Here is a 72,089-nt window from a genome sequence, read left to right as displayed (position 1 = left end):
TGGGCCCATTTGTATTTTGTAATATGGTAAATGGTATATTTCTGTTTGACCTCTGCCAAGGAGGTTGCTTGTGTGAATCTGTCTTTAGGCATAAGTCACTTAAAAAGCGCCAAAAGGGTAATAATGGGTCAAGAAAAAGTTAGCTATTAGTATTCAGGATTTTTCCTAAAGGATTAATCACTGATGCTGTGTCTCAAATCACATACTTCTCTTAGGTTAGTATGCATCAGCATCACTGAAACTAGTAACAAACAGATCGAAAGATAGTATGTCTTATGAATTTATGCGCTAAAATTACTTAGTTTAAGTACACAAGTATGCGATTTGAGAAACAGCTTGTTTTTGTTTTTTTCTAGACTACGCCATCTTGGATTTTTTTTTAAACATGACTTTTTTTAAACACAGAATATCAATCAGATCAATAGCAAAACTTTTTAGAAAGTGGTACTCTTCAAACTCTTTTGTTGTAAATTTCACATGACAGACGATCTCATTAGAGCGATTGAGGAAATAGCGTTTAATTTAGGACATTGTGATGAAAAAAAAAAATACCTAAAAAAGAGCTAAAAGACTTTCAAGAATGCGGCTCGATCTCAACACAAATGTACCTCTGATGGCCCCCTGGGAAGTTGAGATGAGACCCCTGCTCCAAAGAAAAACCATCACAATTATTAACTGATATTTTTCTGAAAAACTTCCTCAGAAAAGGAGAACGTCGTCCTATCTTTTGCTACGGAAATGACAAAAGACATTCTTTTAAGGTGGCTTTAGAAAAACACTTCCAATAACACCGTTTTCATTACGACAAATAGATCGATTTCTATTGATTATGGAACAGGAATGAGCTCATGATGCTGTTTTCTGTGCAGCTCATGCTAACGTTAATGACCTTCAAACTGTCACGAATCCCACCATTGATTCTTACAGAAGAAGATTTTTTTTGCAACCTGTTCCTGATCTGCATTAACTAATCACCTGTTTACTGCAAAGGTCAAAGGTCTACGTACAATACACTGAGCACATATGATGTCATCAGACCCACCGTTGGCCCTCTGACCCGCTTAGTGTTTTAGAGCTCTAATTAGTCATTGACCTGTTCTCCCACATCACCCCTCACACCCATGCTGACCTACGTGACCCTGGGGGTGAGGTCACAGGCCTGTTGACATCATCCACTCATCACTCAGACACTATTTGCATGTCTCTGACCGATGCTTTATGGCGGCTCTCAAATAATGACGTAAACCTCAGCAACAGGCCTGATGGAAATTAAATGTAGTAAGAAGGTTAGCATGGGTTGCTGAGGTCAATTCTTGTTTTTACTTGTAAAGATTTTTCCAAAACATTTGTTCATCAAGTTTTTAAAAATCTAATAAATGGCCTAAGAAACACTTTTATTCAATATTTACATTTATCTTAATGCCATAAACATACGGCAGTTGTAAAATGATCCCTTAAGAGCCATATAATCCATAGAATACTATAAGACATCGGATAATAACAGAATAGACCGGTAAGATTGGTCTTTACTCACACAACTGACCTTTAGACATCCATTTGATTTACTTGGAGATCAAACAGAAACACAAACATTGGAATCTTGTCTTCAAGGTCTGGCAATGATAAGCAGATGAACTGCTGTTATCAGACCTTTAAGCTAAAGGAAGTTAGGACTGGCAACACAAGGGATACCGCAAACACATTTGTTTTCAGGCCTTCGGTTCACCTTGACATAACACAAGGATTAAACCGCTCCAGTGTTACATGAGGCTCCTTTAACCCCTTGATGCAACTCTGACAGTTTAGAGAGGACACATTTGGAGAAAGAAGATGAATATATGAACAAATAATAACCATGTAGTTTATTTCGTTTTTTGAATGAAAAGTTCATTGTTTGAGGTTTGTTAGTTCCTCAGACATTAAAATGAAACCCGATCAACGAATACATTTCTTTTGGTGGATGGATGGATGGATGGATGGATGGATGGATGGATGGATGGATGGATGGATGGATGGATGGATGGATGGATGGATGGATGGATGGATGGATGGATGGATGGATGGATGGATGGATGGATGGATGGATGGATGGATGGATGGATGGATGGATGGATGGATGGATGGATGGATGGATGGATGGATGGATGGATGGATGGATGGATGGATGGATGGATGGATGGATGGATGGATGGATGGATGGATGGACGGACGGACGGACGGACGGATGATAGGAAGGAGGGAGGGAGGGAGAGAGAGAGAGATCCCTCTGGAGGTCTCCTTTGGGAAATTTTTTTCACAGCCAGCACACAGCAACACAGACGATAGATTCATAAAAAAGAAGAACAAAGTGCAATAAAAAGAAAGTGCAAGATGACACAAACTAAGTCTTAAGATCATAATCAATAAAAACAAACAAAGATTAATATGGAATATCATCTTTTCTCTTCACTCCTGCCCCCAACTCAGAATTAAACAATCTAACAGCACGAGGAATGAATGAGACCCTGAGTCTATTAGTGTTGCTATTGGGAAGGAGCATTCGTGCACTGTCCAGCCGGTTGACACTCCTCTTGGACACATTTTAGCTTGATAAAAATATTAACGTGCCCAGTTTATTCATTTTTAATCTGATGTAAAAGCCTTTTTTTTAAATAAATTGTATTAATATTTATTTAAATCTTTTTTGACAGAAAATAAATACTCACAAAAATAACACGAAACAAAATGTTAAAACAAAAGCCCTATATTCATATTTAGAGTTCAATTAGTAATAAATCATTAAAAGAATAAAATAAAATCTCTTTTTTTGAAACTCTGTACATCGAAAAACCTTGATGTGTGTACAGTAATTTTCCAATCAATAATACTAACTACTTAAAGTCAATCTTAATTTCACATTGTTAAAATATCCTTCTTAGTTCTAGAAAATTCTCACATATTGACGATCCTCATGAGGTAAACCAACTGTACTTCCTGTGTCAACTGATCCCAGGTCATGAACTGTCAGAAACTCTTTCTTATGCTTCTTCCTAAAAATAAAGAAGACATGTCTGAACCCCCTCTCACACTGAGCTTTAGCAACATATTAAACCCAGAGCTATGCGTGTGTGTGCTGTGCATGCGAGTGTACTGAGTTGCACTGTCAGGGTCACCTCTGCAGCCCTTCGTGCACACCCCTCACAATACGCCACCTTGAGGTAACAATGAGTCCATTGTTCATCCAGACAATGCTGTCTGAAGGACAGGGTTAAGGGGCGGGAGGGTGACGGGGTTTTACGGAGCAGAGGGGGGAGTCGTGCAGGAAGCACAGCACCTGGTAACACTGTATGGGTGGGAGGTGGACATGGGGGTCGGGGTGGTCACAGTCCATCAGTCACCAATGGCACTGGACGGGAGGCGAACATGCTGCACTGATGTTGTGCAAGACCACTGACCTGTGGCAGGGCTTCCCATGAGGTTGTGAAACCAGTTGGCATCCCATGGGGGCGTAGCCGAAGCCACGGTAGGTAAGCTTAAAGACGATCTAGATTGTTGGTCTCCCACAGGTCTTTAGTAACGCTCTGGTGTGGGAACATATCTCACACTATTATCTCAGCAGTGAGCAGTGAATTCCCATCAATTCATTTATTATGACATCAATTATTTTTCCCCTCAACAAAAGACTGACCAAAGTCTTTCATATCTTTGGAGAGAGGAAAATCATTGGTTTTTACAGCAGGAAAAATCAATTGGGGTGTCAAACCCGATTGTGTTAGTGATGGATCACCCAAAAGTCAAACTCGACTCATTTTCTACTCACCCTCAAGTCGACTAAGGGTTTGGAATTATTTCCAGAGTAATCTGTTCCTTTTTTCAAGTTATAGGCAAAAATGTATTTTCCTTTTTGTAAATCATTTTAATGTAGCGACTGGAGCTTAGTTGTGACTGGAGCTTAGTTGTCTTCGTCTAAAATGACATAAGGAATCGTTTGGAAAATAATAATGTCTATAAATCAATATTTTACGCTTGTTTTAAGTTTTTATCGACGTGTATCATGGGCATGCAATTTGCAATGTGTGTCATTGGAGATATACTTAAAGCAGGAGTTGGGAGACCAGGAGCTTTAAACTCAAAATATATAGACTTATTCAAGTATTTTCGGAACAATTCCTCGTAACAAAACTTCAATACAACAGTGGGCTGTTATAGACGAGCACCATGGATGGATTTGATTGTTTTAAATTTGTCTTTTTCGATAAAAAAGATGAACAAAAGTGGGCGCCTTATGCGACCGTCAAAAATATATATAGGATTACATTGAAAATAATCTTAACCCATAGTCGACATGAGTGTGACTAGGAAATGAGTGAAATCTAAATTTTGGGTGAGGTTATGCAAGTTTAGTTGCTGTATAGTTTTGGCCTTTTAGAAAAGTTGGTCATGCGACCATTACACACTAAGTAGTTTGTGGCCACGAAACCGGTGGTAGTGTTTTTTTTTTTCCTTTTTGTTCAGTTTGCTTATGGAAGAAAATCTGTCAACATCCTAGCTGAATTGTTTAATTGTTTTGCACTATTGTTTACGATTCATTTTAGTTAGTGTGAACTTTGGTAAAAAAAAAAAGCTTATGCAAATATACTTTATTTTTTAACACTTTTAGGTACTTGTTTAAATGATAAATATGCATTCAAACGCTTAACTTGTCAACGTGTATAAAAGTGTGTGTTGACGTCAATGAACCTGTCGTTATAGCGACGGTTTCTTGATATCTGTAGATGCTTATAGTTGACCATAGAGTTAAGCAAATATAGCACATGGGGCCTTGTATGACAACAAAAAATGATTAAAAATGTGTATCAATTTTTGCTTTTCTGTCCCTGAAGGTGATGTGAGAGCTAGGCCTTCAGAATGACCAAAGTTCTCCGGTGCAAATACTCAACAAGGTTTATGAAACGTTCCACGTTCCACTGACATATCATCCAATTACTGAATATTTGTTCACCTTCTTCCACCAAAACTGCTGCTCACTATTTTCTCTTTTTGGGACCATTCTCTGTAAACCTTCTTGGTGTCTGTGCACCAACAACCATCAAAATCCCTTCAATCCTCTCTCCTCACTGCATCAAGAAGCCGTATTGGGTTGAGTTACCATTTAGTCGGTTCACCCACTGAAATGACTGGTTTGTTTAGTTGAGCAACCCAAACCAGTCATCCTCAGTTTTAAAACACGTTCGCTCTCAAAGCTTCACTTAATAATGCAAACTTGGCTGCACGTGTACTATTCAATAAAGAGTAATACCGTTGCAAACATGCGAGTCAATTACAAACAAATGTATATACCCTGTAGACTGGTGGCCGTGAAACAAATATATCCCATTACCGCTTGGAAATAATGGGACTATTTTTCTCGCACACGCTGGTCTTTATGAATAGTGTATAAACCCAGCCACGCGTTGCATCCTTGGGGGTGGAGTTAGGAGGGAACAGAGCCATGGGAGGTGGGAAGAGCTCAAACACATTCTGCCTTTTATCCCCTTCTGATGAAGAACTCTCCCTTACACAAACATACACTTGCAGACACAGCAAACACACATGCACACACTGATTTGAAGACACAAGACATCAGAGTGCTTAAAAGCTCTGTCTAAACATAGAACCAAGGCCAACAGTGAGTGCTGTGGTCCTGAATAGCATTTCATCGTCACTGCACTCTGCTGCCATCCACAATGGATGTTCTGTACGCAGAGAAAAAGGGGGCATTGTATACTTCCTTGCATTTCTTGGAGAAAAAAAAAAAGAAAAACATCACTAATGGATGCCTCGTCGCAAACTCAAAGTTTATCACTGCAAACGTCTTCTGTCAGTGTCACAGTAGGACATACGTCTCAGGCTTCCTCCTTCCTTCTCTTCATCTCCACGCACAAAAAAGAAAAAAAAAACCTTTGTTGTTCACGGCAGTATAAATCATTTACAAGCTTTGCATAAATTTGTTTAATCTCCTTGGTGGGGGCAGGGCTGCCTATCTGATTCACTGGTCACCAGGGAGGAAGAGTTCATGTTGACGGTGCCAAACATATATGTTTGTGTGCACACGCTAACACAAGATGTACAAATCTCGGAATATCAAAAGCTTCAACTCAATAAGATTTGAAAAATGATGACAGATTCACATGTTGATCATCAGTAGTGTCTTAATTCTTTAGAATACTGATGCGTACAATAGAGGTCCAAGATTTATTTAAGACATACTTAAATCAACACATTAGTTGCCCTTTAAACAGGAAGGTGTGTGTGTGACCAGGCCTGTTTCTGCCTGGGTGGATTATATGTAGATGTTTGGACAGGTGGAAATATTAGGAAATTAAGCCCTAGTTGATTGAGATTGTCAATTGTTCTAAAATTATATGCAGCATAAATCTGGTTGATATTTTTGCTATTGGATTATCCAGGGCCACCATAAGTACTACACAAACACACTTGCAGGTGAAGATAATACTGCAAAGGTTAATCGTACAAATGACACAATGTAAACAATGCTTAACACAATATTTGTCTTCAATTTTATACATCTTGTTTTTTATTTTAATCACAATTTCTACTTCTTTTTATGACAGCATTCTCACCTGCTTTCCCTAATCTCAATAACTATTCAACGACTGTGGCTGCTGTCACCGTGTCCTTGCAGTTGTTCCATTACTCACCGACAATGGAGCAGGTCCAGGATTTTAGCCTCACGATGATATCATCTCCACTTTCTGTCCTTCAGATTAATGACAGTTTCGCTCGAAAATCATCAGTTTCTGACGGCAGATGCAATAAAAGATTAAAATATGTACTCTGACGGATTTCGGCTATAAAATCAAGTTTACTCAATTGAATTTGAGTTTTATTTCACCGACTAGTTTCAAATCTGGGACACATGTCAGTTACACAAAAGTATTTTCTCGGCAGACTTTCTTTTGACACACATCTACGTTCACACACTCCCGCTCTGCGGCGAGGCGAATGTAGGATGCTAAATCATTGAGAGGTGGAGTGCAGCGCTGAAAGCTCAGTGACAGAAGATAAAACATGAGAGCTACACACCTCTGCCAGCTCTCCTTCTTCTCTGAAAAAAATATTCAGTATTTAGTCTAATGAAAACCTCGTCCACTTCAGCAAACTGACAGTTTCATCCTCATATGAATCATTTCTGCTCACAAAAGTCCTGAAACAGAGGATCGAGTTTGAGTAGGAGGTCCACGACACGATGCTGTGAAAGATGGCTCGACTCTGAGCTCATACGTTCTCTGTGACCTTGGTTCAGTTGACTCCATGTTTCTTTACTACAGTCACGATCAGTCAAATAAAGAAGCTTTTTTAGCTTTCTGTCTGACAACAGTTGTTGGTTTGATGTGTAACTGCGTGTTTTATGTACCTTTGTGATATGAGGAAAGTGTAAACACATCTAGCAGCTTTCAGGTTGTAAGGAGTGAAATATAGGTTACAAAAAAATTCTTACGAAGTGTGAATCTTTTTTATTCATTAAAGTTCTAAAGTGAACTGTTGTTCCTGGCAGATGATTTTGATTGTATAACATCAATATGTCAACCAATAAGAATAATTTGAGGGTCCAATCGATGTATGGCTTTATGTGGGTCGGCCGAAAACGACTGCGCCTGCAGTCTAACCAACGTCATCTTAGCAGAGTGATTAGAGGAGGAGATTTAAATGGAACGACAAAGATGTTGTGACTAACTTGATTTATCACCTTTATCCATGAGGCATTTTGCCTAAAACTACCAATAATATTAAACAAGAGACCAATTCAAGAATTTGAATTATATAATATTTGTTTAAAAAAAGGTGTAAAGGCACTAAATATTGTCAGCGTTATACATGTATGACTGTATGGATCATGGCTGCTCATCAATGTTTGTGTTAGCATGGTTTTTTAAGTAAGTAAGTAAGTCATTTTTATTTGTATAGCGCTTTTCCAGACCAGGGTCACAAAGCGCTTAAACAATCAAAACAATATTCAATAAAGTATATATTTTAAAGATCAAGATCAAATGGATAACACAACAGGAGTTCCAGAAAATCAAGGAAAAGCCTGAACAAATAGAAACAGGTTTTTGTCCAAGGGTCTCTGGGTGACGTTGTGACTGAGGCTTCTTTCATCATCTTCTTCACTTCTACGATAGAAGCTACTGTAAGTATAAGGCATGTCTGTCCATTTTATGTGGCCCGAGAGGGTCATTACAAACTGTAACTTTAAATGGCAAGCGAGTTATATGGAAAAAACATAGCGAGTATTGGTTTTCACTGTTTCACCACCATGTTATACATGTTCTGAAGACCCAGTTTGAATCTTAAAAAATGTCTTCCAGGTTTGCTAGATAAAGCCTTTTCTCCTGAAATTCAAATTTTTAGCACCGTATTCTATTATATCATTTTTTGTTTTTTTATACTTGTTGGTCAAAAGGTGTACGTATTTGTATAAATGACCCCAAAGTATTGACTTCTTTACGAGTAACATTTTTCCACTTGCTATGGTTTCTTTCAAATTAAAGCCATTTTTTTCTGTGGGACTGGGATAAATACGAAGGCATTATAATGCGTTCTCATTTCCTTGTCACATGTATAATACTCGAAGGAAAAACAATATAATGAAAAGAATATTTGAAAATGTTTAATGTCCTTTTAAACTTAACAAGTTTTAACATACAAAACATTATTGTGTGTATTTTTATTTTTATATAATCACACCCACCAACCAACAAAAAAAAGATACCATTTTGGAAAGGATTTTGTCCGCTTGCAATACCTTCGCGGACCTCCAGGGGGCTGCGGTCCACAGGTTGGGAATCACTGTTCTAAAGCATTTACAGGACACCAAGAACCAGTTGATGTGCTCCAATACTTTGGCCATTTACTCTCTTTATTTTGCTTTTATTTTAGTCAAATAAAATATCTGATATCTGTTTGAATATCAAAGTATTTATTGGTGTTTAGTGCAATATATAGGTTTTCATTAAATCACTATTTAGCTTCTCTTGAGGGATGAAAGAACACAGGCGACCTCCCTGGCTTCAAGAAATAGATATCCAGTGGATACATATGCAACAAACACATTTGTTTTCGGGTCTTTGGGTCACTTTGACCCATAGATAACACAAACTAGGTGTAAAATAGCATGTAGCCATCGTTAAGTTACAGTTTTATTCCTGTTTCAGATTTTTAGTTCACTCAAATAAAGAGTGCTTGAATTATTTTTTTCATGAAATAAGAAACATGAGGAAAATATCCAGCCTTTGAAGCAATCGTGCCATTAAATGAGAAACACAGCAAGATGCTGCTTCCACTTGTTCAAACACCGGTGTCTCAGTGATGAAACATAAAAAGTTTCATCACTGAGCGTAACCGACTCTCTCAAACCCACACAGATCCACACAAGCACAAATCAGTTGTCGGGATCGTTCTACACGTCGCAGTAGAAAACCCCATCAACTCTCCCAGCAGGGATGGAAGCAATGACTCCCATCCCTCAACCATGAAGCGTTTTATATATGCGACTGATTTCCCCAAAAAACGTGAGACATCGAGGAGGATCAACCTTTATAGTGCCCACAGCACACAAGCATGTTACAGTAACCCCTCAAAACGTCCATCACGGGTTGACTTTTCTGATTGCATCACTCAACGGATGAATAATTAATCATTTATTGAACTGTTTCTTTAAGTTTTAACACAGTCTGTTTGAAACTGCTTAGTTTTTCACACTCTTACCTTGAGTTTGAAACAGAATTATTGCTTCAATGTTCCTCATAACTTATATTGGACAGACTTTCTACAGGATAATTTTTCTACAGATGTAGCCTGCATAGATATGTCAACCAATAAGAATCATTTGAGGGTCCAATCGATGTATGGTTTTATGTGGGTCGGCCGAAAACGACTGTGCCTGCTGTCTAACCAACGTCATCTTTGCAGTGATTAGAGGAGGAGATTTAAATGGAACGACAAAGATGTTGTGACTAACTTGATTTATCACCTTTATCTATGAGGAATTTCGCAAAAAACTAACACACTCTAACCTTGAGTTTTAAACAGAATTATTGCTTCAATATTCCTCATAACTTATATTGGACAGACTTTCTACAGTACTATTTTTCTACAAATGTAGCCTACATAGATGATCTTGGATGGCTGATCCTTATCCTGAATTTTGTAAGATTGCAAATGAAACCAGACTAGTTTTTTGCACTACGTTTAAGTCATTGCTATGATTCTCTTACCTTTCGCTATTTTCTATAACTGGTGAAATACACCCCCTCTTATGATATACTTAAAATAATGCTGGAAACATTAATCGATAATCTAGAAGTGTTTGTCATGGATTTTAAAATGAGAACATAAAAAAGATTGACGGATACACAAGCTAAGACGTTGCAAAGGACTGCTATGTCAATCGCTGACAAGAAATAACCAAAGACAAAAAAGACAAAACCAACTGTTTTGCTTGAGATTTAATTGATGGGAAAACATATCTACTTATTGAAAGTGTTCTTATGATGTATCCTTACAAGAAACCTCCCCGGCTGTTCAGAATCGCAGTAGAATTCCTCAAACTATCTCTCCAAGCAACCCATCTAAGCCCCCCTATTGGAACCACTCGTAGTTCTGATGTGTATGTTTGTCCTTTGGTTCAAACTCATAGTCCACCAAGGTAAGAAAGATGCATTTTATACCCCTTGTGTTTGCACCTACTTGGATCTATTACCAGACACTCATGGAATAGGAAAAAGTGAAGGTACGCTGACACCTGCAGACAATTCAGAGTGTGTATTACATTATAAAAATAATTGAACTCCGTTAAATCTCTGATTTAACAATAAAATACAACAATAAATGTATATATTTTTGAGATTCATTTTTTTGCATTGGCCGTTCAAATATCACTGAGTCATCCTACTGCACCACTCTACTGAGGGACTTCAGAGAATCTTGGCAAACCGCGGGAGCAGATAAAGAATGTAGCAGGAGTGATAGCCAACGTGTCAACAGTGGATTTAATTGCCGTTTGATTGATTTGAAAGTAGGTGTTCAGGTCATCACCTGGAATAAGCAGAAGGCACTTTAACAGATCAGCTGAGGACTAAGTGCAATTCATTGTTGTCCTCCTCTGAACTTAAGATAATCAATTTGTTTGATTTAATACACAGTCGGTCCACACAGAGGCGAGCGGGGCTCGGTGTGCTTCTAATGTATTCAGTATTGATCGGTAAGAACATGCTCGGAGCAGGAAGGGGGGGGGGGCAGGGCAGGTTTTGTTGAATGGTAAATCTCATCCCAGTGGATAAAGTTGTTGCTTTATTTTTGCTGTTTAACATTGCTCAAGTTTAAAGGACTGAAAAGCGTGGCAGGGAGCGACTGACTCAGAACGTCCTTGCTGGTGAGCCCTGGCTAGCCTTTGGCATAAAAAGTAAGCCAGCATATTACTGACGACCCAGAAGGAAAATGGTAGGAAAATTAATACGCTGAGCTTTAAAAGTGCCCTTTCCTCATCTTTTTATTCCAGTTGCTCTTTATCTCCAGGCCTCTTTGGACAAAAGCACAGTGTAAGCTGATTAAACTGAACTTCTCCTACAGCTCAGACGCAGGTAAATATGAAGTAACGAAAAGATAATTACGATTTGTTACATGTCAATAGATGTGAAGACACGGCGCTGGCGGCAGCCACATGACCCTTAGTGTTGTTGAGGCTCAGGGGCGAAACATTTTTGTCTGTGTGCATTTCAATGACATAAACAGTATCAAGCCCAGCAGCTGTCTGTCTGCCTCCCATAAATCTGAATGACATTAACATTTAAAAAATTCCAACACATCTGTGGATGGGCCTCAGAGACAGATAGGCCCCCCCATTTTATCTGTGCACGGAGAAAAAAAAATCGGCAGCGCACACAAGCATAAATCTGAGCAACTTGAGCTGCTTCGCATTTTTGGCAGCAGCCAGCAGGTTGACTAAAAAATACCCTTTGCCATTTGCAAATGTACCCCAATCTTACCTTAACTATGTGTATCATTTCTGTCATATTTAGATGACAAGTCATTTACCCTTTCCTTTATAAAAAGGTCATCGACGATATAGTTTTTTAAACACCCATGCATAACATTTCCATTCTCCATTGTATGAATGGGACTGCAGCAACCCGGTGCTGAATAAAACATTTATGGAGGCAAAAGTCATTTCTTCTGTGACATTTGGTCCCATATCTATCATCAGTTTTCAATATGCAGCCAGGAGAACAATCGCTGGTCAAATGTTTAAATGTGGCCTCTCCACATAAAATTTAAACATTAACACCCGTCGGCAAGTCAATGGAAATGCTTTTTTCCCCCCTCGCAGATAAGAGAAAAGTCAAATGGAAATGACTCGCAGGGTTGTTTTGGCAGTGTGCACAGAGCTGATGGGGTCTAGGAAATTGAAGCATGTCAGTGAGATTAGAAAAACCAGCCTCAGCTCGGACTGGCAGGCATGTAAATGTGGCAGACCCCGCTGTGTCCCGGGCATCCTTTTTCTCATCAAAAAATCCCATCACTGCATTAAAAGGCTATAGCCTTAGTCTTGAGAATTAATTATTTAATATTCCCTTTTCAGATTTAAATCACTTTTGAACTCCACTTGAACAGTCCAATTGAATCCTTCATTTCCTTTCAGAAAGAAGAACTCAATTCAAAAGAATATGGTCTCTCATTGTCAAACAGTTATAATTCATCTTCTATCCATCCATCAACCTTTGCTACTAGGATGACATTCTCTGTATTTGGCCAGATCTTCTTATGGTCTATATCTAACACAGAAGGCACAGAGAAGTCAAAAAGGATACCATAGATAGAATGAAAAATGAAATGGAATATGAAAAAAACTGTACACCTAGCTTGTGTGAAGACCTAGTCATTCGTCTTTACATAATATACAGTATATACTGTTAATGTTCAATAAATGTACTTGAAAGGCAACAGATGGGAGATCAAACTTACCTGACTCATTCACATGTTTCAAATGTTGAAGTCTTCCTCTCCAAGATGCAGTAAGTCCCTCATCATGAACATGTTTTGAAGTATTACTTTTTTAAAGTTGTTCCCTGTCTAAAATCTCAGCGAACGAAAGGTTACGAGAGCAGAGTGCATTGTGACGTAATAAAGGTCTTCAGTCCTCCTCCAGCCAGCTTTAATTTGTTTTGTTTATACAATGAGTCCCTTTGAGGTGGAGATTGATGACGTGCAGTGACCAATCTTGATGCTTCACCAATCACAGCAGACTGGGCGTGGTTATGGTAAACAAGATTTTAACTCTAGTGCTGTGTCTCAAATCGCATACCACTCTTAGTATACTAGAAGTTAGTATGCATCAGTTTAGTGTACGTACTAACTAGTACGCAAATTCTCCACAGATAGTATGTCTCAAATCAAACACTGCTGCTACACACTAACTGGAAATCACATGACAGCTTCTTCTTCTACTTCTATTTAATGATGTTTCAACCAGCTGTTTGAACGCTATCGCCGACACCTGCTGGCAGCACGTTTTGCAAGTTTGGAAAAAGAAATAAAGAAAAAATATGAGAATCTAAATAATCGCGAGATATTTAAGCTGGTATCAACAGCGAAGACGTGTCATCCTTCTACTGCTGCTGATGCACCTGTAAGTATATGCATATATATGCATTTATATATGACGTAACTTCCGTTTTAAAACGTCACAAAGATGGCGGCTGTTTAGGGTGGTTAGTGTCCATCAAACCATACTCAGTTTTGTGGGCGTGTTAGTACGCCAATTTAGTGTGCATGGCGCACTAAATTTTGCATACTAAGAATTGAGACGCACTAACGCACTAAAAATACTAACTTTTAGTACGCTAGTTTGCGATTTGAGACACAGCATAGATCTCTAAGCAAACAAATCTTTTCAGTGGGTGGAGCTAAAGCACATTTTCTAATGTAAATATTTCAATGAAAAGAGAGTTTTGTTAAAACGGACACATACTAATGAGTACAATATATCTAATTAAGAGAAATTAACACGTTAGTTGTACTTTAAATCTATATTCTAATATAAGATGTCTCTGATCGATAAGTGCCAAAGGTCATGGTTAATTATGTAATTATTGGACCATGATCATGATCACTAATTATATTGAAATTATCTTAAGAAAATATAAGACGTAGAGAATATTCTCAGCTTCCTACAGAGTATGTGCAGCAGCAAGGATTTACTAGTTTAGGAGTGTGTTGTCCCATATCAGGTTGTGTGAAGCGGTCCCAAAAGTGCTCATTAGTGTTGTTTACTGGCGAACCTTGTCGAGCTCCACAGCCTTCTAATCATAAATTTGACGACAACAACTTCACCTTAGCAAGAAAGTCTCTGAGCTTCCTGAGAATGATCTGTGATCAACAGTTGATGACACAATGTTGTGTTATTTTATTGATGTTTTTTTAATAAGATCCATCCTTCAAATGATTCTAAAATATATATTTCTTTAAGGTATATTTCCTTAAACTGAGACGTCAAACTATGACACCACGTTCCCCTGGGACGGACGAATCACTCTCAGTGATCATGTGACTAATCCCTCATATTTTCTAGATCAAATCAGATAATTTGCTCAGCACAGATACAAACCCATTAAACCGAAAACACAGCTTGGTGTGTGTGCACAAATGGAGCAGAGTGAGCTTCCAAACACGGAACACTGCATAAAATATTATGGTATCGGATCAATATCCTGCTTAATATGCCATGTCATGAACCTTTACTGCCCAAAGGAACCCGATAAAATCGTGATGGCCAGAAGCAGGATATCAAGCACTGTGAGGAAAGTCAAACAGTTTTTCAATGGATAGCCAGTGTGCCGTGTTTTAACCTTTAATGACTGTAAAGCCTGCCCTGGCTGTAAGTTTAATATAAGGTCCCTTCTATTTCTCCTCATACTATTTAAATAACTCTACAGGAGAACTTCCTTAGAGGTATTTTAAAAAGTGGATCTTTATGTTAGGTTCTCAGAGTCAAAGACAAAATAATGCAATTAGAATAGACTTTTGTAATATTCTACTCAAGTAAATATTTTGTTTTAAAATGGTGTGTAATACACTTTATCAGTTAAATAAAAATAGAAAAGCAGCCGATACCATGATTTTTACCCCCAGTCATAGCCCTATTATTAATTTATCTGCCTTGTTTGGAAAACTTTATAGCATTTGGGCATATCATTTCAATCAGTAATAGAAATAAATCAGTCAGCGGGCAAATAAAATGCGAGAGGTCGCAGTGCAGTAGGACATTGATGTAGCATTGAGTTAAAGATTTAACAGATCGGGGCTCCTGCTCAAACGGGAACAGGTTGTAAACATTCTGACATGCTGCAGAGAACCAGGCAGCAATGTAGAAGTTGACAAAGGAGTAACTGTTTTTTTTTGGTTGTTTTGATTATTTTGTAGCTGTTTTTAACCTTAAACCTGAATTTTATTCAATGTGTATTGAATCTCTTTGAGGTGCTTTTATCGACCACAAACAGGCCAAAACTACTACATTATTTACATTTAACTTACATGCTTCTATGATGCAAGCAAAAATAAAGAATTCAACAAACATCAGTTTTGAGTCGTGTTTAAACACCAAAAGGAGAGAATATTTAAAATTGCTACCAAATTATCGGAGAAAAAAAAAGAAAGTAGATCAGACTATATACTGCAAAGTTACTGTTATACTGGGCTATAAAAACTAAAGAGGGACAACAAAAAATAAACAAATTAATAAACAAAAGGTCATTAAATAAGCTGTGGTCTTAAAATGTGATTTATTTTAGCAATTTATTTTAAAAAGAATCCAAAAATATTAGCATGAAAAAGAGCAAATACAAAGTAAGAAAAGACAAGAGAAAAGGGTAATCAAATATAGATCTTTACCATGTTGCTATACAAGTGTTCAATTGTCATTAGAATCATTTCTAAATGGTCAGTTTCAAAGTATAATTGTTGACCTCATGCTCAGGCTGCACGGATGGAGTCAGGCATGTGGCCCCCGGGGACCACAATATTCCCAGGTCTGCTGTAGATATAGTTTAATTCGCAGGCATGTGGAAGCTCTTAAGAGCACACAGTAAAAAAAAAATGGACCTGAGAAAGTGAAAGTGCAATGAACAAACACAAGGAAATACATGCTGGTGCATCAACCGAGTCAACGCATTATTCTACTATACCGTTCTTGTTGGCAACGAACTAAAACATTTTGCTTTTTATTTCACCTCACACTCCTCTTCCCCACTGTAAGTGAATGCACCACCACGCAGGTTTTGACGGGACCGCGCTCCTTCTCTCCTTCACCCGTCCCGCCTGCGAGGGCGGGCAGGCAGGCGGGCGCGCGCACGGGAGGTGGCGGGGGTTGCGCTCGCTCCCGCCGCCGTCCCTGCTCTCTGACCCCAGTGGCAGCTACGACTCACTGCACTCCGTCTCTCCCCCTCTCTCTCTCTCTCTCTCTCTCTTTCTCCGTCACATCGCGGCGACTCACTCCCCCTTTTTTTTTCTTCCCCCCGCTGTCTGTCAGTGTCTCTCAGCAACCTCCGGGGTTCACTCTCCTCCTCTCCCCCCCCTCACCCGCCACCCCGCCACCTTTCTACGCTTTCTTGTCTGGTTTTCTTTTTTTTTTCCAACAGGAGCCAGTCGAGGTCCCGCCGAGGTCGTAAGGTTCTTGCCCCTGTGACTGCAGCAACCTCCGGAGGAGCGCTTACCAAAAAAAAAAAAAAACCCACCGCATGGACCCGCGTCTCCGACTCCTCCTCGCCGCCGCTTAGAGGGCGACCCTGACCCGGTCGAGAACCTCTCGCCTCCTCGGGACTGATATTTAAAAAAAACAACAAAAAAAAACAGCCGCACACGACGAAGGTAGAGCCTCTCAGTTTTGTATTTTCGGGCGCGGGAGGAAGGGAGGGCACAAGCCGGGGAGGAAAAAAAGGCGACAAAAGCCGTCGGTTCGGAGGTGGTTGTCACGTACCGGGGAGAGGTTAGCTTGACACCCGCCACCTTTGGCTGCCTTTTTCACGAGCACCGGGAGCAGAGTTCACCCGCTGCCGCGGACCTTTTCTCATTGTGTGTGTTTCCGCTGGGCTGAAAGCGACGGTGCACAGCAGCCTTTTTTTTTTTTAAAGGTGCATTGGCGGTGTTTTTTTGTTTTTTGTTTTTTATTTTAGTGTAGCGTTGTGACTCTGGAAGCTGCTAAATGTGAAGCTAAAGCGTGTTGATAAAAAAAAAACTAGCAGCTAAAGCTAGAAGGCTAGTTGCTGCTGGAGATACACATGCAGGCGGCGAGTACTATACTGTAAATATGTTCATATTTACTTATTAATACACGAATAGTCGCCAGGTTTAATAATAAAAAATAACGCCACATGGAGGTTTGTAAAAAGCTTCAGTCATTCATAATTTACAGCCACTGGCTTCCCTTTCAAGTTGTTTTTTTTTCTTCTTCTTCTTCCAAGCTTTACTCGTTTTAAATGGCACGTGTAAAGGCTCCAACTGGCTCGGAATAAATAGGATAAATCAAGTTTTTTTAAATGCGAAAGTAGGGCAGCTTTTTAGTATTTTTTTGCTTTAAAATATTCCTCGACTTGGAGGTCAAAAGCATCACAGGATATAAGCATCAAATATTTTTCCCAGAGAGTGGTTGATTTCCCTCCAAAAAGATGACAGGCTTGTCATACTAGGAGCTTTTTTTTTTTTTAACACCCCCCCCCTTCCTTCCATTCAGCACTTTGTGTATCGGGGCGTCTGAGTGTATTATAGACGGGGCGCTACATAATGACAAGTCAGGGAGGTCAGCCGAGAGAGAGGGGCTGGGGTCTGAGGAGAAGCAGCTATAAACCCGGGCTTTCTGGCGAGAGATGGCACACGTTTTAAACGCCGGCTTTACGTCCGTCTTCGTCGGTATTTTATAAATAATGTAAATGTATTTCCACATTTCAAATCTGTTCGACAACGCTGCTTTAAAACACTTGGCTACCATCATTTTTGTTTTAATTAATTAAAACAGAATTTGCCAAATAATCCAGAATATATTTATAGTTTAAATATTTTGTCATTGCAATCTTGAGCCACCGTCTGATCTGACTTACTGTCCTCTTGCTCCTGCAGACCTGCTGCGAGAGCGTGGAAGTTGAGTGAGTCGTCGGCTGTTATCTCCGCCGCCCCGCTTCGGAGACTTTACTGGGCTTTCTCCGAGCTCAGTCCGAAGGATGACCGCTGCACGGCTTGCCGCTGAATCCCGGTGAAGGAGAAGAATCTCATGTCCAAACGGCGGAAGGATGGCTCATGGCAAAGTGACCATCGCAGTGGACGAGTACAGCTCCAACCCGACACAGGCTTTCACACACTACAACATCAACCAGAGTCGCTTCCAACCTCCACATGTACACATGTAAGTCCAAGCATCACACTTGTCTGCATGGTTTTTAAGCGACTTTCCTGGATTAAATATAATATTTTCTACTGAAGTACAGTCGTAAATATTAGATGTTTCTGTTCGTCACGGCAGGGTGACCGAAAAGTGTGTGACTATTTTGGTGTTGTGTAAAAGGAGTGCATGAAGTTGGTCTGTGCATATTTTAAACGGTCTGTAGTTTTTGTGATGCTTATTGGTTGAGACGCAAGCTTCAGTCGGTTAAAATGCGCTGCATTGCAACTGCTTTATAGATCGGACGCTAACATTTTAAACGACTTATTGAGAAGGAAATGTTATAGTCAATTGATGCCAAGTTCACTTAAGTGCCTTGTCCTTGCTGATCATTAGTTTATCTAATGATATTCTGTATTTCCGTGTGAAGCGCTTGGCGTTTTCATTTTCATGCAAGAAGTGCTTGAGAGAATGATTGACTTGATTGCTCGCCATAGCTGTGATAACGGAGGTTAAATACATATTTCTCATTAGTGTCTCTTTCTAGGAAAAATATGTACTTAAACAGAGGAGTCTTAGGAGTTGGTTAAATTAAAAGTGATCACAGCCTAATTATAATGTCAGTTCTCATTAAAATGTATGTTTCAATGCTATTATTACAGATACATAGATGTTTTTAAGCTACTGGACTAATTGACATTATTTAAATATTATTGATATTCTTCAGACAATTTAGGATGGTAACAAATTTTTTCAATTTCTTCAGACACTTGTTTTGGCTAATCTTCATTCTTTGTTTTTTTTTCCCATGAATTTGTTATCTTTCATTAAAGTACTCACCGTGGAAGGGCACTTGGATTAAATGGAACTTTTGTCATTGCACTTAGCTGCTGTTTTGTCACTTTTTGTCAATAATAAAGCACATAAAATTACAAGTGAGACATGAAAATGTTCCATATAGAGTGAGTTTTAACTTTTTAACTAATTTTAATTAATAAGCCTTTTAGTGGAAATTTTATTTTCGTCGTTCCTAAAAAGCACAACATGTTACTTGCATAATTTGAGGTTTTCTATGTCAAAATGACTTACTAATGCCTTGAATATTATATTTTGGCATCTTTATTGATTAATGTTGGGTTTAGGTTTTATCGGTTTAAGAGTATGTCAAAACTTTTTTTTCTTTTAATAACAGTCCATATGTTGGTTTCTTAAGCTCTTCGTTTATCTCTTTCCTAGATATTGATTTAAAGCTTTAAGACGTTCTAATCATGAGTAAAATTTAATCAAGATGTTGGCAGAAAAAGTCATGTATATAATGTGTTTCCATGATTGTGCGATTTTGTTTATCGTCATATTTTCAAGTTTTCGCTTGGTACCTCACTTTGACCTTCACACAGCTGCAGACCACGTTTTCAGCAAAGACAGACAGAGAAACTGCAAGGTGGAATTTAATAGATTTATGTATATTTGGATATTCTGGGTGATTTATTTAAAAAAATAATAATCATTTTTAAATAGTTGCTGGAAAACCTTGTTTGAAGGGGTTGGTATAACATATTCTGCTAACTATGTAAAATAATTAAATTCTGATCTCTGAGCTGCTCAATTGTGAATTGTTGTGTCAGAAAAGTTGCATTTTATTTAATTATTCAGAAAGCTGCAAGAATCAATGCATTGGCCGTCCATCAGATATCATTATCTGCTTTAAAAGCCTCTGGGAAATGCAGTTTTGATGGAAAATAATGACATCAATATCACACATTGTCTATTGAAGTACCTATATGTTGATGCATAAGCGACTCAAAAGCCTAGTTGTGATAGATTTTGTAATGAGTTTGTGTATAATAGAGCTTGTAAAGCAAGCTTATGCTTTTAACACTTACACACTTTGCTTGTTTTTAGTTTTGAAGTAACGCAGACAAAACTTTCTTGTATTAAGACACTTCAGATTTGCTTTTCTATTTCATTTTTTATTTAGCGAAAAAGTCCTTGAATGTTGATGACACATTATAGTTTAATCGCAATGTAAAAGTTTTTTGTTTTTTTTGTGAGTCCCGAAGGTGAAGTTGTAGGACGTGATGAGGCGGAGGGGCCTCTCAGATATGTGTTTGGATAAATACATTAGGCTGTTTCCTGGCTTCCACAGAGCCTGCAGTGTTTTACTCTGTCATTCTGCAACTCAGACTGGGAACTTTAGGATCGCACACATGCAAGACTCGCATACACCCACACACTCGCCCGAGCCCCCCTCATGGTAAAATACTTATAGTGTACGATTTGATGCTTAATTTTCTGAGATAACCATCCTGTCTTCCGTGAGTTGCTCCGTACAATACGTGTTAACTTATTTAGGATGACTCGAGTTCTTATGCGACAACAGAAATGGTCTGAAAAAGAAAATAAATGTAAACTCTGCTAACGTAAAAAAAACAAAAAAACAATGTGAGGAATATTTTCACAGAACATATTCTGCAACCGCTTTTGTTGGGTGTAAATGCATTTTATAAACTCGAAAGTTAAGAATACACACACACACACACACACACTCAGTGATACACACTCAGTGATACACACTCAGTGATACACACTCATACACACAGTGGCAGTTCTAAGCTAATGCTTTGGAACGTGACCCTGAAGTCAAAGCAGCTTTTCTTCGGAGCATGGGACGTCTCGCTCTGTCTGTAAGTGAGCGGCAGGCTCCGTCCAGCTCTGTTTGTGTCTGGTTTATTTTTCTCTGCCGGCCCATTTTTTCTTTCTGCCCCCTTGTCGTCGTCGTCTCGTGAAATGAAATGCTCAGCAACTTGGAACATATGCTTCGAGTTGGGACACTAATGGCCTTGAATCCAATTTGAGCAGGATCTAGGCCAGACTGCAGACGGGCCGAAAATGCAGACTTGCACACAAAGATAAAAGGAATCCTGAAAGCATCTCTTATTTAGAAAATGTAAATGAAACCCCCTCGCTTATACAAACATCTTTGCATCGCATGACCACGACTATCCTTTAAGAGCAATTTTAACCAGAAGTCAATGGTTACTTTTTGGATAATGTTGCTCTTTAATATCAAATAATGCACGAACAAAAATATATTCGAAGATGGATTTCAAATGTTATCCTCGGTCAAATGGAAAAATCTAATATTGATCTTGATCAAGATATGTTTTCTTTGTGACCGCAATGAAATATCAGTGTAACCAAAGTAACCCTCTCTCACCGTGACCCTTTGTTGTTTGTCACAGTAAACTACACTACTTGCCTTTTTTAAGTAGTAGCAGTACAAAGACGTCACCTATCCTATCTTTTCCACCTCTCAGTTATTCAGCCGCATACTTTGGTCACACTAGAAACACCAGTCTAGCAATAAAACCTTCTATTTTAACTGTTTTAAATAGAGAGAATATGTGACAACGATATGCAGGATCATTTGTATGTTTCTAAGTTAGGTCAAAGATTGTTTGAGCAAACATTACATTAACTTGATATGTGAAAATGGAGGGAAAAGTTACAATGATCGGTTACTGTAATTACTGTACTGTTATATGCTCGGGTATTCAGTACAACTTAAACTAAAACTGAACCTTTGACTATTATGACCTATGAGGTCTAATTATAAATAACATTTTGCCATTTTTTTTCTGTGGTTATTTTTACTTTTCATTTGAATCACTATTTTAACAACAAATAAAAGATAAAGTAAATACAGATTTAAAGTTTAAAACTCTGCCTCACTTAACACACACACACACAACCAATTAAAAATCCTTAACTTTTGCATTGAACCTCTTTGTTACGTCCTTCCATTCATGCCCAATTCCCTCCACAGCAGATTCTTAAAGCACTTCAAAGCCTATAACTTGCCAGGACAAAGACACCATCCCTTTTTTTTTTTCTACCCTCTTTTTGTTTCTGCGAGCCAGTCGCTTCTCACAGGCAGGAGTGGAGGGACTTTTTGTAACATGAGAACCCTTGATTAACTTTCCTCTTCACCCCTGACCTGCTTGGAGTCTGGTGGGACGCTGGTAGTGAAGTCAGAGTTTGACGCGGCGGGGTTAAGTGACAGTTGACATTGGGCAGGTCTACTAGTTTTTAAATTCAAGCTTCCAAAGTCCTTTTTAATATTCTGAGTCGTCCATGCCGTCACAGTGCGCTGTCTTTTTCTGTCACTTCCTCCTCACTTATGAATTTCATTACCACCATTTCATTGTCATTAATCATATGCCAAGAACCTTATCTTACTTTTAACCTCCCCAACCCTTTAGTCATTGTTGCTATCTGGTGCTGTGGATAGTTAGTGTTGAAGGGTCTTGAGGGCGGATTTTGTTTAATTGGTGGATCACTACCTTTTAATCAAAACTCACTCTGAAAAGTTGTAAAAAAAACAAAAAAGCAAAGGGGGCCAGAAAGGCTCCAAGCAGATCAGATGATAAGATGACTGATCAGAGGTACGTGCCAAGCTAAACCAGGTTACTAGGGCTTAACCAGGTAATTGGGGACTGTTGTTGTTTATTGATCATTTATTGCGACAGAATGGCAGTTATCAAAACATTTCAGAAAAGCACGCTAGAGTGAGTGTATTGGTGGAAAGTACTGCTAGATTTATATCAAGACAAACATTAATGAAAACACAGCTGTGATTAAAAAATGTGTTGCATTAAAAAAGTGCCGTACTAGAGAACGAATTGGCTTGGATCAAGAGATGGAAAGTTGGATAGTGTGCATATTAAGTATATCACTAATGCATTTAGGGAGGAAATTGATAAAAATAAAAGATACAAATCTTTAAAAAAAAAAAGAAAATCGATACAAATCACATCTGCACATTCTTGTTTTTGTTTTGCTCTTCAGGGTGAATGATATACTTGTTTTATGATAAATGAATGACAAAGGTTAATTATTCATACTCATGAAAACTGAGTTTCGTTGTTTTGATTACAGTATTTTAGGTTCCACAGTTTTTGATTGTTTCCCCGCATTTCTTATGGGATAAATATTTTTTGACGTTTTGTTATTTGATTTCGGCCGAAGGGCAGTTGTACTCTCGATATAAAACAGGTTTCTTTGGAGGGTTTGATGCATTCTTGAACATGCTGTTGCTACCATTTACTCTAGGTCATACATAGATGGATAGTGTCAATTTTACATCTTGTGTACAGCAGCAATAATTATGTGACTTCTTTTTTTTAAATGTAAAACTCTGAAACAACTCTGTGTAATGTTTAAAAGGGTCAAAGAACATTCGTTGTCGCCACTTAATTACTCTAAAGGACTTGACCATTGGTCATTTTAGGGCATCTTTACTGTTTAAAACATTGTTTGTGATACATATGCTGGGAAAGAGGCACTACTTTATGAGCACCTTTTTGTAACTCTCATACCGACAGAAATTCTCTGAATAGACTGAAGTTTTCTGCTGTTAAAAAAAAGAAAGAAAATATAACTTTGTCTTCTCATGTCATTTGCAACATTTCTTTATGCTTTATTACACCTCAATGGCTTCATCTGTTTGAATCAATTGTGTGCATCTGTCAGACTAGAAGGGGGTGTAGTCGTCTGTGCTGCTGTCTCGAGCATGAACGTTGTGTCCCTCTGTGTCCGGCTCGAGAGGTGACTGTCGTTCTATCTTGTTTATATGCTTTCCCTGTATTCATGTTGGTTTTACAAGCAACAGAAATGATTGCGGTTTATATCCCTCTGGACAATTGCACACTGAAACCGTAGGTTGCTATTGATTCAATGTTTTCATAGTTATTATATAGCTAAATATTTGTTTTACTAGACAACAGAAAATAATATGTTGGCTTGTTGAATGTTTCAGACAGTGGTTGTGACTTCTGTTCTTTAGGTAACTGCTCTCTAGTTTAAAGCAATATTTTACAAAGCAGATTCTTTATTATTGGCTCACTTCAAATAATTATCTTAAAATTTACACAAGAAATATTTGATATTCAATTGTATTTATTTGATTATCATACTGTCTAGGTCAATAGTTACTTTATTAACAGTGTTTAATTTACACAGCCTAAAGAAATAGAAATAATTTAAAATCTGAGACGTACTTGGCACAATTATATATAAACATTTATAGCCACTGACTTGGGAGAAATGTTCTTGCCAATACGCTCCAGAGCAAAGACGCAGTACTTTCTGAGCTGTGTTTTCTTTTCCAGGTAAATTCTGTTCCACTAGTTTATTCTGCCTGCAGTCTAGTGGTTGGTTTTTGGCCCAGGCATCCATGCTTGTCTCTTCAGCTTTGCTCCCATCAGCCCTGCAGCCAGGCCAACTGTCAGCAGCACAATTAAGGGCTGTGCAATAATGAAAGGGGCATTAGAAGAAGCAATTTATTTCCCAGCGCAGTGCCGGAAGGTTCCTCCACTGCTGATATTCTATCGCAGGCTTTGTGTGCTGCACTCAGCCATTATGGCGGGAGGAACAGGAACGGCAAGGAAGACACATGCTGGCTTAACAAATGAAGAAAGGGATGCATGAAAAGGGGGCTAGCATCAAGACTGGGAAATGTAGCATCGTTTCTGGAAAATACCCTTTTAAACTTGTTTGTTTTATATCATCCACACAAAGACGTTTCGCTTGTGCGGTGTTTTCCCCCTTTTCCTTGCATCTTTGCTTTGCTCTCTCCTGCACATACGCCAACCTGCATGTGCCGGCGTCCATTCTTCGCCATTATGTCTGCGTTCATTTTGTTCCTCTGAAGTTTATTGAATTAGCGCAGACAGCTGAAACGCAGAAGATAACGCAGACGTGCTCTCCGAGAAATGGTATTGCTCCGTGGACGAGTGCACGGAGGGATCCGACTGTGTAACTTGGGGGAGGGGAGCCTATAAAGGGGTAAATGTGGAGCATTGTGTTCATAGGTTGTTGTTTTGTGTTTTTTACTCTCCTTTTAATACCTTTTAAGAAGATCGTGTCATTTGAACTTGCAGTGTTCATTTCTCTTCTATTTTGCATTAAACACTCAAAATTAAATAACCTAAGACGAGATCTTAGGGTGGCCAAATTGCTAAATACATTCGAAGTTTCTATATTATTGCACCGTTTAGAAAAGTCTTCATTCTATTCGTCAGGTAGGGGCTGACCTGTTTTGGTTGATTAGCAGACTGCTCCTAAAATCCCCTTTGACCTTTGGGGTTTGAGGTGGCTGACTCCACAATGCAGCTCTTATTGATGGGAAGTCTTTAGCTGAGCAGAAACATTAACAATAGAAGCAGAGAGCGGAAATGTGGATGAAAAATAGGGCGCAGAGCAAATCTATTGGCAGCATGTATTAAATGGATTGTGATTGACAGTTGCCTCTCTGTGACGAGTGTCTGGCCCACAGGTTGTTGACCCCATTAACCCTTGACTGGCCATTAGGACCCACTATTAGATTGGCCCTTAAATTGTAAAAACTGAATCATGTTAATGAGAAAGAAGTAAAAAAGGAAACATTTTTGCACCGTATATCCTCACATTTAATGGATCTCCTACACTACACACGAAATTAGTTAAAAATACATTAAAGTTTTTTTAAATTAAAGGACTTATTCTTGTTTCTGCCTGTCTTGAGTATTATAATTGGGCAGTGTCTTTTGTGGCGATGTAAGTTTCAAGTATGTGGAGAGTACAAAGTACGAAGAAGATGGAAAGGATGAAGGCCGTTGTTACTTTCTATCACACTTTCTATTCCTCATAAAAAGTCTCAATCTTCGACTTCACAATAAAAATTGATTAAAATTTTGCACCGTAGGTTTTGTGTGATGGACTAGACAAACCAACCTTCAATTCATTGATCCATCAAATGGAATAATGTTGGTTTCATTTTTGCACTTAGGACTTGCATATTAAGACATTTCTTAAATTTGATATAAATGCTGGCAGTATAGTTTAATACACATGCAAATGCATTGTTTATTTGGAGCCTACAAGTCTAAAACTTCAACTTTCTTCTTCTACTTTTCGAGAATAAAACAAACAGACTTGGCAGAAATATTACTGTGCGTAAAATGTCAAATTTAAAGGACCAAGCTCTGGCTAAACTCGGACTCTATCTACTTCGGAGCTTTCCCCAAAGGGCCGCTTCGCCGACAAATGGAATGTCATTATCCAAACTAAGTTATTTGTCATATTGAGTTTTAAGGACTACACTTTGTAGAGATGTTTAATGATGTGATATTTCTTCTAGAAAGGACAGAAATTACTCAGTTGGAAGTGTTTGGTTGAAAATTAACAATGAAGTTCAACAGCTTCAGTTACATTATAATTGAACCAATACTGAACCAATTAATCTTATTTGACTATGTTGATACATTTCCTAATTGGGAAAATATTTCACTCTTTAAAACTGAACTCTTAGTTTTTTTTACTATTTACATATTTTAATGGTAAGTCAAGCAACAGTTCTTCAATGCAATGCTGTTCTATGCTCAATGGGGGATCTCAGGAATGTGCAGCGGGAAAAGCAATTCGTGCAAAGCATGAAACATTTTGCCGTTAATTTTTTGTTTCTGGATGCGCTAGACAAGTCCCAGCAATTCAAAATTCACATGTATCAATAAAACCGATGCACATTAATTCATCTAGTTTTCACCAGGCTCTTTAAGTGTAACTTAATTTTTTTTGTTTAACTAAGAGCAGATGTTTGCTCATCGAGAACATATTTCTGCAGCCACAGAACTCGGTTTTGTGTCAGCTCCAATGTCATGCTAGAATTTGAGATTGTGCTTCTGCTCTCCTCAAGCACATTAGCATTTTTCTCCTTTTCCTTTTTTCCTCGTGTCCCTCTGAAGCTCGGGCATGTTAACACAAACCTGCATGCTAACACTGTGCAGTCTGTTTAAGAATATACCCATAACCACAGCTGTAGACTCTATTTTTTAAAGTGTCTGTTTACGATAGATCATAGACGCACACTGATGAATGACTCTGGCCTGTTGATTTCAAATGAACCCGGCGGTCAGTAATATGGTGATTGTGTTAACAGGAAGGACTTGGTGTGCGTGTCTGTGTGTGTGTTTATGAAACTGCAGCAGCACCGTGAAGCTTTCTTGGCCTGGCCCTGCTCTAATTGATGGGGGCTGACTGTATATACTTTCATTCTCAGGGTGGATTACATCTATAAGGAAGCAGGTGAATGTTGTTTTTACTTAGGCCAGCTTTGCTTTAATGTACAAGGGATAATGTACAGTATCGTTGCATTGTTATCTGGAGTAGCATTTATACTTACTTCATGAGAAAAAACACACACCTTTGGTTAAAGAAACAATTACTATGTCAGGGGAAAAAAAATGTTTAGCTCATAATGCAATCTGTCTCGTCCAGCAAGTGCATAACTCAGAACATAATTTCCACAAACAGTGCCTAAAGTCAATCTTTCTATTAAAAACAAAAACTGACTGCTGAGAAATGGTCATCAAATTCAAACTAATCTAAAGATCTGAGGATTTGCTTTTGCCTGCTCCCTGATGAACCTCCTGTCAAGGGTTTGCAGGTTTTCCCCGAAGCTATGTGGGTTTACTTTGTTTAGAAACATTGGTAACAAAGGAAGCGCCCACTGTTTGTATTCCTGGTAAAATGTTACAAAGGCCCCTTTCAAGCAGCTCCCTTGATATAGCCCTGTCAAAAAATTATTTTAAACGTGTGTATATATATGTGCACAGAAGTGTGGCATCTACGACATTTTTTTTTTTCCCAGTTGGTTTTTATACTGACCGACAACAGAGGAAGATATAAATGGTGCAGATTTCAAATGATTCTCTCCTGCAGAATTTCCCTTGACAGAAGCACTGTTGCTTCCTTGTTGAAGATACCTTAGTTGTCATTTTTATAATTTTAAACATGTTGCTGCCAATGTTTTATTGGTTTATTTTTTTTCTATAATGCATTACAATCAAAACATTTTGATGAATTTTCAAATCTGTTTTAGACGTTCAGCAATAATGTATTGTTATAATGTATTTGTTAATCTTTCAATAGCATTTATGAAGGAATGCACACGTTGCAATGTACCAAACTGTTGCTAAAAGTACTGATGACAGATGGTACCAGATGACAGCAAGGCTACAGATAGTTGCTGTTCCAGTTCTCACCACATACTAATGAGAAGCAGGTCTGCAGTGTGTTCACACTGGACATGTGACAAAGTGACGTATAAATAAACATGACTGCTGTCACATGATGAACTATTAAAGACATGTTTTGATGTATGCTGATATACCTCAAATGAGGTCTTGTGTTTTAATATTTTATAAACATTCTAAGCTAGATTGTCTGCCTGATCAATATTTAAAATACCCTGTCATTTTTCCTTTTTTAATTTTAAGTGATGCTATTTATTTTTTTACAATAGAATATTAAAGAAAGATAAACTTTCGGTTTTCTGTAAACCTGGAAACAATGCGATCCAACTGCATTTTATTTATAATTCTACATTGCATTGTATGAAAAAACAAAAATCTTTTATTTAATTTAACAAATGAGCCGCAACAACTACACCCTGCTTTACGCATAAAATTATGATTTATTCGTACGACTGTTAGCAAGACCTTGAAAATTACTGCCCAATTAAAGTACTCACACAAGTTAATTCTTTATTGATTCATTCTGGTCGAAGTATAAAAAAAGAATAAATCAGCTGCCTTAAAAATCCAATTTTTAACCGATGACATCTTCTTTTGTGTCAAGGTTTCCATTTTCTCCATCTTTGTGGATAATTTCCTGTTCAGAAGGAAAGCCTCTTGGATTTTTATCCGTTAGCAAGTTGACTGTGTGTGCGCTGGACAAGTTGAAGACTGCCATGTTGATTATGTGTGAGTGACATCGCTTCTAATGAAATAATGGTTTGGCCGCTGAGTGCCGGGTGATTGCACGCCACTATCTTCAATTACAGACCAAACAAGTTCCTTTCTCCTTTTAGCCTGAAATGCTTCACGTTTTCCTTCCCTCGATAACAGATGTCCCTATTTTGAACACAAAGGCCGAAAGAAGCATTTTAGCCTGCTGCTCTTGTCCTCTTAAGTGTTTTTCTTCCTGTGTTTTTTTTTTTTTTCCATCAGATAATGGATAGATCGGACACAGCCTGCCTTAATGCACCGTGTTTTGCTGCCAGTGTCCTCTCTCTGCACATGAATCACTCTCTCGCATTTTAAAGTGTTGTACTGTTTGTTTTCTTATAGGGTCCATGTCCGTCGTTTCATAATGAGTTTTTGATCAGAGGATTTCTCTCTTTTTTTGTGTGTGTTTTCGTAGGGTCGACCCGATTCCCTATGACACTCCCAAACCGGCCGGACACACCAGGTTCGTGTGCGTGTCAGACACACACTCCCGCACAGACGGTATCCAGATGCCCTACGGCGACGTGCTCCTGCACATGGGCGACTTCACTGAGCTGGGCCTGCCCTCCGAGGTCAAAAAGTTCAACGACTGGCTAGGTACTAAGCAGCTTAAGTCTCGCAATCGTCAGCATGCACACATTGTTTTAACACATGCACACACGCCAACGTGGTTTTATGGACGGGGTTGGGGGGTGGGGGGGGCGGAGATGTCGGCACGACATGTGCTGCTCGCACAGTCGCCTTGGACCACACAATGACGACCCCCTCCTTGCACGTCTGTCCTGGTTGACCCTAAACCGCTCTGCTTAAGTGTCCAGTTTAACCCCAGTGACCTAACATCAAAGTTCATTTAACCTTTGACCTCTCGCTGGGACCACATGCTGTGTGGTAGAAGCACTTTCTAGCTTTACGTCTGTTACAATTGTTAAAATAAAATATCATTAACAATCACTTTTTCTTTAAAGTAACCCCAGTTTCTAATTCATGTATTTGTGTCATTTTTAATTAGAGAATCTAAAAATGGAAAAATTAATTGAAATTAAATACTTTTCAATGATGATGATCAGTCTCAGCAATTCTCAGAACATTTAATTTATTTTCCAACCACATCAACAAGGGATGGTGCTTATTTCAGGAATGGAAGCAAAAAGCACGTAGAAAAGTAAACTTGATCATAAAATCTGTTTTTAATTAAAAATTTAAGCGACATCTTTACTTCAATTTATCTTCAAAAACTCAATCATGCCATTCAATGGTGCCTTTCAATTGAATAACGTTTGAATTGTGTCTTTGTGCTTATTTGGAGGTTCGGCACGTGCAATAGCTTGTTTTATAAATAGCACTTTACATATTTTCCAAGTTAAGTTTTAAACTAGTTGTGTGTGTGTAGAAGTACATCTGATTATCAGCCTGGCAGGATCAAGATTAAAGTCTTGTAAACACAATGAAAGGAATTTGAAGCCAAATGATGATGTCTTAGATGGAAAGTAGCATTGTGCTAAATCTGGTGCAGCCATCTTTATAATGTAAGTGCACATTGTCATTTTAAATAAATAAACTTAACTAAACTAAATTTATCAGTACAATACAATGACACACATCTTCAGAAGTAAGGGAAATTTTAGTGTATTTGGTGAATTGGAGGCCAATTCTATCAACGTGTATCTTTTCCTAATTCCCACTCTTGACAAAGAGTTTACACTGAAGGTGTTGATCCATGGCCGCTCTACAAACTTCATGAAAGGAATGTAAATAAAGATATTAATAGTGAAAGTATTATTTGATGTTCTTCCTAAGGAGGCAGTGTTTTCAGCACTACAATGTCAAAAGTTTGTGCTGAAGCAGAGGGGACTCAAAAGCTTTTTTTAAATTTAGCATATGGTTAAACATATTTATTCACATTTGGGTCTGTGCAATGAATAATAAATAGTCTAGTATTTGTTTGTATTAAACCGTATTACAAAGGAAACATATTTTTCAAGGGTACATAAACATCTTTTTACTTTTTGGTTTTGTCTTTCTCTCCTTCATACCCTAGTTTTTGTGGAGCGGATCAAATAAATAAATCTTGAATCACTCCTCGTGTGCTCTGAGATGTATTAGAGTCATAGTAAAAAGCAGCAGAGTCCCGAAGGAGAAATAGAGCCGAGAGTTGTTTGATGGTAATTATGTTTTCCTCACTTTTCCCTTGCCTATTTATGTAGGAGATGATTTGCTTGTGGAAGTTTTGTCTGCCTGCGTGCGTGCTTGTGTGTGTAAATGGATTTGTGATCCAGTTAGGAGTGCTGGGGGACTCGGAGACGCCCCTCGAATATAAGGTTAGACTGGGATTTATGATCCTGAGATGCGACAAAAGCTAATTTAGAGCAGCAGAAATGAAACCTATAGACCGGGGGAACCATGATTCTTTCATTCTCAATATTGTTGGACCACTTTATAATTTAATCACGGTGTTATGTTTATTGAATCCACATGATCTGATGGAATATTTGATTTGAGAGGAAAGGAACACGAGCTGATATTCTGTCTTGATATATGGATGCATGGGGTGAGGATTTTATATAAAAGTAGCAGCTTCATAAAGACAATTATTTTATTTAAAATTACATTTGTGAAATGAAGAAAAAAAACGATACAAAGGGTTAACCGTAACTCTTAAATTTGTTAAAATCATTACCTCACTCACCTGAGGACCATTAAAGTCTCAACTTTTTTGGCAAAAAATCCAGCCACCTAAGAAAAATGTGGAGAAAACTGGCTGATCCTATATGGGCATATATCTTTCCAAACTTTCTTTCCAATATCTTTTGAAGAAAGTATAGGCTGAGAAGGGTTTGCCCCGCTTTTGCCTAGTGCTCAATCAGCTGAAATAAAGTCGCGAGTGACTTTGTGATGGCAAAGGGGACCCGAGACAAATCACCCGGACAGAGGAGAGCAAAGAGGGCAGAGCAGAAGTTGAACAATGAGGGGATGAGAATTGTAATAGATGTTCTTCTCCATTTAGTTCATGCTTTTCCCAGCTGTCCACAGTCTGCGGAGATAAATGGTGGTCCAGCAGAGGTCAAGCAGAGCGGTCAGTTGTGGTTGTAACCTTGCTGTCTGAGCACAGAGCTTTTTTTTCTTTTTTTTTCCCTTCACATATCTGAGTATTACTGTATTGTTTTTCAACCCGACTCCGCTTTGGGTCAGATATTCATTGAGAATATTAACACATTTGGGGAAAGAAAAGCATAACGCAACAAATCATAAGCTTAAATTTATGCTTCACTTGTTTAATTTATGTTTTAAATTATTAGAATCTGAATCATAAACGTGTATTGCCAGTGTTGGAATCCCAACATTGGATTTTCTTTTACAGAATAAAAGAATGAAATAAGATGACGCATACAATAAACAATAGAAAAACGGAACCAATCACAATGCCTGGGAACGAGACACCATTGTTTGTATTCTCTTTATTAGGAAGTTATGTTTGCCAAATATGGAAATAAGATTTTTATTTGATTTTTCAGTAAAAATCTCACTTTAATGACCAAAATTATATTGATTCAACAGAGTTTCTTCTACAAGTTTACATGTTGAACTGTATTTGGAAAAGTAGGACACCTTTTCATTCAGACATTTCCTGATGTTTCTTACCACATCTTTGCTGATGACATCCAGCTCTACTGCTCTTTTGATCTAACTGAGCCCCAGAGGATGAACAGCTTAGTCAATTGTTTGCTAGAAATCAAACAATAACCGAGTGAAAACACTTTGCAGCTAAATGTGGTTCCAGGGTTGAGTCAATACATGGATGACTTGGGCAGTCTGTCAAACTGAGCCTTAAAAGTCTGTGTGTTGTATTTGATAAAGACATGTCTCTAGTTCAACACTGCATTAAACTAACCAAAAACTGTTACCTTCAACTGTGGAAAATATCTAAACTTAGTAAAAATGTTGTCACAACACATTCTGGAGCTTGTAATCCATCTGTTTGTGTCTTCTCGTTTATACTATTGTAACAGTTTGTTTTCATGTCTTAACAAGAAGTAGCTGTCTCGCCTGAAGTTGATACAGAACTCTCCAGCGAGAATTCTGACTCGCTCTAGTAGAAGAACTCGCATTTACCCCCATCCTTAAATCTCTTCACTGGCTGCCAGTTTCTTTCAGGATCAACTTTAAAATTCTGGTTCTTACTTTCAGAGCTATTCATGGTCAGGCTCCTCCTTACATCATTGATCTCATCCAGCCTTAGACCCCAGCTCAGGCTCTGAGGTCTGTGGATCAGAATCTACTGATGGTTCCTCGCACACGGTTCAGGACCAGAGGAGAGAAATCCTTCCAGACTGTTGCTCCTAAGCTTTGGAACGATCTTCCTCTCTCTCTGTGTTTGATGATCTACTGACTCCTTCAAGAAACATCTCAAGACAATTTTATTCGTGCAGGCTTTTCCTTGATTCTCTGAGACTCCTGTGTTATCAGTGGTGTCTTGACCTTTTAAGCATATATTTTATTGGGTATTGTTTTGATTGTTTAAGCGCTTTGTGACCCTGGTCTGGAAAAGCGCTCTACAAATATTACTTGCTTACTTTTAAAAACCAGTAAGTGGTGAGTTCTTATTTTTCAAAAAGTAACACAGACAACAAACATTTCAACTTAACTGCACTGCATGTTTTTACTTTATGCTTTAAACCAACGGTGTCCTAACTTTTTGAGGAGGTTCAAAATAAAAGCACATGTTCATCCTATTCAACACACGAAAAAAGATCAATCAGAAAACCAGTATTGAATTTAAGATATCGGTATCAGTACCCGTATTGAACATTTTAGAAAGAAACTCCGTTAAATCCAATTGGCCTGACTTGGACATGCCTGCTTCAAAACGAAAGACTAATCATTTTCAAAGCTGATTAGAGCTAATTGTGATTTTGTTTCCCCACCAGGTGGCCTCCCGTACGAGTTTAAGGTGGTGATAGCAGGAAACCACGAGCTGACCTTTGATAAGGACTTCATGGCTGAACTGGTCAAGCAGGATTACTATCGTTTTCCCTCCGTCTCCAAACTCAAACCGGAGGACTTTGACAATGTCCAGTCACTCCTCACAAACTGTGTGTATCTGCAAGACTCTGATGTCACCATAAAGGGATTCCGGATATACGGGACACCATGGTAAGCTGAGATTTTTATCTCTCATCATTATCCTCCAGGCTTTTACTAGCAGTGCATTTTAAGAAGCTGTTGCATTATGGATTCTTGACATAGAGGTGTGCGCCTGGCAGTTCTCCAGTTCGGCTCTCTGTTCGTGCTCACAGAGATTCTTACATGGAGGGTGCTATGCCCTGCTTGCACATTCCTTTATGAGCTCAGGACCTCGCCTGCTCCCGGGGCTTTCATTACACCTGTGTTTTGACACAGGGTTAAGTGATACGCGTGGTACCCGGGACTGTCTGACAATAGGCTTTCAGGTGTGGAAAGAACACCAGGAGCTGTGTTTAAATGTTGACTGTGTGTGTGTTTAGCAGTCCTGGGCAGGTGTGAGCATTGTTGGAATATTATTCTAATCTTTGCAGGCATAAATCTGAGTGAATATGGATTCCTAACTTCCATTGAAACGTGGATGTGACGAGTGAATAATGGAGGCCCAACTCTCATTGTCCCTGAAGTACTACAGCAATAAAGTTGTTTACCAGAGATATGATTAAAAGTCTAACCGTTAGTTGACACATTAATCACTAGAAATTGCTTTCTTTTGTCATGGCACAATTAAAGATGCAAATGAGGTGCTTTGGTGCGGCCACTGATCATTTTTATTATTCTTGGCTCAATTGGAAATGAGTGGATTCATATTTGTGTTGCGGTGTAATTATTCTCAGCGTTTTATTTCACACCAGACTCAATGACGGTCCCCTGCTTATTTATCTTATCCGGGATTGAACAAAGTTGAAATGTGAAAATATAATGGATCACTAATTTATTTACTTTATATAAAGCTTAACGTTTAAATCAGTTGGCAGTGTGACCTCAGTTTTGCAGCCATTTTTAGTCCTCTCTTTGTCCTGCTGTGACACCCTGCTCTTCCTGTTAACTGTGGCTTCCCTGAGACTTGGCCTAAAATAACTATTTTGGTCAAACCTTCATCCTCAAGCGGCTATAATTAGCAATATTGCAGCCTCTTTTTGGAGGATTCGGATACGTTTGCAAACGAAGGGATTCTGTAGCATTGCTCGGACATCACAGAAGCAGGAAGAAGATAATGCTCTTTTTCCCTCCATCTATCTTTCTAGCTGCCTTCTGCGTTTGAAAGGCAGGATGCTGGCTGCCCTCCCTGGTGGGTGTTTAGTGTGAGGGCTGGTAAGTGTCTGTTGTGACAGCTGGGGGTCTCGTGAGATCCTCGGCGGACAGATTGGACGCCCCCTCCTCACTCATCTGCAGCTTCCTTGCCTCCTTCGCACCCATATGCCTCGACAGTCCGAGGTTCGGAATGTTTGTCCAGTGTGAGGTCTTTTTTTATCCATGTGGTGACCCTTCGCTTCAATACCTACTGACCATTTTACTGCCGTCGTTGATCCTGCGTTAACTAGCGCAGTCCAAACAAGGATTTAATTCCTCTTGAAGATCTCGTAGTCGAGAGCAATGTAAATTAATAAAGAATTGGAATAGTAGAATCAATTGGAGCTAAATTCCTCTTTTTAAAAAAATACGACCTACCACTCTCCATACCTTCTCCTTTATCTGGTTTTAACCTTTGACCCCGGCAGCAGCTGCCATCTATTAAGTTATGCCTCACGCGGCTGACAGAACCAGTACCAACTTCTGTGGTGCCTACATGTCTACGAGATAAGAGGGCAACTGCAGATAAGATGAATCTTTGACATTATGCTCTACAGAATAGACTTTATTATTCTTAACAATAAGGAATAAATTGTATAGTGGTGATACTTGTTTTAATTTCCTCACACTTGTACCGTCCTACATTGAAAGAATGGATTTAATTTTCAAAGTGATTCACATACAAATGACGATCACTGCAGTTCTTTTGAATGTAATTCATCTATAATGAGCTTCAGATTGCCAGTTAACTAGGAAGCCATTCAAAGCAGATAGATTTATATAAATGAAGACTTGATGAAGCCCATTTGCTGCGGTGAGTTTGATATCTAATATGATTACCGCTCTCTTGTCGTCCTCTTGGACTAAAAATAGTCAAGATTATTAAAAGCTGTTAAACATTTCTATGTGTTTTGGAGCTATCCCTGATTTCTATTCAATATATATATTTTTAACTTACAATTTTTAGTCTCTTTAATGTGAATATAGAATCATTTTGTTGACCTTAAAGTTAATAAGTGTTTGGTAATGAAATAAAATAGTGATTTTCTTGGACGTCTAGAACTGTTTTCCTCAACCAACCGCTCTGTTAATGCTATTACTATTGTAAAATTTGAATTGCATTGTTTTTTGCTGATTTAATGGTTGTTATTAAAATATTCTGGCTTCTCACATAAGCTATAGTAGGCATATATAAAAGGGACAGTATTTGAATCATATTCTCACAGAAAAGTTGATCTCGGATAGCGACTTATTTCTTTCCTCTTAAGAATTGTACAAGACAGTAACTAATGACAAATATTAGGCGGTGCGATGTGCCTGCTTGATCATGTGATAATTAGACTGGGTCATTAGGAGGTAATTACCATGTCATCATCTTTTCTTCCTGGAATAATTGACCTATTCAAACTGATTGATGTGCTTGTATAATTATATCTGTCCGGGTATTAGGAGAATTAACTATTGAACTTTCTGTTGGCTCTGATACTGTAAATTAGGGCTGCATGATATTGGAAATAAGTGCGATATTCGATATTGGTTTCTTGAATTGCGATATCGATATTGGGGAGCGAATACTGTAGGGGAGGTCCGGGGGCTTAGATAAGCAAAATTATTAGATATTTCCCTTGTTTATTTCCGCCCTTCAGTGCAACATGATTGGAGAAAAATATCACTTATAACGCTCAGTTTCACAGGACTTGGGTTTCCTGCGAAACTGAGCGACATCAGAGAGGAGCTGCCGGCGCATCGCGATATCACCAAATCAATAATAAATCCCACCTCCTTGTACACGCACATAACTGTTTATTAATGACCTGACGCTAACATATTAGCTCATTGGCATATGGCGAAGACGGACAGGTTTACACTTGTTTGGAAGCTCCGCGATCTTATAAGAACACTGAGTACAACTGAGACGAGAAGTACTTACAGTATGTTTCTTTAGCAAAGGGAAGGGAAGAGAAGAGATGAGTGGCTGCTGAATCGATAACTACTGTTCGAACAGCGCTCATAAGTTAGTCTTGCTTCCATGTATATATTGAGCCGCACTAAGTCAAGACCGGCAAGACGCGTCGCCATAGCAACCGAGCCTAGCAAGCTGCGCCGCACAGTTCACAGATAGACCAAGACGTAAACGTCAACGAGACATAGAAGTACAAATTGACAACTTTACAGAACGTGACACTGATTGGTCGAAGTGCACATTTAAGAAATGCTTGATTTATACAATAAAAATATAAATTAGTGGACATGTTTTCGATATGAATATCACAAGTGTGAATATCGCGATATAGATATTTTTTTTGATATATTGTGCAGCCCTACTGTAAATGTGTTATTTTGAAATGACACAACACATTAACTTTTGCCATTGTTAACAATTGATAACATTGTTATCAATTTTTGAACATCATCATAATGTATAGATTTTAGTGCGGTATGTTCTGTATCTAGTTTGAGAAGGAACAGAACATTACGTCTGATAGTTATGCTTCTTTGAAAAATAGAAGTGAGCCGAATCAGTGCAGCATGACTGACATGTAACACACCACTTAATGACAGATGCTAAGCAGACGCAGTTCTCTACCCTCACTTATTCACACTATGCACGCAGACGCACACTCGCATGCACACTCTCACACACACCTGTATGGCATCTGCATATTGTCAGTCAAGAATAACACCCGCCTCATTTAAGATAAATAATTCCACATTTTTACCATTAAATAATACAACAAATATATAAAAGCTTTACTTGAATTCAAATTCTACAATTTTTTTCATGCTAATGTTGAAAAATAAATATGTTGCTAACACGAGAATTTACTAAACTGTCTGATCCAGCCACATACATTATTTAATACCGTCTACAACATCAACCTTGATGCAACTCATTATGTGCAAACTACGTTAAATATAAATGCATGACAATATGATTTGGCTAATGAAAATTAAATCAGAGATACAATCAGATCATGGGTCGGATGGGAACTGATATGTGTGGAATCCTGCCTGTGGGGGTTGACTCTTGCATGCTGCTGACTGACTTGGAACACTCTAAGAATGAGTATGAGGAAAGATGCCTTCCTCCGGCTCAGAAGGGATTAACAGTTTTGTGATTCTGGGCTTGACCACAACTTAACTCCCTGGTTGAAGATCAAACTGCTGCTTCTCCCTCTGAGGCTTCCTCTGTGATCCTTCCTCTGTCGTTCTTCCTCAGCTTCCACAGAGCCTCAAGTCTTTTTGTAATTTCCTCTAAAACTACTTCAAATTTATCTAAACAGTATTTTTTCTCTCTAAACTTTTGGTGTGTGTGTGTATATATATATATATATCAACGTGTCTTCCTCTTGTTAGTCCCTCCTAAGTCAAATACAATGCATTTTTCATTTACAAATTATCTTTTTTAATTCATGAAAATATTTAGTTTGTACTGTAAAGGTCAGTTTTCCCATACCTTCAGGAACTTGTTGTGTGCCTGTATGTGTCGTGAGACTTTCTTTGTTTGACATCAAACAATGGCATTTAAGAAAATGGCAGCTTGTTTTGATTTGGTCTATTAAGGCGACTAAACAACTGCACCGTTCTTGACATTGACCTTTTGCAGCATTGTAGTTTATTTTCTTAAATGAGACCCAGGGGGGATTGAAATTTTGGAGTTGTATGGTTTTGATTTTTCTCAAACTTGAAGTTAAGTTGGGTAAAGACATACTGGAGAGAGGCGTTAGTAGTTCAGGAAAAACAAAATGACTGAAATATTACGGAAAAACCTTATTAAGAAATGAATTATAATTTAATGGAAGAAAATACCATGTATTTGTCACATTAAAAATGATATTGACCGCAATTGAAACGATATAATTGAGGTTTCACTAATCTGACTGCTGATCATCAATACACTTGGACCTAATGGAACTATTTGCTTTTTCGTGGTAGATGCGAGGACTCATAAGGCCAGTACACACTATAGCACCTTTATCGCTAGAGTTCCTTTTTATCATAAAGCCCGAACAAGTTTGCATCCTTTTTTTTATATTAATAGTGTTTGTACAAAATGTCAAACATCTCATTGGTCATTTGCACCTTAAGATCCAAATAAGTCGATGAGAGTGTTTTTCTTCCTCACCAGAGATTAATAAGCTGCTTCCTCTTGACCATCCGTCACTAGCCACGCAGACAGGGGTCCACCTCAGGACACGGCCAGCAGCTTTATCATAGAAGCCAGAAAAATGGCTGATGCAGCGAAAGTCTTTTGCTGAATCCAGGCCAGACCGTAAGATGAGCCTTAAATGAGCTTTGAAAGAGTCTAATGGGTGATTTAACTTGTTGAAGCTTAGGTCGTTTGTATTATCTTTACTGCAAAAAATATGTTTTTGCCTATATTTTAAGAGTTTGATTTATTGTGTTTAATATGCAGCATGTCAGAAATCAAGCTTTTGTTGTAGGTGTGATTTACAGAAATCAAATGAAACTACTAAGTGCACAAATAAACAGAAGTTCAAGTATTGTCATGTGGACTGGTATATATTTCAATTGTTCAGTTAAGTTGTCGGTGATTGTGTGAAGAGATATGTTGGTCTGGTTTTAAAGCATTTGCAGCATTTGGCAACACAATAAGGACTTGAAGGTAACAGAGCGTCCTCATCAATATAACCAACTTCAGATTCTGTCTATAAAACGGCAAAGTATCCATCACTGCAGCTTCCAGAAGATTTGATTCCACATTTTCATGCTGCACATGAGAGCATCATTATAACAGGACTTGATGGGATAAAAAAGATTTTATGAAACGGTGCCAAAATTACCGTGTCAATGTCAAACAAATTACACAGTTTAGCCTGTTAAGTAATGTTTTCCATTCAATTGTGTGATGGGAATGAAAACAGTAGGAGCAGAAAATCAAATCCACCCTCGGGAAATGACCCCTCACTTTGGAGGTTGACATGCATCAGGTATTGTGTTCAGAAAGCTGAGCAGCAGCTTGGAAACGCGGCGGATGTAGTGGCAGTGATTACTCGAGCCTCCGTTGCTCGCAGTGTTTGACATCCTGGGTCGAATTGCTGTTGCAACTGTGACCTGTAAACAAGCAACCTTGCAATCTCTAACCCTTCTTCTCCTAAGCTTTGGTAGCCTTCACTAAATACATCGAATGCTCCCCGTCTCTGTCCATGTCCGTTACAAGAGCAGTAAATAACCTTTGTCATTTTAATCTATTTCATTTCTGTGCTCTGGAAGTTATGAAACTTCTTCCAGGATTGTGTGCACTGTTTGCCACTTAAGCTGTCATCACTTTTATTGCTACAACGTGATCGTTGTCAAACAGCACCAGTGGCGCCGTCTGTGGTTTGGGTTAAAGTGGACTTTCTTGTTCTTCTGTAAAAAAATAAACCAAAGTGAATTGTGGGGAACAAATTAAATTGAGCGGTGAATATTTTTGGTCGTAATCAAAATTGTGTGTTTGATGCTTCAGTTTTCATTTTATGCTTAGCGTGTTTTGGAACGTATAATTTCTAAATATATATTTATGTAGATTGGTTCAGTAATGGTTATTTAAAATGATGTGCGGTACTATGTCCATTGTTGGTTTTATTAACATTCAGGAGTGAGGTAGAAAAGAAAACTAAATAATGGTTTCTTTCTGCTTTTCAAAAGTTTGAAAATGAGTTTAAAGGTCTTATTCGTATATTCTTTGGTGACCTTAGAAACTGAGAATTCACACAAACAAACGAATGAATCATATATTAAATAAGTTAGTAAGTAAGTAGTTATTTGAAAAGCACCTTTCTAGACCAGGGTCGCAAAGCGCTTTAACAATCAAAAACAATACACAGTTAAAATATACAATATAAAGACAATTTTGGTATCCAGTAATTTGAATTATTTTACTACTGCTCAAACGGAACAGGTTGTAAAGGTTTAGTTAATTGAGTTATTTTTCCAGAAACTGAATAGTCTTTTTTATGTTATTATTTCTTCAGTGTTGATATAAAGCAGGAGCTTTAACTACCTAAATCGGTCACTATGTGGTGCCTCTTGACCTTGAAGTTGGTAGGCTTCGGTGAAAATAGCTGTTTTAATTTGGAAGCCACACGACTTGATGCTTCGCAGAGCTTCCCATCCTCCACGTCAGTCGCTGGACTTCAGCAGGAGCTCACACAGAAGGGAAGACGTATACATTTTTAGAGACACAAAGAAAGGGAGAGTTCATGTCGCCCCCTGAAAGACATCACACATCATTTTTGTAAAAGTATATTTAACTCTGAATCACGGATCCCAATTGTTTGTGGCATATATAGTGTGTATTGTCGAGAGTGGTCATCATAAAGAAATGTATTTGTATTACAAAGTAAACGCATGATCCTACAGTATTTCGTCTAAACACAGAACTTGCTCATGTTAAGCAAAATAAATTCTAGTGTCGGAGTGATGTTATCGTACTATTAGACTTCCTCTCGCCGGGTCTATCCATCAACACAGCCTCTAATGGATGAAAATAACATCTGCCCTAGTTTACATATTATTCCACTGCTGGTTGCTTCGTTTGTATTGAGAAAAAATAGAGGTTTTTATTTCAGTACATTCAGAAAAAAATAGTTTTTGAGGCGAAGCCAGAATGACGAGACTTTGAAATGCATTTTATGTAACCATGGAAAAATACATTTCTATTAAATGTTTAATTGTTGCTTTGGGTCATGTCAAATAATACTAGACAAACTATTTTTTTCTGTTCAGAAAGTATCGCTAATATCTTTTATTGTTCTTGTGCCTTGACGTGTAAGACGGAGGGAAAAAAAAGATAGTGGTCTGGACTCACTGCGGCAATACTTTTAATTAAACCAGGAGAAGATTGTTGTCAAGGAATTGAACATGTTGGAAAAAAAAAAAGCACAAGGGATGAAAAGAAAGCGGGTGCGAGGAATAGAGCGGCGGATTAAAGAGTGCGAGCGAGTGGTAAAGGACCCCTGGTCATCTTGCTGCTGTAATGAACATTAGGGCTGCAGCATAAATTTAATGACCTGTGAAACAAACAACGTGGCCGAGACCAGTGCCTGTGAATGCTAAGTGGCTCTATTATTAATACTAGCTCATAGATGCCACTGTGTAAACAGTAAGTCTCTTTCCCTTCTGACTCCTGTTAAACAAACGCCGGCCTTGTGATTGCAATGCCCGGCGCTCGCCGTTGCTCTCTGAAATGGGGTCATGTCTGCTTTTGTGCCTGCTGAATTAATGGTATGTCCCCTGTTAACAGAATACCGTCGCTAACTAACAGAATATGAATCTCTCAAAGCTAATGAGCATGCAGGCTCTGCCTCTTTGATGATGGATAGCTTAGTAACAGGCCAGGTGAGCAAGTGGTAATGAACGGGTCTGCTGTACCGTACAGTTTAGTAGGTTAGTGAGAGTGAATGGGTTCATCCTACATCGTTTAGTAATGGGCTGAATCGTAAGGAGAAAAAAACCTCAAAGATATTTAAAGTTGTTTTTGGGTTTTTTTCAACTTCACAGAAAGAAAAAACTACTTGGGAAACTACAGCTCATTGATGTCCGTTAAACATTTAAATCTGGTGAAAATGCAAAATGTCATCATGCACATTTAACACATAACTCTTGTTCAAAGCCTGACATCGTGGGCTAACAGATTGTTTTTGTCTTTGAATTATTTTAAGCTATCTAAAAGAAAAAAACATAATCTTGTTTTCTGTCATCATTTCTTGTATTTGTTTAAGATCATTTTAAAGAATAGGATATTGATTGAACTCTGTCATCTACTTACTTCATTAAGCTATTTTTCATGTTTTTTTTGGTCGTTTAAAAACAATATTTTAAAGCATTAAGAGTAACGAGAATAATGTTATATCTTCCTTATAAGTAAATTAAACAATTGATTCTCAGCAAACGGACTGCTTTTGTATTACATATATTACCTTGTTTAAAAAAAAAAAAGCCTTGGGGTGGATGGAAAAAACATGTGTTCAACTATTTAGTAAAACCACCACAGACATATTGGATCAAAATACTTTGGGTCACACAAAAAAAACCTTAAATCAACATGTAAAGTTAAACTAGGCGTCGATATGTCTCTTTAAAAGTCCAACTCTTTCACAACGCTCCTTTTAAATAATTTTCAACATCTGATCATTTTCTTTAATTAAGTGTAACAATGGGGAAACATGATATAAGCTGTTAACTTCATCTTTAGCTTTCTTGAGAAAAACAAACTTGAATCGCCAAATATAAAACAAATATTTAATACTTATGATACTTAATCGAAAGATGAAGCACAGCAGAGAGTGCTGTGGGAGAAATGTCACGAGGAGCCTCCTCAAGGCTATACATTGCAATCGTGTTCCCTTGTAAAGAACCAAGAATAGTGAAAAAATCAACTATATTTTCCTTACTGTTCCACCTGAACCAGACCTCAATCTGCCTGCTCCATCAACGTACAGACTGCTTGTGCAGGTGACTTGCCGAACAGTTGACTATGGTTGTGTACGTCTTTGTTCTTGGAACTAGTTGTTGTTTCTCATCCCATGCTGTGTTTTTGCAGTGAGCTGATAAATATTTAAAGAGCAGAAGCAAACGTCCTTGACGGCTGGTCTGATGTGTGGCAGCTCTGAAAAACTTGCATCTTGACTTTCTTTGCAATTGCTTACAAACCTACACTTTGGGTAGTTATTCACCAGTTATATTTACAGACTGTGAACTGGTTACATTTAAAGGGTCTGAAGTATTAAATGCCATCAAATACAACATAGTGCTTGTTTAAATGTCTTCACTCTGTAGTTTGATCCATAAACAACACATTTTAAGAGAGAAAAATCAGTTCACTTTAGCAACGTCAAAAATATAAATAAACGCTCACGCCCAAGTTGTTTGTTTTGTTTGAAGGTCAATATTGGAGGGTGGCTTGTTGACCTCGACTTTATCTGCGATCATTTCATTGTGCAAGAGGTCATGTTGCATTACAGGAGAAAGTAAGTTGAAGGTCACATGCTGATGTTACTTCAGATTTTTAATGGCGTCTTTGGCGGGTACAAATGCTGACAGCCATGAATTGTTCTATGGTTTTATGAAGTTCATAATGCTAGTGAGCTAATTAAAAAAGATCAATACATGATAATAATATACTGATAAATTAGATGCATTAAAATAAATGGCTGAAAGTTGGAGACGATAAGATGATGCTTCTAATGTAATCTACTTGGGATAACTTCATTTTATTTAGTTCAATATAAAGGCTGATTTTCTTCTCGATCAAGGTCAGGCCACTGTCTCTTTTCAGGAGAAACATAAACGTAAGAGACCACAGGTTTCATCTACACAACATCCGTTTGCCGTCTCATCTCTGTTTTGTTCGTGTTAGTTTGTTGCCACAATCATCTGATACTGGTATGAAGTGTGTATTGCCTTATTCATACATTTTTATTTTTACATGGAGTGGACGGGCGTCAGGTCCAGTGTGTCCCCTGTCTCTATCCCTGGGACGTGTGGTTGACAATGACTTCATATGAGAGAATCTTTTTCCACTCACCTAGCTTATAGCATTTGTTTCGAAATAAATATATCACCAAGCCTAGGCTTTTAATGGAATTAGTCTGCACACAAAACGGCTCTTGGCCGTTTCTCCATCGCTCCTCACCGAGTCACGTAGCACAAGAGGGAGTTGTGGATTGTCTGTTGAGAACTATCAATCACTGCAGTAATGACAGCTCCATAAACAGAAGGGCAGCCATCCTACTGGTTTCTGCTTGGTTGTGATAGCATTCACATCACGCTGCTGCACTTCCTCTCCTTCCTGCTGACCTCTGCAAAGCTTTAGGGACAAAGATGGGGCTCAGCTTATTTACCCTCACTGAATGTAGACCTCCAACGGTGTAAGGGTTGACATTCGTGAAGAGACGGCTTCATTCATTGTCAAGTGTGTTGATAAAGGAGAAGAAACTGCAGCTGAGGAACTCATTGTTTTTGCTGAAATTGACTCATTTTAGGGTATTTAAAGAAATATGGCTAATTTCAAGAAGAGATGAGTACAAGGTTATATTGAATCTAAAGGGTATAAATGAAGTAAGAACTTGTGAAGAACTACAGGCAATAATGCATGAATATAAAGTTAAAAGAAGAAAGAAATATTGAGGTTTAGTTATCTACTGTTGCAGAAGGCTTTTAAAATGTATATGTATATAAAGCGCAACAATGTTACTGTGCATTTGATCTCAATGATTTGCTTTTGACGAATAATAAAACGCCTTTTGACCTCACTAAAGAGTTTGTTTTATGATGAAATGCAGAACCACATCCAGGGAAAGTAAATGTAAACACTACAGAACTGCTTCAATTTGAATTGATGAAATAATATGCAGTGTAACGGCGTTTAAGGAATATCAAGTAGCTATAAGCATTTAACATTGTGAGTAGGGCTTTGTATTGGCAAGAATCTGGCGATACAATATATTGCAATACTCTAGTAACAACAATATATTGTTCCTTTTAAAGATATAACACTTTTTCTGGCTTTTACCACAAATAAATGAGCAAATACTTTCTCTAATCAAATTTGAAACTGTTTGTAGGAAAGTGCTTCTCAAAATATTTACAACAATGTAAACTTACACTAACAATAAACAATGAAGTGCATTAACAGTCTTTAACAACCTGGAGCAACATGCAATATCAAGTATCTGTCAGTGTTTAACTTTAAACTCTGTTTTAAAGCCAAAATGAGATCAAAGCTGATTTTAAATACATATTTAACCTTTGAAATAACATTTTACTTCAGTTATTTTATTTATTATTAGATCAAAGTTAACTGCTTTGTTTTGTTCAGTCCCTATGTTTCTTCCATCTGTTCATATTCTTTGTCGTGATGCGTCTTTAGATGTTTAATAAAGTAAGTGATGTTGAATCTTGTAGCATGATTTCTCCTCCTCCGCACCTCCGCTCACATATTCACTGCAGCTGAGACGCTGCTTCACGGGCGTCAGCGCAAAAATATCTATAATATTTATATTTTTAAATGTTGATACAGTGCTATTTAATATCTATACAGTATCCTTAATAAAAACATTGCGATATATCGTTATATCAATATTTTCTTACACCCCTAATAGTGAGAATTCAGTGCAGTATAAGTTTACAATTAATTTCTCTGAAAAATGCAAAAACAATTAATGACCTACATAGTTAATTAAAATATGCTTATTTTCCTCTCATTTTAATAAGACTTAGTTATAGTTTATCAGCACTCCTCGAGCACCCTCAACTGTTTTGTATGCACACTTTTGTTTGGTGTTATTTCCGGCTTCTATACAAACCCACTCGACCAACAATACCCGTTTGTGTGCTTTCCTGTACCCATTGTTGCCTCTGCGGCTCTGTGCCCTCGCCAACATCCACTAGTTGTAAGGTCAAGACAATAGCTGCAGACAGACCTCCACGTATCAGCACTAGTTTGACCTCCTGCCCCTTCCTGTTGCCTTTAACACCCTCTTCTCATCCACTTCCTTGATCTATGACCTCTGCAGCAAAGACTGCCAGCCTGTCATGTTGAGACGAGGCTGGGTTTGTGAAAACCTGCTGCTTGCTTTCTCACAATCTTCAGTGGGAGAGTAACTCCACACTGCAGAACAAAAAATGAGAGCTGTGATGTTATTTTGGATCTCAGGTTATTGTTCCGTCTTCTTCACTGTATAGATGGATGGATACTTTATTGATTATGGTTGATTATTTTACATTATATTTTTTATTTAGTTTTGCATTCATCCTGGGACTAGACTGAGTAACATGTCAGAGAACAATCCTTTTATATTTGTACAATAAATTATTTTAACATGATATTAAATTGTAAACTTGGAGAGAATTTAGTGTTATAGATGTAAAAATTGGTTATAAGATGATAATGGTAGTAATTATAATAAGGAAATGTTTTTGTTTTATTGCTTATCCAGAAAGAGAAAAGCTTGTATTTTGAGACATGAATGAATTGAAGGTTGAAATCACTTATCTAATGCCTCTATTTATATACTAGATTCTCCATAATAGACGCTTTTATTGTATTTCTAAGAATTTCAAGTTTAAAATAATAAAAATGTGTCACAACCCAGTGCAGTATTTATTATGCAAAACACCTGATGTTTTGTTTGTTGCAAAAGTATGCTTTTTTTCAGACTTATTTGTATTTCTAATTCTTAAAATCTCCTATACCATCCTCCTGTACCATTTGAGTGGTTCATGCCAGATGTTGGCTGATAAATGTAGCAAGATCTCATCGTGGATAGGAAGAACATTAAGATTTTAAGTACACCTTGCTTTTGTGTGAGTCGCAGAACATTTTGTACCTTTTGGAAAGTAATGGTTTTCTCCAAAGATGCTCTCAGAATGTAAACAGATGAGGTCAGTGCATACAAACAAACAGTAATCTACCTAATGTATCCAAATGTTCGGACGTTAATCAGCAGCGCTGCCAGCTCTTCCTGTAGTCATCACTGTGTGTAAGTTGTTGTTTTTTTTTTACCTTGGAAAGCAAGTGAATGCATTTTCATTCAGTTTTTTTTTTATCTGATCAGAGCTGCACTGGAATAGTCACTCGCTGGATATTCACAGTTGTGACTTGAACCAGCTGCTATTCGGAGCATCAAAGTGGACAACGTTTCTCAGGCTGAACTGTCCGCTGAGCACAGTTGTCAGCACCACCAGAGCCAGGGATGAGATCAGGCGGTAGATGGAGATTAGAATGTATGTGTGTGTGTGTGTGTGTGTGTGTGTGTGTAGTATGACGACACATTTCCAAGTCTTTAAATGTGTAATACAGTGTCAATATAGTGCAGCTGTGAGGTGTGCAGCACTAAATCCTGACCTCAAGATCAAGGATGCAGTGTCTTCTTCAAAGAGGTGGTTCATTGTATGACATCCTTGCTAATGGTGAGGAAGGTCTAGTGTGACCATTTAAAGTTCTGAAACCATCGACCCCACACTGGAAAAATATTTGTTTTAGTCACGAAAAGAGACGATTACCCACACTCATCTAAATCACTTGGTATTTTTACTGTTGGAGCCTTCAGTGGAGGCCAAAACTGACATTCTTGTCTGTGATTTTTAAAAAGAAATATTATCGCATCTGCTTCTTGTGATACAAGACATTGAAGATTGTTTTATATCTTTTCTTTTCAATACACATTTTTCCATTAACTGGTTGACCTACACATCGTGTCCTCGTGCGATGAATATTTTGTGATACACAGCTGTGTGTCGAGGTTTTGCAGTTTTTACCCCCGATCTGTTGGATATGATGAGAAAAGGCAGCAGCCAGGGTCCTCAGAGCAAAGCTGAGAGTGAAACCTTGCCTGTCAGTTATTGTCAGTTTCCTCTGCTCACTTATTTCCCAGATATATTATCCTCCCTACCTCCCTTTACACCACTCGCCCCCCCGCTGCCCTCCCGTGTTCAACATTGTTCTCCAGGATCAAGTTCACCGAGGTCGGACTAGAAGAGGTAATGGGACCCTTGTCCCGGTATCGGAGGGCAAGTTGAATAGGTCTCTCCCCCCCTACCTCCAAATGGGCTCTATGAATAGGACCCAAATTCTTTCTTTCTCCGTGGTGTGGCTTCTGTAGACCTGCGCCGCTCTCTGACGCAACCCTATTTCAAGTGTTGCATGTTCTTATGTTGGACCCTCACTGATCCCACAACACACACTTCACTTCTGCAATCTGACCGAGAAAAACACGGAAGTTATCTATGGAGAAAATAGCTGATGATTGCATCACAAACCATTGCATTAAACAGTACTGCTCTCATGAATGGCTACAAACAACTACACCACACGGCTAAATGTAATCCTTTTTATCATTTTGGTGATTCATTTTCTATATAAAGCTATTACCTTGGAAATTCAGAAGTTATTTAAAAAAAACTTTCAAATGTATGCATTACATTTAACACTATATACAAGTATCTATGATATAATGTACATTTAAAGAAATAATTAATGTCACTAACAAGGACAAAACTACCTCCATCTGAAAAATTAATTAAATTGTTGCGTTCTTCTTAACCTTCATTTGAGGGATTTGTTTCTTTTTATCCTTAAACCGCTTACTTGGAAAACATATTTCAAGGGAACGATAAAGATGTCGAGTTTTCAAAAGCTTCACTAGGTTGTCAAGGTCAACAAATAATCCCTTTTCACCCAATTGTTATATCGTGAGACAATTAAAATTCGCACTTCAACAACTCCTGATGTCCTGTAATGACGATTTAAATTCCCTCGGTCTGCTTTCATGACTTGTAACGGGGAACAACTCTCAACAAACAAATACATTTCCCTGTACACACTCTTGAGTTTTTCAAGTTGTCACTTGCATCTTGTTTGAAGATACAATTTAAAATAAACTTTATTTAATCAGGTAACGAGAAGTAAACACCATCTTGTGTTAATGATTGTTCAACAAAAACATTTTCTTTAAGGACGGATATCAATGTCGCTTTTTTCTGTATCATTTGGTAGATTTCTTTTTTTTTCTTTTAAACCTTTTGTTTGTTTATTCTTATCTCCAAGTCATGTTGAATTAATCAGTATGTTTGTTAACTGTTATTTATTAAGGTGTATTGTTCACCAGCTTCAATCCCAATCAATTATTATTTCTGGGAGCACTTCCAAAGATCAAATTGTGTTTTAATGATTTCCTATCAAACTTGTTAACTGAACAAATGTAATGTAAGCATACAAAGTCACGGTAAATCCAGGTTAATAACAACACATCTTAAAAATAACTGATGGTGGACATAAAGTCTTTCATATTGATTATTGTTGTTGAGGTAAAAAGCCGGCACGTTAAGATTTAAAAGCCGTTATTGAGTAAAATGTGAAACGACAACTTTATTGTGAATTGAGAACCAAACATTGACGTTTCTGTTGACAAATTTGTCGGAGCGTAATCCTAAAGTGCTCTGAGTCACTCTCTCCCATACAGACCATTTAAGTTACGGCTGTCTCAAACGGGCTTGTTGAGAATGCAGATCAAGAGTGTGTGTTTGTGTGTATCACCGAGGTGAGGGGAGTCAAGGAGGATGTCTCAGAAATGAAATGTTGGCAGAAGAAACACTCCAAATCTGTGCGCTTCTATTTAATTTCCTGCTACAGTATTCAGCATTTGCCCTTCTCTCAGTTTCTCAAGAATATTCTGTTCATCATAGTCGCACACGGACGAACTCTACGCACACGTAAGACCTGTTCGCTGTGAAAGCTGCTGGTCATGGGTAGCAGCTGTGTTTGTTGCGGAGCATCTGTTTGCCGATGCTGCTGTTGTTTTACATTAGTGGCCTGCAGGTTAAACTGCAGCTGGTTGCACCTCGGCAGAGACACGCATCCCAGGGAGAGACTTTTTGTTTCGCTGCATGTATGTCGTGAATAAAACCCATTTCCCATCGTTTTAGCCTTTTCAGAGTAATCTGGCAACTGGCCCTTAACGCCCTCTGCAACAAGATTAATCCTTGCTACACTCCATCCGTCACCGGGCACCACTTATTAGTTCTGGGATGGGGAGAGTACACACACACACACACACACACAAATGCACACACACAAAAATGTGCGTCTAACCCTTCACCCTTACGACGTTAGCTTCTACCTTGTCCCTAAAGTTTGCAGTGGTGGCCTTGGTTTAGAGAGGCCATTTTTCAAAATGCAGCGAGTCTCCGTTTGGCTCCTTTTAATAAGGCTTCCTGAGCTCTGGGATCAAACACACAAGCACCCAAACACACTCTCTGCTCTGCACATTCTCATACGGCTGAGTGTCAGGTGGTTTGTCCCGGGAGGCGTATAAAAGTCCCATTAACATGGTCTTCCTCATTGGTTCTGACAGGTTGATCAATTAGAGCCCTCCCCCACTCCGACCTCAGGGTCACCGTGACTCGAGAGGTCAGACAGTATGGATTGCTGCACCTGCATGCACTCATTCTCCTCTTTCTAGTTATCTCTGAGCAGAGATGGGTTGTAGTGTTTGTTGCAGCTAATGCTCAGTATCAAATGATACAAAACATGTTTAACTTTCATTTCTCCACTGTATACTTTTTCCTAATAATTTCATACGTAGTTGACAATAATCACTAAAGGTATTGTAGTTTCCCGATTAGTTTATGTTACTGTCATTATCTTTTTTTTCTTCTTTTGCTTTTAGAACTGGCATTTAAAACTAAAGGTTTTGTAAGTCTGTAAATATATATTGTACTTCCATTCATTTTAACCAGATCTGTTACTAAAGAAATCCTTTATATAGAGAATAAAGTGGTCCATCACCATATCGCATTTCATCTTCTGCAGTCTCCGTTTTACAGATTATTTTTTGGAAGGGCAAAGCTCCTTGTCATAGTCCACTGTTCTACAGAAAAGGTGATATATTTAAATGGTTGATCAATTAACGTAACCTCTAAACTTGGTGGGAGGCAATACCTACAGAACCCAAATTTGGGTGCAGACAAAACGATGATCTGACAACTCCCATGATGCCTATCTACACACTGCTCTTTTTATGACAGCTGATCGATCGCTAGAATACTGTATTTAAATTCCACATCTATGTTACTTTGTCAAAAAGGGGCAGACAGCTGTGATTGGTTGGCTCGGCAGCAAAGCATTATGGGAGCAGATCAGCTCGCCTTTGGTTGAGAGGTTTGTTAAGAGGAATGGCACCTCATGTCCAACATGGTTAAACAAGTGAACAAATAATTGGTCACTACTTTTTACTACTACAGATATTGTCTAATACATGTTGTTTTTTTCGAACGTAACCCCCCAAAAAAACTTGCAGCCACTTGCTTTCAGTCAGTTCTTTACTCCACCATGTATAAACTCTCACAATTGATTAATTCCTCATTGTATGTTCAAAACAAAATCACACACTTCTTCATGTTTAATGGTGTTCATCCGTATTTTGGTGTATTACTGCCATCTCTTGATTCGAAAACTATCGTCTTGCCCTACGCATGATCTCTTACACATGCTAGTGATATTTGTCTTTGATCTATGTTCTTTATCTTTAGACTTGGATTGTGTCATCTTGCTGTGTGCAATACAGTTCTATCTATCTATCTATCTATCTAATGCGTGCCTCCTATTGGCCATCAACCCATAAAAATGCATATATGTGCATCATTGTATAGTGCTGGGTGTGGATTTCTATAGATGTTCTCATACATAATTCAAGTATCAAATAACTGGGTAATGAAGGCAGTTTGTTAATCACCCGTATGTTAAGAGTTGTGGGTCAGTAACACAACACCATGTCTGTTGAGGTGTTAAAGATGCTTAAAATGATCCATTCATGGATGGAGGAGTTTAATCAACAGGCATGATGGGAAGACTGATATGTTCACCCAAGTGTGGTTGTGCGTCCATCGCTGGCATTTTCGGGGGGAGGGGGATCATGTCCTGTCTGGAGACCCTGGACCGAGCCGCTCGGGGGTGCAATGGGGTTAAGAGCTGTCACGCCCAGAGAGACGCTGCGCTGCCGTGCTAATGATGTCCACCAGCCTAATTGAATATTGACGTTCTGTACGCACAGCTAAATGGCTTCTGCCGGCTCCGCCTCATCTGCGAGCCCATTTTTAACCCGTTACCACCCTTTGTTTCCCAGGGGGATCATTGGAAATCCCTGTTACCAGGGTTACTGGCCTTTCATCGCGCCGGTGTGTCCCTGTCTTGATGTCCTTTAGGTCCAAACACAATAGTTATTTTAAGCAACTCTGGCTTACTACGTTCTTTGTCCTCACTTTTTTTAATTGTCCCTTTTTTTCCCTCTATGGGGGTGTTTCACTTCCTTTAATGCTCACAGGAAGACGCTTCTTTGTTGCCACGGCAACAGGCTCCTGATGGCAAGTGTCAAAGGGAAACAAGGGCTCTAACTGTACACACACACACACACACGGTGTACCTTTAGCTCGACACACATACTACATGTGCACACAAAGGGCTGCAGTGAAGTACAATAAAACCTGTGTCACTTTCCTTTACGTGACTGGGATATGATTAATCTTCGCAGTTAACAAATGCACTCATGTTGATGGTGTATTTCTGTCGCCAACACTCCACAATGGCGCCATTGTGATGTCGGATGTGGAGGTTTCAGTTTCGTCTCTCGAATAAATGCTTTTCTAAATAGAAAACGGGAACAAAAGCCGAGTTCTGGACAAAAGTAAGCAGTTATTATATTTAAAAAAAAGCTTTTCCTGTGACACATTTCAGCCGCTGGAAATGTGACCAACATTCCAAATTGATATCTGTTGGAAAATAAAGTCTAAGGTGTGTTTTCTAGTAGACTATACAGGTGTACTGTTTAGTTTTTTGTTAAAACATAAATGTTTAAAGGTTTTGTGAAGGTTTTTCCTGCATTGAACCTGCATTGTCTTTCTTTTACAATAATGATTTGAAGAAAAAAAAAATCATTACATTGCGTTTAAACCATCCAGGAACATTTGACCAGTCGATATTCTGTCCAATAAATATCTTCCATCCATAATCTGAAATCAGTGGAGCCAGAAGCTGTGCAGAAGCGGCGTCTCCCGGAGAGAAGTGACCAGTCCACCCAGTAATCCATTAGCTGTGATCGGTATGATTAGTTGTAATTAATCAGTCCAGACTGTGGCGCTCACTCCTCTGGCTCCTCACTTCTCATTTCCAGGCCCATTTCTCAGCTCTCCGTGGAGGTAGAGCGCCAGTAAATCAAAGTTCCCGGTCCACGAGCGCAGAACGGTTCAATATAGATCGACCTGCAGACCCACATTAGTCAGACCATTACTGACTTTTTTTCCCCCACTCACAACACTGAATTAGTGCATTTCCTAACTTGACTCCGAGCATGTTCGTTGTCTTTCCAAAAAAGCCGAGCAGGATCCTAGTTCCAGCGGCCCAGGTTTTTTGTCCTGCACAATTCACTCATGAACAACCAGTATTGATCAGATCCAGGGCATCCATCCCTCACTGTAACAAAGCCTATTGATGTTCGGAGGCCCTCATTTCCCGCCGGACAAATACAATATCCAGCTCTCTCGCTGGAGCGGCTATAAACAAGCCGGACGCTGCATTGTCCTATCCATCTGCTGCAAGACCCTAAATTAAAATTAAACTCATATTTGGTGCCTGAGTTTCCTGGAGTCGGTTAGTATTCCGTAGCGCGGTGGCGTGATAATCTATCTTCCTTTCCTCCGGTGTCAGACTTCTACTGCCATTACCACTATTGTGATAAATGAAGGCTCAATTTATCAACTGGCATCTACTCCATTTCTTGTTCTCCCCTCAGACCCCCCTCCCACCCCCGCTCCCAGATCTCACCTCCACACGCTTCACTTTATTTCTCATCTGTTTACCTGTGACCATCCATTCTGGCTCCCTTTTTCAACCTGTTAAAGCTCCTCTTTGTGTCTGGGCGAGGAATTCTGAGGCTCGGCCGTCATCCTGTCGGTGAAAGTGGCCACAGCTGCTGTCAATCTAACCGCTTTGCCATCGCAAATGACTCGATTGACGGATGACGGTCCGTCTTGTTCATCTTGTTGTTCCGCACATTTACATAAAAAGTAATCCCTTCGCAAATTATTCTTTCTCAGACACGTGTTGGGATTTGTCACGATTCGTTTTTTCCTTTTATAGTTTTTGTTTCCAACCCGGTCTCTGGTGCTGCTGTTTATGAATCCATGAAGAAACCGTCTGAGGCGAATCATAACTCAGAGCTGATCAAAGTGTTTTGGTAACATACATGTCACTAGCCTCATTATTGCCCTCAAAATACAAGCAATACTTCTACAATGTAAACCAAGGTGTGTGTTATCATTGTTACTGATGTGTCAGTTTTATTTCCAGTGAAATTGTGAGTGATTTGTTTCTAAAAAATGCAGATGTATCCATTAGAGATGGGCATTAGAGACGCTGCAATCCCTCTTAAACTTGGATCAGGTATCGATCAAAAAGTATATTTAATTTCAACATTTTTGCTCAGTGAAGGTGAATCTTTGTACAAAAGTGTGTTGACCTTATTTAGTTTTTTATTTACATTTTTTAGTTCACATAAAGAGGTTGACACTCACAGGGTTGTTTGTTCTTCACTAAATTGTTACTTTGTTTATAGTAAATTGTCACAATTGAACAGTTTTTTCTTTATATTCTCAAAATTCTGGTGAACCTAATTTTAATGAATATCAACTTTTAATTCCATAATTACTCATTTAAGCTTTTTTTTAAAGCAAGATCTGTGTTATCTCTCCGTAGGGCAATGAAGTCCATATTTGAACCATCAATCAGAATGGTATCTGTCATAACTCAAAGCCCAGATATCGATATCGGGACCACAACAGTCAGATCAGTGCTTCCCTACGTTCAATTCATAGTTTCTTATTGCACATTTTGATCATTAAAGAGAACATGTGTTCAAATGTGTTTATCACATCTGTGGTGCAAAACTCTTCAGCGCCGGAGTCGCGAGCACGTGTTTGCTGAAGTGCACGTGGTCACGCACGAGAAGGCACGAGGTTGTCAGCAGTGCTGGTCGTGCAGAACAGTTGAGTGACTGTTGTGTGAAGCTACCGTTAAAGGAAGAGAACGAACTTTGTCATCACATGATCTCGGCTCATGTGATCAACATGTAATGTCCTTGTTAGACCGTTAAAGCTTAAATTGATAGGAATGTTTTGATGTTTGAACCGGGCCTGGACCGCTGTGATCTTCAGTGTTTCTGCTGCGACTGACGTGATCTCCTCCCGTTCATCTCCGCAGGACTCCGTGGTTTAATGGCTGGGGCTTCAACTTGCCGCGGGGACAGTCACTGCTGGATAAATGGAACCTCGTCCCCGAGGGCATCGACATCCTGATGACCCACGGACCTCCGCTCGGTGAGTCCAATTAACCAATCGCAGCGCTCGCGTTAGACAGACCGGGGGGAATCTAGAATATGCTGGAATAAACCAGTCGTGTTTGTGTCTTTGACGTGATGACATATTGTTTTTTTGAGGAGAACACTTGTTTATTTGGCCATCGCTCGTATATTTCTTCTTCTTCCTGGCCTCTCCATCTGGCTTCATCCAGGGATTTCCTTCCCTCTCGCCTTGGAGGACTGCTGCTGCGCAGCTCTGATTGCTGGGAAACTCGATTTTGCAGAAGTGTGACAGACGCTGCAAACGAGGAGAGGGATCATGGGAGAAGGGATTTGGGGGAGGAGGGCTGGAAGTTTAGGATGCGAGGATTCTAGACGAGACGGAAGAAATATGCCAGCGCTGTTGACAAAGTATTCATTAGTGTACATGAATTTATAAATCCTTAAACTTGATGAGATCCAACGGCTAATGAAGCTAAACACGTTTATCTGCTTTTGAAATGATTTGTTATAATATAAATAAAACAACGCATTTGAATTTCAAAATGATTTTACTTTATATTAAATCTGTAAAAGCTCTTGCATATCTTCAAAAAGCTTATTCACTGTCATCTCAAATGTATATTTAAAAATAAAAACTATATTTATTTATTTATTTTTGTAAGTGTGAAATATTACCTCAAACGACAACAACCTTCATCTACTTCTTACTTAATTATTGTTGTGTAGTTTTGTGTAATTAGATTTTTATTGTTACAACAGTGTGGTTTTAAACATGTTTAACGAAGAAACGATATTTTCATGATTATTTTTGGTAACAGACGATGATTAAAGCGTAAACTAAATAACTAAACGTGGATTTCATGTTTAAAAACAAAGAAAAACAAAAATAAACGGCTTTAAAAAAAATAAGGAAACGATTAAAACGATAATCATTAATCAACAGTTTTGGTTGAAAAAGTTTTTAAAGCTTGTTTTCATTGTTAACATGTGATATTGTGTTATCAAAGCAGGAGAGAACTTGTTCTCATACTTTTATGACACATTTCATCTTGTTCATAAAACATTTTCTCTATTTTCTCGCGTCATGAAACAAAATACCAACACTAACATCTGTGTGTTTGTTTTCCGCTCAGGTTTCCGAGACTGGGTTCCTAAGGAGCTGCAGCGGGTCGGTTGTGTGGAGCTGCTGAACACGGTGCAGAAGAGAGTGAGACCCAAACTGCACGCCTTCGGTGGGATTCATGAAGGTCAGCAGTGTTTCCAAAATACTTAACGCTTCTTAATCAGCGATGTCGGTATCAACAGTTGTCATTTAACGCATGTTTGCTGCAGTAACAACTCGATTTAGTCAAACTAGTTTTGCTCTGTTGACAACCAACAACTATAGAAAGACATAATTGACATGAGATCAAACTGGACCTCAAAAGTGTTTTTAAATGAAACATGGCTGAATCAACAAAGAAAAAAATCATAGCTTTAAAATTTGTTTTGTTTTCTCCTTGAGTTTAAGAAATGATTTAATCCGACAAATTTAGGCGCCACCATAATCATAATTGGGATTATTTTTTATTCATGTTGAAGTCACAATAATTAAATGACTAGAGTTTTAATTTTAAACTTCCACATTTTATTTAACATTAAACTACAAATAAAATCATTGAAACAATGTGACAAGTTCAAAACAAATTATTCAATTTCCATTTTTTTGTTATTTGCTTAATAGATTTTCACTTGCAGAAGTTGTTTTTTCATTGAATTTCATTTGTCCTACACTTTTGAATGCACCATAGCCATTGCAACGTTTTTGAACCTACCACAGTTTCAAAAATCAAATGCAGTTTTTCAAAATCCAATATCTAAATGGAATTGCGATTAAAGTTTTATCTATCTATCTATCTATCTACAAACGTCATTGGCCGAGCCAGATGACAGTAGTTGTGCGTGTTTTCTGATGTAAAGTGGATTAAAACGAGCATTTAATGATTAATAAAGTTGAACATTCCTGTATTTTAAAGATGCAATTTTTCTTGGTGTCATGAAGGCGTTTTCACTTCAATAAAGTTCCGTCTTCCTCTGCTCTCTGCTCTCCAGGTTACGGCATCATGACGGACGGCTACACGACCTTCATCAACGCGTCCACGTGCACCGTCAGCTTCCAGCCCACCAACCCTCCCATCGTGTTCGACCTGCCCAACCCCTCCACCTCCTGAGAGGTCGTCGGCCGGCAGAGCAGCTTTTTTTCTATAAATATGTCAAGTTACAAAAAAAAAAAAAAACTTTTTTCTGTCAATATTTTTTCTGGAGCTGTTGAGGTGGAGGTCCAGGGACACTGGTGAGGGGGGGCGGGGGGTCATCGGAGAATATCTGTGTTTAGTTTGATCTTTTTTTGCACACATTTCAGAAATGGTCTATGACTATTCCGAACTTGTGTCAACTCAAGGTATTGTCGATCTGAGGGTGTTCAGAAAGACTTACTTCCCCCAAAACAGTTTTTATAGCGTCTGACGAACGAGCTCACGACTATATAAACGAGGAAATGGTTTCATTAGAGACGAGACACTTGTTTTGGGGGGAGTCCATGGGTGTTCTCCGGTCTTCCGGAGGGTTTTTTGTGATTAAACAATCTTGCTCTTGATGAATTTTGGGTCTGATCTGTAAGATAAATGACGCTTTGTGAATTTGTACAATTATCTTTTGTTTGCTGGACAATGGATGGTATTGTTTTCTATTCTTCTCCATATGTATTTAGGCCTCATGATCTTTTTCTCGTCTGGTTTGTCATTGGCTGACAGGGACGCTGCCTTAAACGAGCTTTAATGTTCTCAGCCGGAGCCCCGAAAGTGTGCGCTCCGAAAAGAGTCCTTATTTATTTCCCGTGACAACAACAGCAGACGGAAAACTGTCGGAATAACTGCCCAAACATGGAACATCCTGTTATGCATTTCTCTTCTAATTTGGAAATTATATGTATACAAATATATATTATATATTCATGTTGTAAAACATCAGTACAAAGTTGTGTTTGCTGATTTAAAAGAAAAAGAAAAAAAAATCTGGTGCATTTTTTTCTGCATGCACCTGTGTAACTGAAACGTTTCCTTTTTTTTAAGATGTTCTTCATGTTTCGTGACTTTGCTTCCACCTATTGTCCATTTTCAAGAGAGGAGTTTTTCTTTTGTCCCGTTCGACTTTCTCACAATCCCACAGGCGCCGTTCTTTTGAAACAAAACCCGCCTGCCTAAACATTAAGTTATCCATTAAAATGTAAATCTGACTTTGTTTTTTCTTTTTTTCAAATTTTGCACTGTGTGTAAACGCAATCTTGCTTGCACAAAAAAAATGTTGCCAATAGTTTCATCTCTGTCGCTGTAAATGCTCTTTTTTCGTGCGCTCTTCCTCTCTCTGATTGTATCGCACTCATGGAAATGTTAGTTCTCCCTTTTGGTTTATTGTGATATATTTAGCTGCCTTTATATGCAAATAAAATTGCAAGATTTTTACTTACAGGGTCTCATTTTCTTGCTCTTTTCAGAAAAGGTATCACGTGTCAAAGTCATTTTATGCTGTTGGTTGTTCACATATCTGTATGGCTGTTGAAATGTTATCGCTAACGGTGGCTTATCCTGAAATGTAGTTTTATTCGTCCACATGATATACTTAAAACAACAGTACACGTGTTATAGGTGTTGTTTTTAAATCTTGGAAACAGAACAATAAATAGTAGACTATAGCAGAGTGGAAGCATGTATGGACAATAGTCGACTAGAAATCAAAAGCTTAAGACCAGGGGTCACCGACCTTTAGATAATATCAACTACTTCAAGGACACAATGTCTGAAGAAGCCAAAGTTAAGTGCTTTTTTTTTTCATTCTTCACAATACAATATAGATGATATCCTACTACTACTATCTACTACTGTCTCGCCTGCAGTTAGTAAAAAAAACTGCAGCAAGACTTCTCACATGCTCTAGTAGAAGAACTCACATTTCCCCTTTAATCTCTTCACTGGCTGCCAGTTTCTTTCCGGATCAATTTTAAAATTCTGGTTCCTACTTTCAGATCTATTCATGGTCAGACTCCTCCTTACATCAGTGATCTGATCCAGCCTTACACCCCAGCTCGGGCTCTGAGGTCTGTGGATCAGAATCTACTGATGGTTCCTGAACACGGACCAGAGGAGAGAAATCCTTCCAGGCTGTTGGTCCTAATCTTTGGAACAATCTTCCTCTCCCTCTGTGTTTGATGATCTACTGACTCCTTCAAGGAACATCTGAAGACATTCTTATTTGTGCAGGCTTTTCCTTATTGTTTGGGATTTTTAACTGTTTATTGCTTTTGATTGTTGAACAGTTTTTGATCCTGGTCTAGAATGGCACTTTACAAATAACTATTACTAACTTACTTACTTACTTACTATTCATATACTACGATTATGTCAATGGTTCTTTCGGTTGTTTACCACATCAGAAACAAACTGAAATATAAGGTTATTTTATTATTTTATTATTTTTATCATATTTTAAACCAGGAAATTAGAAAGTGTCCTGGCGTGGCTATTCCTTTTTTTTCCGAGCAGATTTTGGGTCTCCAGCTACACCCTATTATTTGATTCTGGATTAAAACACTAAAACTTCCCAACATTTGTGTTTTTCTGATTCTCTGTTGAATATATATATATTTTATTTTTGTTTCCACTGTAGGATTTAATGTAACTATGATCGTTAACTGATTTACGAGCTCAAGATTTTGTGATCACAAAACATTTTTTCATTTTCCAATCTCTCCACTCAGAAATATGATTTCAAAATGAATAATTAAAAACACTGCAACAACCTTCTCTGTGTAGACCAGGCCCAAGTATAAAACTCTGCAAATATTCTCTTATCTTCTGTTATACCCCCTAAACCCGAGTAAAGTCATTGCTGTGCTTCATTGTTAAAACGACTCCTGTCACTCACGCCACTGGTCCCACAATGCACCACAACATTTGCAACCCAACAATGTGTAGATGAGCGAAATACATGACAATAGTGCTTATAAATAAACTAAAATCTGTGTGAACAATTTACAGGATTCAATGATCTCTGGGGTTGGTTATCTTTAGTCAATGTTAACCTTTATTTTCCGATGTTTAAATCTCGTGTTTGTTCTCAAGATACAACAGTCTGTCATTCTGTGGATTTCCAGGCGTTTTGTTTGCAGCTCAGTTTCTCCTCTGTTGCGTCAGGTTTCTTCTCTCGACAGCAACATCTCTTGAAGGCCAGAAACTGGAATTGTAGCCGGGCTTTACCAGCCGTCGACCCCCATCTCTGGCGCGCCACAACATCAAAGCAGCCCCACCAATTAAGTATTCCCCGAAACCAGAGCGTAAAAAGCAACCCCCCCACACACCCCCACATCCAGCAGATCCCGCCACATTACCATAATCCAGTCTAATCATATTAACGTGGGCCACAGATGAGCAGCGGGAGTCGCGGCTGCTCCGCTCCATCACCGGGCACATGTTGGATCTGAGGAGGCTTTAATAAGCCACCGGGTTCTGCTCCACCACGTTCCTGAGCCTCCAGTCATCTGAGGTTTGTGGTCTTGTTAGCCGACCCCGGCGCGTCGGCGCACGGAAAACGACAAAGATAACATTGTTTTGAAAGTCATTTTTTGGAAAAAGGCTTCCCCGGCCACTGGAATTGACTTGAGCCTGAACAGTCACAACAGCGGGATCAAGCGTCTGCCTCTCGTCCTTTGATCCATATATACTCCTACTTTCAGTGGCTGATCTCGGTCTGCGGGAGCGTCCAAACGTCCTGTGGCAGGACTTTGTGTTTAGGTTTCATTAAAACAAACAAGAAATCCATTTCAAAGGATCTTTTTCTTATGTGGACCACAACTCAAAAGTCCATAACGTCTCACAAAGATTTGTTTTTCTGAGGAAAAGGCGTTTTATTTCGTTCATTCATCAGGTCCATTGTTTTATTATTATAAAATAAATTACATTATTTATTTTGTCCAATGACTGAGCAGTCTCAGGTAACATGCTTGCCTTACGTTTATAAAACTTCAGAAAAACTGTGGCCCTGCATTTAAGAGGTCCTCATAAGGACAAATAAAAATAACATTAATCAAATAGAAATGTTTCGGACAGCTGTTTAAAATGGTGTTAACCAGTTAACTAGCTTAACACAACTTGGTAAAGTTCTTTAATAACTTTCTTTTTCAACTAAAAAAAAAAAAAAATGATCTCATCTTAAAATATCTTGATTTTTTTTTGTCAAATAAACATGCTAATATTAACATGTATTTAAGGGTATTTATGTTTAAATAAAATGTATTTTAACTGAAAAGGTTTTGCCTAAAGATTCCTGGACAGACTCGTCCAAAGCACCACCGTGGCTGCGCTCCTACACGCCCCCTGCTGTTCCACACCGAGATCTTCTGACAAAACTTCTCCAAACAGATTTAATTTCAGCTGCGGGCGAGAAATGAAAAATGAATTTTCAGCTCGGCTTCCCACTGCTTCCTCCCCTCTGACGCTGAATGGAAGTCTGATTGAAAAACAAAGTGAGTCGACCCTTCACCCGAGAAACAAAACGTGATTACACACATGATTGACAGCGGATGAATTCGTTACATCACCACAGGGACCCGCCTTCCTCCTCCCTGAGTCGACGCTGCTCTGTTGAACAATTGGTGACATTATTGTCGTTTTAGTCAAACTATTCTTCACTAATCACCCACATTTGTTTAACTAATTGTGGGAACACAGTGAGTGTGTTGTGTGTCCAGTGCCAGGCGTTTGTGTGTGTGGTCCAGTGTTGCTCTTGTGTTGGATTGTCTTCAACTGAGATGTTTTTTTATTATGTTGAGCTTCTTCTCGACAGATCACTTCAGTGTTTTTCTCTTCTTTGATCGTTTTGCCAAGAAGCCAATCACTCGTTTCTCCTGTGACACAAGTTTCTATAGTTGGTACAGTTTGGAAAATCTCCAATCACAGTGTGACCTGATGGTGACTCACTGGCCTTGAAGAAGGAGAAAAAAGGAAGGGAAGAGAAGAAAAGAGAAGATGACGATGATGACGATGATGACGATGCTGACGATGATGATGATGATGATGATGAAGATAAGGAAGATGATGATGATGATGGTGAAGATGTTGATGATGATGATGATGGTGAAGATGATAATGATGAGGATGATGATGATGAAGATAATGAAGATGATGATAATGATGATGATGATGTTGAAGATGATGATGGTGAAGATAATGAAGATGATGATAATGATGATGATGATGTTGAAGATGATGATGGTGAAGATAATGAAGATGATGATGATGATTATAATGAGGAAGATGATAATGATGAAGATAATGAAGATGATGATGATGATTATAATCATGAATATGATGATGATAATTAAGATAATGAAGATGTTGATGATGATCATGAAGATGATGATGGTGAAGATGATGATGATGAAGATAATGTAGATGATGATGATGATTATAATGATGAATATGATGATGATAATGAAGATAATGAAGATGTTGATGATGATCATGATGATGATGATGATGATGGTGAAGATGATGATGGTGAAGATGTTGATGATGATCATGTTGGTGACGATGGTAATGATGATGGTGATGGTGATGGTGATGGTGATGGTGATGATGATGAGGATGATGAAGATGTTGATGATGATCATGTTGGTGACGATGGTAATGATGATGATGATGGTGATGGTGATGGTGATGGTGATGGTGATGGTGATGGTGATGGTGATGGTGATGATGATGGTGATGGTGATGGTGATGATGATGAGGATGATGATGATGGTGAAGATGTTGATGATGATCATGTTGGTGACCATGGTAATGATGATGATGATGGTGATGGTGATGGTGATGGTGATGGTGATGGTGATGGTGATGGTGATGGTGATGGTGATGATGATGAGGATGATGAGGATGATGAAGATGTTGATGATGATCATGTTGGTGACGATGGTAATGGTGATGATGAAGAAGATGATGATAATGATAATGAGGATGATGATGATGGAAATGAAGATGAAATGAAAATGAAAAAAAAAATGTGTATCCTCGTCTACTTTCTGTTGTAGTTGGTCAAGTTATGCTTTTAATTTCCAAACAGTTGTAGTGACACATTTTTGTGTTGTTTTTAATGTGTATAATATGTTACTTTACAGTTTGAACTTCACTGTCAGTACTTTATTTAATATGAAACTGGGATGTAAGTCAGTTGCAGGACTCTCTGGAAAAACATATCTGTGCATCTTGATGGGACGTTCCTGGATAAATAAAAATATAATAAAGTTGATCAAATATTTCCAGACATTTTGAAATGTTCAATTAATTAAAGTGTATTTAAATTGACAATGTACATAAAGTAATATTTAGTCTTGGTTAATTTACAGGACGTGGAAAACCCGCGGCGAGGAGAAGTTGTGCTGAATGTTCCGGAGCAACAGAGTGTGAGGAGGAGCCAACTGTTGCTGGCAGCTCTGAAGACAAACAGACACTGTGAGCAGCCGCCCGGGTCAGAGGTCAACACTTCATTAATGTCTGATTAATGTCCTCAAGCTGATTAATTCAATTGAACCTTTTATTACACCGTGTGCACCAACAGCAGCAGCGAGGGAGTCCCTCAGCAGGAGGCGCCGGCGGACATATGGGGCGGCATCATGGCTGAGCTGGCAGCGTGACAGCGACCCCTGATCCTGATGCCAAACACGTCAAGAGGTCACGCAGGGACTGGACAGGAGTTTGGCCCGAGCTTGAGAAAAGGAAAGAAGCATCAAACCCAGGAGGCGAGTCATGTCGTTTTGAACAACTTTGATGTTATATTAACTTTAAACGCCTCTTGATTTTTCTTGATTCTATGAAGTCACTTTTCTTCGAATCCTCAGTTACACCGTCGTCGCAGAGAGCTGCAGATGAGAGATGGTGTCGGACACTTTAAATTTATCGGTATTGTATCTTTTCATGTGTTTTAAATACATTGCTTGTCATATTTTTAAATAATACATACAGTACTGTATACCATGACGTATTCAACGACATTCAATGTTGTCATGGCAACCGGTCATTTAATTATAAATACTGCACTTGGTGTGGGAAGAAAAAGAAGTTCGACCCCAGAGTGTCGTGCGGTCCAACAAAGTGAATAATAAAGTGAAAAAAAATTCAACCTCTTGTGGATTAAGGGTTGGGATTAATTTAAGAGTAATGTGTATCATTTTTAAAGTAACAGGCAGAAATGTATGACACCTGTGATTGGGGCTCACTTTTCTTTCTCCAAAAAGAAACTTAAAAACATCCAAATACCTCAGTGTTGCTCGTCTGTAACGTCCATCTTGTATTGAAGCCTCGACATAGGAATTGTATCGAAAATAATTAAATAATTCCGTATTTTAAGATGTTTTTAAGCAGAAGCTTCCAGTTTTTACAAACATGGCAAGTTGGTTTTTAGGGCATTCGCAAGATGTTTTAATTTTAGGTGATCTATCCCTTCAATTCACTAAGATACAATTTATTAAACACAAAATGACCAGTGGGAAGGGGAAACCCAAGGAGATCTTCTGACATGGAAGAAAATAAAAACACACAAAAGAAATCCAACATAAGCAATAAATAAATGAAGCAGCCGTAAATAACGTAGTGGTCAACACACACGTACACAATAAACAAGAAGGTTCACAAACTAAAAGAGAAAACTATTCATAAAGGCTTGATGATGGAAGTAGATCAGTGCCATCAGAATATTAATGGTTTAAATATTTTTTTCTAATATTTAAAGGTTAAAATAATTTCAATTATTCAATATTTGTTATAAAAATTTAATTTCAATCACTCAATATTTGGTATATTTTGATTTCAATTATTATGTTTTTTAATTTGTAGCGTTTTAAATTCAGTATAAAAAAATAGGAAGCCTTTTTAATTCAATAAAAGAAAATTCGAAGCCTTTTTAATTTAATATAAATAAAAAAAATCACTAGACAAAACCAAACAAGTACCGAGTTACTGGATCATACTTGCATAAACGATCAGCTGACGTCATCAGTTTAGATATTTACATGACAAAGTATCAACTTTGTTTTAACGTCTGGAGATTAAACATTTTACCCGACATCTCACGATCAATCAGTAGATTCTGAGAATGATCTGGTGAGACTGACTCTCTTTATAATGTTTGTTCTGTTAAAAAGTATTGTCTTTAAAAGTTTCAGGTTCCAACCTCGGAGCCTCTATGAGAGCGACTAAGTTATACATGTCAACGTCCAAGTAGGTGTGAAGGTAATTTGCAGTTTTATTTTTGTTCAACTTCCTCTCAAGCGGTTTCAAATAAGATCGTCTCTGTTAATAAAGTATTTGTGTTAATGTATATCAAATATGTAAAAGGATTTGTATTTTTTTAATATTGAATTTAAAATGCTTCGAATTGTTTTATATTGAATTTAAAACACTACGATATAAAAAATATTGAATAATTAAAATTAAAATATAACAAATATTGAATAATTGAAATGAATTCAACCTTTCAGTATTTAAAAAAAAGAAATTCAACCATTTAATATTCTGATTGCATTGAATTACTTCCATACCTCTGCACCTTAGTGGTTTTATTTGCCAGTGATTTAACGCACTAAACACTTTTTACTTATGTTTACTGACACAGCAGAACTTGATTTTGGAGAGAATAAACAACATTAGCAAAAAAGGTCAAGATGTTACAAATACACATTGAAGAACCATTTGTCTCTCTCACCTCATGCTACCAAGTGGGCATTTCTGCTCGTAAACGTAACCTTTTCTGCCTTTGACACTCGCTCGGAAAGCAACAAGTTCAACTTCCGGTTTTCAAAATAACTGAATACGTAACAAAGTAAAAAATCCTTGCGTTTACGAGTGTACAAATGTTTTTTGCTTTTGCTCAGAAAGATGGGAGACATTTAGAAACATCCACTGTGTTCTCTTGTCAAATAAGATACATCAATTTTGGATTGAAGCAGTTGGTGATTGGAAAGGAAATTATAAAGGAGATTATTGATCACCTTGTTTTCTAGGGGAAATATTTTTTTAAGAAACATGTAGAGAACCAGACTGAGGAGCAGAAATAAGGAAAACTGGAAGAAAAAAGGCAGAAAAATATCTGACATACACTTGAGTCATCGACTTCATCTCTGCAGAAAGAAAACTGGAGTCTTTTATTGGAGGTCAATGGTTAAACTTTATTAACACTGAAGAGGAAACAAGAGTCACAAACAAACAAACAAACTGTGAAGTCAAAGTAAAGCAGATTCATCCAAACAAACGTGGATTATGTTGAAACCTCAGAGAGTCTCTGGCTGCACATCTGCTGATGCTGGAGACAGATCAAACATCTCCACTTCCTCCACAGGTACTGGGAGCTGCTCTCTACTCCTGATCCTCCAGATCACAACAACAACAACACACATCATGAAGATCACAACACTGAGCAGCACAGACCTCACCTCTGGCGAGTATTACAAGGGTTGTGAACACACAACTTCTTTCATAATCAAACACCTGAACTCTCCGCTGTGTTCCAGAGAGATGTCAGTGATCACCAGGCTCTCGTCGGAGAGAAAGATTATGTCTTTATGAACAAATTCTTCTATGCGTAATACTTTTCCTTCAGTTCTCTTTGCCTTCATGAACCAGCCAATCCAATCAGGCTGTTTCAGTCGCCACATTGTAGAGTCACGTTTTCTCCTCCAGTACTCAACAGCAGGCGGGTCAGACTCAGGACACACATACAGGTTGTAATATTCACGATCCCGATCACTGTGATCACAGATGTATTCACCTGTGTGGTCCAAGGTCAGTGATGGAAACATCAGAGTGTAGTTGTGACTCTCTTCATATGTCATCACTGAACTAATGTACCACACATGTGGTTTGTTTTCACTGATGTCAGAGCAGTTCAGCTCCAGACTCTCTCCCCCCCAGCTGTGAATGTAATTTGGCTGAATAGAACCGGAAATCTCTTTCAGTACTTCACAGCTCTGATGGTTTTTCTCCAGACAGTAATAACCGACCAAACCAGAACTTACGTCAAATGTTACCAGAAGAGATGGTTTGTTCTTCACTTGCTGTAGGTTTTACATTGAAGATACAAGATCGATCATCATTGATTAAAGCTAAATCAAAATGTCCTGTTCTGTGGTTATAATGTTCTAAAGCCCACTGGACACTCTGGTTTGGTCCCACACCGTCACAATTCAGCTCCAGTGTCTGTCCAACACAAGGTTGCAAATACTCATGTCTTTTCTTTGCGTGTGTCAAAAACCAGGAAAGTGGAGTTCCTCTCGTGCGTCATGTTGTTCTGGGTCCAGCACTGGACTTGGTACTGACCCGAGTCAGAAACCTTCAGAGGGTTTATTATATAAGAATCTTCTATCAGCAGACTGGAGTCATGATGCTGTTCAACGTTCCACAGAAGTTTCTTCTCCTCACCGCTCCATCTTGAGATCAGGCAGAAGTCAGCTGTTTTATTCAGGATGAAGCGATGAGACGTGTCTTCCATCTTGAGGATTTCAGCGTGGTTGTTGTTGGAGAAGAGCACCACCAGCAGCAGGATCTCCGCAGCCACGTTCTCGTCTGTGAGTGTGAGTCAACTCTGCTGCTTCATGATCTCAATCCCTTCACTATCAGCAGCTTCTCGCCTACGATTGGTGGAACCAAACGATGTCCGTCACTAAAATATGTTTGTGTTCATGAAAACCAGAAGTATAAAAAAAATCGACATACAGTATGTCTGGGGGAGTAAAATTAATGCACGTAGGCTTCACATGAGGCTGATAAGAAGGCACGTCAGCATGCTTTCAGGTGCGAAAAAGTTGATGAAGAGCACTTGGATTGTCTTTGTTGGGCCTCTTGAAACTTTGTGATCCTGCCGTTTAGGTCATCTAATCTCTAACTGATATAAAGAGGTTTGTTAAGATTAGCATCAGTGATCTGGACAATTATAAACATCGCGGCAGGAAAAACTCTCACGTTAACTCATTGTTCCTCAGAAGCTTCAGCCATGGTTTACTTTCATGAAAAAAACGGCAAGTGATAATGAAGCGTTTTTGAAGAGTACTCCAAGTAGGTGTGAAGGTGATTTGCAGTTTTATTTTTGTTCAACTTCCTCTCAAGAGGTTTCTAACAAGATTGTCTCTGTTAATAAAGTATTTGTGTTAATGTTGGTTAAATATAAACATTTAGAGCGGAGCTCGTCTGAACTCCCTTACAACAGTGTGATCCATGTAAAAAAATATTTAAAAAGAACGATTACAAACTGATAATACAGTCTGAATTGATGTTTTCATTGCATTGTTTATGATCACGAAAAGGGAAATCATTGGGATTTATTAAGAAGAAATTGCATTTTTCCTCAGAACAAACATTCTAAAGAGAGTAAGTCTCACCAGATATGAGATAATTCTAAAACATGACATCGCTTGACAAAAGTTCAACAGCAGATTTCGAATCCACGACTAAAAAAGACAAGACATCACATTAACTCACTGAGCCAAACAGACATTGAAAGATCTGACCGTCAGCATGAACTATCTTTTCTGTTTAAATCCTTAGACATCAGAATGTACTGATTGATCGTGAGATGTAGTTTAAGATGTTTAAACTCCAGATGTTAAAACAAAGTTGATACTTTGTCATGAAAATATCTAAACTGATGACGTCACCTGATCGATTATGAACGCAAGTATGATTTACTTCCATACTCGAGCACCAGGAAATACATGAGGGCATGATTTGACACGCACAATAAAAGCACAAGGACACATAAAAGATGGCCGTCCTCTGACAAGTCATATCAAACTTCAAATGTAAGAAATGTTGATGAACATTTTTCTTTTGTTTGTTTTAGTTAAATTTAAGACGTGCAGTGAAACTTTTACATAATATTGAAGGCTCTGTGATGCAATGTTGAAACCATGCATAAATATTTTAATTGATCTTATATCGTCCACATAGTTTTTCATGTTGGATTCAAACACTAAATACAAGAACATCTATTTAAAAGTTGGTAAAAACCTGCCTCTGTTGCACTATTTAACATCCGTAGAAGCATCTTCATGAAAAGTGTTCCAGAAGATCTGCTGGTGGATTCATTCATTTTTATTCATTCAACAGATATTTCAGCAGTGAAGAAATGCAAACATGCTTTCCGTTCAAGCCTGTTCTTATTCCAGAAAGATCACTGTTTTAAAAATATGTGAAGCAAGTTCAGAGAAAAGGAATTATTTATAACTATCGTCTGTACTGCAGGATGTTCTTTGGATCGTCCACTGAACAGGAATCTTTGGAAAGATCTCTGATGACATCTTGCCTCGTCCACAGAAACTATCCACAAATACTTGAAATTATCGCCGATATCACTAACAACTTGTACTCAGCCATGATTGTTTACATGTCACCAGTGTGTGACTCACTTACGACAACTGAACGTCACAATCATCTGCACCATGTAATCGAGGGACTTAAATGTAAACAACATTTTGTTTGGTCTTCATTGTCAACAGGAAATAAAAACTGTAATTATTCCTTCTATCGATTTGGCTCCGGCGACCACTGATGGTAAATGAACGCTGAGAGACAAAGTAATAATTCACTTCATGAAAGTACTAGAATCATTTCTATTGATTTTGGTTAAGAGTTTCTCACGGACATGAACGTCCGACACACAGCATCTGCAGCTGTCCACGAAGTGACGGGGGAGTGGACGAGGATAAACTGGATCATTCCAACATGACACTGGACGCTGCAGAATGTTTGCATTGTAAAAGCAGATTTGTGATGGAAGCAGATCTTCTGCAGATCAAATAGAAAGTGAATCCATAAAAAAATAGGATTTTATCACCCAGTGGTTTCTTTTAAATCCTCCTGCGATGACTGAGATTCTATGTTCAATCAAAACACTTGAAAAAAGAAAATATTTCCTGTCTTTCTAAAGTCACCAGTAAAATAATTGACTTCATTAGCACTTGAAGTGTTTGTTTTTCTACACACAGACTTGATGGGAAGTTTGTGAGCACCTGAAGGTTGAAGCTCCTCCAGAGCGTTTCTCTCTCGGCGCTGCAGTCCAGCCTTGAATCCCTTCATTATCTTCGCCTCCGGGCTCTGACACGCCGTGTAAGTGCACGGCCTTCTCTAATTGAATGTATAATTATTATCCGCCAGCTTCCCGGACTCGTACCTGCGATATTCCACCAGTGCTGTAAACGCTCTGATCGCGGGCCTCATCTCTAACCTCGCTTCTTCATTATCACAATTCATTTATTTCAAGAATCAGGAGTGAAAATCTTCGCAGCACCTCAGGAAAATGTCAAGTTGCCCTTGTTCCCGGACTAATTAAACCTCTGTAATTACGGCTGTGCAGAGAATGCCAGGCAGAGGGAAAGTGCAGAGGAGAGATTTTTGGATCCATAAGCACGAAGACGACTTTCGTCACGTGGAGCCTCAGCGTTATGATCAGGATTTCATCGGATCGTTCTCTAAGCAACCGGCGAAGAGTGCTTGCTGTTGTTGCTAAGCAACATGTAATTACGCTTGTTAATTAAATACTTATGATGAGAAAAATCATTTCAAAGTTTTAGTTTTATTCAAATTAAGATTTTCATTTCTTCCCCAGGTTTTC

General features: G+C 38.4%; 1 protein-coding gene across 1 annotated transcript; it reads left to right on the top strand.

The window, feature by feature from the left end:
• The first annotated feature begins 16,414 nt into the window (after positions 1-16,414).
• Positions 16,415-59,906, top strand: mpped2a (metallophosphoesterase domain containing 2a). Its single transcript, XM_087794332.1, has 7 exons — positions 16,415-16,902; positions 18,148-18,430; positions 29,648-29,829; positions 34,158-34,383; positions 56,303-56,418; positions 57,536-57,649; positions 58,494-59,906. Exons 2-7 carry the CDS (start codon positions 18,318-18,320, stop codon positions 58,610-58,612), a joined length of 870 nt encoding a protein of 289 aa, XP_087650458.1. The 5' UTR covers positions 16,415-16,902; positions 18,148-18,317; the 3' UTR covers positions 58,613-59,906.
• Positions 59,907-72,089: the final 12,183 nt, after the last annotated feature.

Source organism: Callionymus lyra, chromosome 6, assembly GCF_982586985.1.
Source record: "Callionymus lyra chromosome 6, fCalLyr1.hap1.1, whole genome shotgun sequence".
NCBI classification, from domain to species: domain Eukaryota; kingdom Metazoa; phylum Chordata; class Actinopteri; order Syngnathiformes; family Callionymidae; genus Callionymus; species Callionymus lyra.
Note: the sequence above shows the minus strand (reverse complement) of the source record. Positions and strands in the feature narration are given on the sequence as shown.

Excerpts from the sequence above, each read along its gene's own strand:
- mpped2a (XM_087794332.1), top strand. The coding sequence starts at position 18,318 with ATGGCTCATGGCAAAGTGACCATCGCAGTGGACGAGTACAGCTCCAAC. Across the intron at positions 34,384-56,302 it reads CGGATATACGGGACACCATG|GACTCCGTGGTTTAATGGCT; the intron begins GTAAGCTGAGAT and ends TCATCTCCGCAG. Across the intron at positions 57,650-58,493 it reads CTTCGGTGGGATTCATGAAG|GTTACGGCATCATGACGGAC; the intron begins GTCAGCAGTGTT and ends TCTGCTCTCCAG.